The 72,089-nt window shown below is 42.6% G+C and overlaps 1 protein-coding gene across 1 annotated transcript; it reads left to right on the forward strand.

Moving 5' to 3' along the window:
- Positions 1 to 13,966: 13,966 nt before the first annotated feature.
- On the forward strand, positions 13,967 to 37,450 carry PXDC1 (PX domain containing 1). Its single transcript, XM_062499271.1, has 5 exons — positions 13,967 to 14,909; positions 27,820 to 27,911; positions 28,197 to 28,314; positions 31,107 to 31,218; positions 37,333 to 37,450. Exons 1-5 carry the CDS (start codon positions 14,654 to 14,656, stop codon positions 37,448 to 37,450), a joined length of 696 nt encoding a protein of 231 aa, XP_062355255.1. The 5' UTR covers positions 13,967 to 14,653.
- Positions 37,451 to 72,089: the final 34,639 nt, after the last annotated feature.

A 72,089-nucleotide genomic window follows, 5' to 3' on the forward strand; every position in this document is an offset into this window, starting at 1 on the left:
GTCAGATAATGATATCTGAAGTAAATTTTAGTCTAATTGCTCAATATTATGTGTTGTTGAGAAAGATGGAGGAGGCTGGTTTGTTGTTTTTTTTGTACATTGCATCTGGAAAATTCTGCTTCCTAAAACGTTTCTGCTCTTCTGTGGCAAGGGGTAAGTTTGTTTTGGTTTTTTTCTTTAATTATTTTGTCTACATACCTTGCAAATGTTATTGCTTATTAATTTGTTTCAAAGAGTATTTCAGTTACAATGGACCTCAGGAGGTCTGTAGTTCCACCTCCTGCCCCAAGCAGGATTAGCAATGAAATCAGACCATGCTGATCAGAGCTTTATGCAGCCGGGTCCTGAAATCCCCCAAGGACTGAGATTGAACAACCTTTTGGCAACTGAGCCACTGCCTGACTGTCCCAATGGGGGGTTTCCCCCTTCCATCCCTCTTTCAGTTTGTAGCTATTGTCTCTCTGCTATGTAACTCCCTTCTTATCTCTTCTCAAAAGTGCAGGATGACTACTCTCAGGTACCCAAACCAGCCCTTCTTGAGCCTGAACAAGACATGGCTCACCAGTGTCTTCTCACAGACCTGTGTTACAACTTCCAGCCCTCCTGGGCTTGTCCTGCCTGACTCTGTGTTCTCACCCTAGGGCCAGAACTGGATGCCATATTCTAGCTGCAGTCTCAAGAATGCAAAGTAAAAGGACATAATTGGTGATCTGTTGCCCATGAAGTTACTGGCTACCTTGGCTATCAAGCAGGCTGTGGCTGGTGCCCAGGTGTTCAGTTCAGCTGTTCACCAGCATCCTGAAGTTCTTCTCAGCAGCACTGCTCTCCAGCCAGCACTGAAATTGGGGATTTTAACTCAGACTATTCCTCCCTGGTGCAGAAGCAAACCCTTTAGCTTTCTGATGACCATCTCTTACTGGGTCAAAAGCTTAGGGACACTTTCTGAGCACAAGAAACCTGTGGCCTAATGACTGTGATGAATTCCTTCCAGTGGTCTTTCCTCTCCTTGGGAACAGAAAGTTGGTTATGATGCTTCTGTTAAACACACACACCCTGGTAATGATCTCTGTGTGAGGTGGACATGCACAGCAGGGTTTTCTATGCCACACTGTGTTTCTTGAATCCTATTAGGGAAAGCAAAGCATTGCTTCTATTTCTAAAATCATCATTAGTTGTTAAAGCCACTGTTCCTTTTTGGAAATACAATGGTGCTATTAATAAGGCAAAATGTACAGCAAAAAAATGCCCTTTAATTAGTTATTTGGAGATGAACTCTTAACCCTGTAACTGCTGTCTGTGCTTTTGAGGGAGTGGGAAGGCTGCCTGAAAAGGAATAAAGAAGAATGAAAGTCTGAATTCTGAGCTCAGTTATGCCAGCTAGTATGCAGGGCAGCTTGGATCCAAATCAGTTTTAGGAAGGACTTGAAGATTTAGCTTGTTAAATCTGTACAAAATGAATTACTGTAATAAAGGAAGAAAGCAAGCCTTGTTGTGGTAGGACAAAAAGGGTTTTCTTATTTCTTCACAGAATTTCCTTGGTGATCTTGATATTTTTAGGCTGTATGACTTGGTCAAGCTTAAGCGCCTCTGGGTGGGCACCAGGCATGAATATGCAGGTGTGCTTCCAGTAAGAAACCTGATTTTGAGAGAGTTTGATCATCAAACCTTCTAGTTTGATGTGCTCTGCTTGGCCTCCCAATTTTTCTGATATGCTGTGGTCTGACTGGATGTCCCCAAGTAAGCAGCTGATGCTTGCACAACCACATCTGTGCTTCGTGCTTTCTTGCAGGGAAGAAGGACTGATTAAATGCATGGCTCTGCCTTGAATCCAGGTGAGCAGAATTTGGGCCTCCAGTCCCGTTTGCTGTTTTCCAGTTCAATTTTTTCAGTTTCTGTATCAGTGGACGCAGCTGATATCTTGGGTTATCCAAGTCCTGAGTGGGAGACTCAACTGAGTGTCAGCAATCTGAGGAAAAGAAATAAAAGATGACACTTCATAGTCTCAAAGAGTTCAGCCTCAAATCTACTAATTTTTTTAATGTCCCTTGACATCTGAGGAAATTGAGCATGATTTGAAGAGGAAAATCTTTATAGGAAAGGTCTGATCACATGAAAATGAGCAATCTGGAAAGCATGATCTATTTTTAATAGTTTTATACTGATAATGGTGAGAAGTAAGCTGGGAGGCAATGGTAACTTTATATGGTTTATGTATTCTGATGTTTATTTCCCTCAGTCATGTGCTGGGGTCTCTTGCCTGGTAGTGGCAGCCATGTGCAGGGGTTGATGGCTGAAGAAGCAACCTAGAACAGAGGTTCTAGGTCCTAGACAGAGTTAAATAAATAAAGTAGGTATTTATTAAAAGATCTTCTAAGGATCTTAGGCAGTACAAGAGCCTGGACATATCTGCACTCAAGATGGACCCAAGATGGACAATATATGAACCCTGAGACACAAGTTTTCATACTTTGATAGGCTTTGGTCCATCTACACATTTGGGTTAATTGTCCAATTACAGCTTCAGGTTATGAAGTTCCATCCTCCCAGATTACTCTCCTCAATTGACATTTTTTTACTTTTCGGGCTGAAGCTGCAATGGTGTCCTTGGTTCTTGGGCTGGAAAAGGATTGTTTTGTCTAACTAAACTGTGACGAGAACTTACTAACACTTTATATGAAGTTCAGAGTCACACACCAATGCAGTACAGAATCTGAAAAATATAAAAGCTAAAGCTTAAGGCATCAGGGTAGCTACTCAGTGTCAATCTTTCATGCTGGACAACTTTGTCATTGCTCCAGTAGGCAAGAAAGAGGTTGCTTTCTCTGGGAAAATTAAGCCAACTCATTTGAGTACTGAATATGGCTTTGGAAAACTACTAAGGGATAGATAACTTTTGGGCTTGGAAGAAACTGCTTATTAATTTTGAAGGTTTTTTTCCTCTTGGGTGTTACGGCATCACCAACCCTTGGAACTAAAAGGAGGATGAAAAAATGCACTGTTAGAGGAAAATGAGCTATTCTGTTTTAAAACACTGCTCTTGAGTTGTACTGTGGTAAATTTCTTTGCAGACCTCCTATCCATCTCTGTTTTACTTTTTAAAGAAAGATAAATCCTGCTAGCAATTGTCAGAGAAGCTAACAGATAAATTAGTGTGTGATTTTCAGCACTTAGCATTACTAATACTTTTCTGCTGTAACTGTTATGTGTGGCTGTTAAATGCTGGCACTTCTCAGTAGAAGACAGCAGTGCAAATACGTATTTTAACAAGTCGCTGCTGCAATACCATTGATTGTAGCCAGCTATTGTTCTTCTGAGTCCTGCCTAGGACAGGCAGTGAGAAGCTTCCTGGGATTTTAGGACCAGACCTTTTTGACGGGAAGCTGGGGAACAATTAAAAGGCATTGAATCTCTTCCCTCCCACACATACACTTTTTAAAATTGAAAACTGTGGAGAAGAGGAAGTCAAAAGAGTTTCCCTTGTTTTACTCAGGTGCTATGCAAGGGGCTTGCTATACATAACATAGTTATGTTCTGAACTGTTTTGTAGACAGAGCTTTTTCTGGCATTGGTGGTATCAAGCCACTCTAAAGGGAGAAGTTGCTCAGCTTCTCACTCAAAAGAAGGTGACATTTGTGAGCTGCAGCAAGGCAGGAACAAAAGCTTGCTGCTGCCCCACCTGCCAGGACAGGCTTGTATCTGTCCATCACTTACTGGAAACCACAGGACTGGCAGCTCCCCACAAACTGATACTTATGCTGTTTCATCTTTGTGCTCTTTGCTTACATTCAGGATTGGAGGATACAAGGCCCTAGTACTGATTTTTCTATGCAGCTGAAAAGACATGAAAGCTGCTGTACATTTGAGGGCTTAGACTGCCAGTTTTCTTATTCCATGTAGGTCTTCTCAAGGTTTCTTATATCTTTTTCATCTTTGCAGATACCTGTGTCTTCACTAGATCCTTCCTGGTGACTCCTTTTAGGGAGGAATAGAAAGCTGAAATTCTGGTCCCATTGAAACATTTTGGTATAAAGCTCCAATTCTGTGTGGGCTTCATTGGCTTCTGTGTTTAGTTGTGCTGTTACATAGCTGTACATGGGAGTGATCAGAGTTCCCTGGTGATTTGCACCAATGAATCTGTGTTTGTGGAGCTACATGACTCCAAGATTTTCAGAAAAACTTTCAAATTCGTGGGGATTCTTCAGGGATGAGTGAGAAGGCATCCCCCATTGTCTTTAGTCCTCACAAGGACTGTTATCCCTCTATTCCCATCCAGCCCCCCAAGCTGAATTGTTAGAACTTTCTTGGAGCAACCAACAAATCTTGCTTCACATTTGGGACTCTGTCAACAGACAGTATTGTATAATATTAATAGTTCCTTTACTTACAGATCTTGTTGCTCATTACACGAGCAGCATTACGAGGTTTTAATCACGAACGTTAAGAGAAAGCAATTTAAAAGCAAAAAAAATCCCCAAAACAGATCCTCACAAAACTATTACCTGTTGTATTTTTTAATAAACTGAAGATGCACTGGCGATATACACTGGCAAATGAGTTTCCAAAAGCCAATACAAATCCAATAAAATTGCACATCTTAGTGGTATTTAGCTAAGTGTGCATACCTCTTGTTTAATCTGAACTTATTTTTAGTAACTCTAGCTGCAGTAGTTACCACAAGAGGACATAGGACTGGGATTTATGTGCAAATCTTTTTGACGGGAAGAATAGGATCCCCATAACATGGAAGTTCACCAAAGATTAGGGGTAAAAAATAGTACTAGTGTAGCAGCTACAAGTAACCACTCTAGGCAATTTTTGTCACCTCATCTTGAGTTAGCATAATAGGAAATAAGAAAACTGAGAAAGCTAAGTGTCAGGGGTGGAAAACCAACCCTTAATATTTGTCAGGCAACAACTGACAAGAAGCAGCTAGCCCACAGATGTGTATTTTACCATATGTTTAAGATAAGATTGTATTATCCTATCTCTTTGCCTTATATAATTGAATCAGTGGATGTTAGTGATGGCACTGTTATGTCTGGCATAAAATAAGAGTTTGGCACCAAGATGGTGTTCCCACCACAAAGAACCCCTTGTTCATGCAGAAGTTCTTATCTGTTTGTGAACATGTCTTTGATAATTAGACCCTGAACAGAAGTGAAGTAAGGTTTTGAACCCTCATTGGTAAATTCCCTACTAAACTTCTTCAGAAACCTTTTACTTTTAAATTTCAATTCTTAAGATTCCTTCTTTTGTTAATTTTTTATTCCAGTCAAACCATATGCATTTTCCATCAGAAGTCTGTATTTCATCATTTGTTGCTTTCTCATTGTATTGAATCTTTAATTTATTTAGGTGAAATTGTTTTAACTACTTCCATTAAAACCTAGTTCTGCTCCAAGAGAGGTCTTTGAACTCTCTTAATGTCTACTTGTTTCCTGAGATCACTGATTTTGTGTACAGCTGCCAACTTCTAATACAATTAATTTCTATTTGCAGAAGTTTCACTGAAGCAGCAGAAGAGATGGTCTTGGACTAAGGGGGCTGTGTTGGGATCATATAACAATGACAAGGGGTAAATCTTTGGTGGGAAGGCCTAAAGAAAACATGCATTGCATTTACACTAATCCTGTGTTAGGATATTACAGCAATTCCTGCTGCATAGCCTTCGCTTTCAGCAGAAATTGGGGATTTGTACTTTTGACATTGACAGTAAAGACCCTCCCTCTCTCACAAGATGAGTTAGGTTGATGCCCCACGTTGCATTGTTTGTTGGCTCTGACCCATGGGATATGACAGCATTATGTGCTGAAAACTGATGGCTTCTGTAGATTTTTTTTTAGCTGGTCTAATTTGGAGCTCACTGCACTTGAAAATTAAGTTGGTGTTCAGGGGGATTAGCACTGGAATACAATGAGCTTTTACCTGCATCATATGGAAACAAGAACAAGCACTGGCTTTGCATCCTATCTTCTCCCAAACAGAGCAAACAACATATCATTAATGCTGAACCTGATAGGCTTTTGTACTTGAAGCATCTATGCTGTCAAGTCCAGAGTCTTTTTAACGTGGGTAGAGGTTGTTTTTCCAGCAGTTTACATGACAACCACTGTATGTCTTCTGCTTCATTCTTCTGTTTATCTGAGGCTTCACAGTGGGTTGGGTTGAGAATCCTTAGTTGATGCTACAGAAAAACCACCACTGTCCTATGCAAGCACAAAATCTTTGTATGTTTTTTTTTATTAACCTCATTATGTTGAAAGTGGCAGGTGTTTGCCATCAGATCTTGTCTTTATAAGGACAAGGTGCTCTGCTGCCTTTCGTGGCCTTTTTCAGTATGTGTTGAGTGCACGTGAACCCAAACCACAGCAATGTTTAAGGTCTCTGGTCTCTATAAAGTGACAAATAATAATAAGGACTTTAGGGAAAATATTTCTCATATGTCTGCTTGGAAGGGAAAAAACCCTATAAGGATAACAGAGTAATTGTCTTAGAATGCTATAAAGGGAAATATATTTTCTCATAGAAATAAAAAACATCAATTCACACATGAGCTGAGCCAAGTAGAACTGATGAATATAGCACAATAGTCCTAACAGATTCACTACAAGCTGAATAACAAAAAAAAAAAAGGAAACAAAGAGGAAGGGGGCAGGGAAATGGTTACCTTCTTGCTCTTGGGAAGAGTTTAAAAAAATAGAGTGCTAAGCAATATAGGGGGAAAAAAGAAAAAATAGTCACATATTATTCATGCTTCACTTATGTTTGGTACATTCACACAGGCATATTAAGCATGAAAAGAACTCTGAAATGTAAATAGAGACATTCATTGTGTTGTTTTACTTTATTTTTAAGGAGGAAGGGAATAGAAAAAATGGACTCCCCACTCTGTTCTTTCTCAGGAGAAATCTCTTCTGAAGCCATTCTGATGAAAGCATAATTAACCTTGTTTTCATTAATGGGTCTTTCCTTTGTGGCTCAGATGACAAAAAATCGGAGAGAGCATGGGCCACCCTTGGTGATCAAGGAAACATCATAAAAATTGAGGATGAGGTTGTTGTGCACAAACTGAACTATCAAAGGTATGATGGGCTTGAATTCAATTCCCGTAATTATACTAATGATGCAGAACGTAGCCAGGCCAAAATAACTCAGGTAATTACTTAGCATATTGCTCTAGTTTCTGCAGTGGCAGTTATTGTTTACATCTCTAATTATGCTGTGTAGACACATCAAATCACTCACGCTTGTTTTGACTTGAAGTATTTGAAGCAGCAAACACTGATGAGCTGCATCTTACAGATGCTGCTGTGTGAATGAATGCAGTTCAGCAATACTTGTTCATCAGGCTCAGGGTCCAATCCTGCATGTCTGTCATTCTCAGAATTCCTGTTGCTGTGACTCCCTTATGTATTTCTTTCATTGAGAACTTCCCCTTGCCTTAAGCAGATGTTGAAGGGCTCCTTATTCACATAGCTGAGCAGTTTGTGTGCCCTTAATTTAAAGAGCATGAATAGCCTATTGCAGGCCAGCAGGACTGCTCAAATGTTTTACAGGAGAGTTACCACTGGTTAAGATACAGAGTTTTCATCTAAAACAAGGGCAATTTCTTCTTCTGGGATAGCAAGAGCAAAGGAAGAATTAATTTCAATTACTAACAGTAGCAGCAAAAAAACACCTCGTTTGAAATTGCTATCCACTGTCTACCATTTTTACACTGAGTGATTTTTCTTCACGGGGGGAAAAAACAGTTCGTCCTTAAAAAAAAAAAAAAAAAAAAAAGAAAAAGGATTTGTTATTGTGTGCAAATGGCTCTGTTGGACATTTACACCTCTAGCGGTCATATGCAATGTGATTGGTTTCTTTCCCCTGCAAAACAGTATGTTCTCTGAGGGTTGTATGCAAGTTCACATGCCAAATGCTACAAATACTTCAGACTTTAAGATGACTTCTTTCTGCAGTCCTAAGCAAGCTGCTTTCTCTGCTCTGTGTCTCAGTCTCCCCTTCTGCAGACACAGAATAATAATGCTCATCTATTTTAACATTTTAGGGTTTCCTATTTCAAAATGCAATGCAAACTCGTGGTGTTAGGCCATTTGAAGTATCACTACAAACCATACTGAAGCCAGCACTGTGGACATTTTTATTGCCCAAATGGCTGATTGCACTAGGCTAAGAGTCTGAAAACACAGATAAATTCTATCTTCTATATTTTTATGCCAATGGTTTTCTTAGCAACCTGCAGGTATATTTACTTTATTTTGCTCTTCTAGAAACATAGTGAACCTATAATTTCTATGTTGTCTCCAGGAAAAAGGCTCATAAAGGGTAAATTGTCCCACTAGAAATATTCTCCTATTAGATGAAGTTTGTTTACCCTTTGGCAGGAATATACCTAGCTTTCAACTGCAGTTACAGCTCCTTGAGCATTTATAATACACTTTTTAATGGAAGGAATTTTAGGCTCTTCTATTAAATCCAATTCAATGTCAACTCTGACGGAGGAGGGGTCTTTTCAGCATATTTTTTTTTTACCCAGAAAGCATGTTACAGATTCTAAAAATAGGCTGTGCGTACATTAATGTCTATATTATGAGGTAGCCAAAAACTGTATAGATGTTGAGGACTTTTTAAACCTCTGTTGGTTCCAGGAAGGCTCAGTACTTCACAGAATCTGCCTGAGGGAGAGGGAAGGAGAACAAAGTAAGAATACACAGTCCCAGCAGTGCTCTGGCTATGCATGCAAACCTTTTGCAGTCAAAACTCCCCACAGGAGCATGAAAGGATGTTTCAGACTGTAGCTCATTTAATCAAGGGCTCCCCCTCAACAGAGGTGTTCAGAAAGAATGGATCTTGTCATGTGAACTAGAGGCTAAAACAGGAGAGGCTGCTTTGACTTTGGCTTATGTATCAAAAAAAAACTTTTAAGCAGGTTTCTGTTCTCTGGGGGAGAACAGAAAAAAAAACCAAAAAGCAAACATGCCCACCCCATGTTGTTTGCAGCTATTACAGAGGAGAGGGCTGCTTTTTAAAGTTTATTATTTTCTTCCACTTCTCAAGTAAGTGTATAAAATTTCAACCCCTCTTGTTTTACAAATTATTTTGTTGAGTAATTGATGAAGGTTTTCATTACTGCAACACTGCACTGGCAACAGAGCCAAATGAGCTAACTGAGCTTCTTTGCAAAGACTCTGGTCTCCTGTGTTTCCAAATCTGATAGCTGAGGATGACTATGTTACCCTGCTCTTCACTGGAGTGTCTAGGCCATCCATGTTCTCATGACAGAAAGATTTTTAAAAAGTACCAGACAAGAGCTGATGGATGACTCCAGACCTGGCTGTTGTGGTGGCCTTTTCACTTAAGTGACTTCAGGTATTGAATAGTAAGGAGCAATTATTAATGGTGCCAGGCACCTTGGATACAATTTTTAGTTCCTTGTGCAAAGGAAGCCTCGCACAACCAGAGAGCCTCTTAGCCCATGACAGGCACTGTCACCCTCCTGCCTGTCCTGGACTCTTTCCAGGGTGATGCACCAAAGCGATATAGACTGGGGTTTTAGATCAGCTTTTTCCAAATGTTGAGTTTAGGTGGCAGTGTCAGCTAAGGGGTATATTCCCTTGTCTGACACTGTCTGGTTATTCCTGCTCTGTACCTCAGTAATGGGGTTTTAAGCCTGATCACCTGGCAGGGGTATTCACCGTGGTGCAGAAAACACAACTCTTAACAGTTCTGCCAAAGCCAGGCTGCCTGCAGTTCACAGCCTGCCTTCAGCCTTGAGTTCCATGAGAAGCTTCCCCTTTAGGTGTCCCTGTCCCAGAGACACTCACCTTGGTTTCAGGTAGAAATGCATGTTGGCTGTTAGTGGCTGCTACTGTTACAATAATCTGTTTCCTTTAAAGATGTTAATGATCTAAACTCAAGTAGTGAAATGTGCCGGTTTCACTGGTCAGGTCATGCTCACACATGATAAGGCTCGTTTATTCCTTATTTTCTTTATCCCCTGTTTGCATTGGTTGACACTCCTTATTACTTAATATAGAGCCTACTGCCAAAAATGAGGACTTATAATTATGAAAATAGTAAAAAAGCCTCTTCCTCCCCTGAGAAGTATATAGTTCTTGGATGTGGACAGAAGGAGGGTGAATCATCATGCCTCTGTTCTAAGGGTGTTAAAGCCACAATGGTAAAAACAGGAGTCCTAAAATGTCTTTGGAACAATGATGGGAAGAGATCTTCTTAGTTATTTAGATGAAATTCCTCCTGAATGTAGATGCAGTAACTGGGAGACAGTAGTTGTTGGGGACTATAACTGATGAGGGCAGAAGAAAGTGCTGCAGTGGACTGTAGACTGTAGGACATTCGAAGAAAAATGTAGATAGTATGGAAATAGCCTTTAGAAGTCTTCATAACCTACTTTTATATGACAGAAGGCAAGTATCCCTGTAATTTCCACTACACCAATGAAGAAATCTGAAAAAGCAGGGCTGACATGTCACAGCACAAGGTTAGAGCTATAAGCTCATTTGATTTCATTTGTGTTTCTAACCACAGTTCCTAACACAAATGTAAGAGCCAATACTTACCTGCCCTTGAGCTTCTTAAGCACTGTGATTTGGCCCTGGCCCCTGTTCAAATGCAGGCAATTTTGCTGCATCACTTCAATTGTGTTTGCATTGGTTTGGCAAGAGCAACCTTTACAGGGCCTGAGTCCTTTCAGCAAGGTTATTAACAGTATGTGGTAGATACCCTGCATGTATTTTAAATTAATGAAATCCATTAAAGTTTGTGAAAGTAAAATACAAGACCATAAAATTGATAGGATATGATCAGTCTAATAAAGGGCCAAGCAAATGCATGCATTCCCATAACATTTTATGACTCCAGTGAGACAGTAAGATCACAAAAATGCAAGTGGATAAAACATAGGATGTTGGCATCTTTATTCTCTAAAGTGCAACTGCCAGTAATGGCTTGTGTCTCAAAACTTAAATATGGCAAATAGTAAAACTGCATGTCACACAAGATTGAATAAAATGTGTTTTAATAAAGCACGTCTTTCTACTTTATATAAAGTCAAATACATTTTCCCATTTTCTGCTGAAGAACAACTGCGGTACGTGCTTCTGTCCATGCTGCATACATGTAAAAAACTTGTCCAATGTAAAGGCCCAACCTCTCAATAGTTTTAAAAGAACACAGGAGATACAAGTTTTACTGTGACAAAAAGAGCTAATACTAAAAGATACTTTCATGTGGAAGATGTCTGTGTCCTTTGGGACTATCCAGCCTTCCTGAATATCCGTTTTTACATTCCATGAGGCAGATAAGCTTGTGAATTGCACCATCCTCTTCAATACATCTCTAGTCTAAAGCAAATTTTTCTTTTCCATGTGTAAGCATTTTCCTGGAAAACTTTTCCGGAGCTACACAGTTACAGATGTTTATTGCTAACCCAACTTTCATGAATAGTCATTGTGCCCTTATTTAATGTCTGGTCAACATTACATTGCTATAATAGGTGCTCTCCTGGCCCAGGAGCAGAGAGGACATATATGTATATATATGTATATATATATGTATGTATGTATGTCCTGCTACATGAGCTGAGAATGAGATTAGATTGTGGTAGGCTACCAGGCAATGAGTGCTAGAAGTGCTCAGTGGCAGGATTAAAACCATGTACAGTTTTACTTTTCACTCCAAAAGGAGATGTTGTACTTCTAGACTTAATGGATTAAGGTTTTTCTGAAACAGGATCATACTCATGGAGGATAACAAACTGACCCCACGTGTTCAATATTAGGTATAGGAGTACTTCTACCTATCATACTTGGAAAATTCAGCAACATCTGGCATCAGGATGACAGTTTCAAGCCCTTTAGGTATAGAGTTTTCAGCCTAGGCTCATTTACCATGAGCATGCAGTGACAGGCACACAGGGATTTCTGTGATTTGAAGATTTTAAGTAAATTGGAAGCATGGCACCAGTCAGACTAAAAGAGAAAAATAGAACCAAATACTTAATGCTTAAATCTACAGGATGGCACATGCCAACTTTAGCCCAAATTGAGAACCCCCAGCCAAGACCTTAAGGAGTCCAGCTGAAGCCAAAGCTCCTACCCAGTGCTGAAAGCCTCAGAGGTTTATTGAGTGACATACAGGTGGTGGGAAGGCCAACAACAGCAAAAATCATTCTACTGTAAAGGCAGAAAATATCAGCCAGAATTAGCAGAAGTCAGGTGCTTTCATTGCTTAAATAGAAGCAGTGCAAGGCTGACATCTTTTTAAAAAAGGGGGGTTACTCTTGCGGTTCTCTTCCTAGAGGTTTCACTTCCTTAGGTTATTTCAGGTTAGCACAGCAAGTGCCAGAAGAGAAGGCATTTTATTTGCTTGTTTTTTTTTTTTTTTATATTGAAGAATGGTCAAGACCACCATGTAGTGGAACTAGAGGAGGGATTACAAAAGCCTACCCTGAACAAAAGTAGCTCTGTGGGTATCTTTCTGCAATACAAAGGTTCACCAGCAATTCCTTTCCTGTGAAGCCACACTGAACTCTGAACAGCTAATTTGTGGTACATGGGACATGTCTAACCTGACAGTGATGTGACAATTCTTTTTTTGGTGATCGAAGGTGATCCTCTGTCATGTGCTTTGCTCTGTGAAAGGCTGCACACCTGTTTATTGGAAGGAAGTGCCATCAGGTTGTTTGTTTTTTTGGGTTTTGTATCACAGCTCTGGGCCTGGCGCTGTTTTCTGTGAAGTCAATTTAGCAGGAATAGGATCTGTTCTGTCATCTTGAGTATCGCCCACCTGTTCTCAAAACCACAGACTTCTCTAAAGGAATGTCTGCAGGTGCTATAGAGCAAGCCTGCAGCAGTCACATGCCTTTCTGTTTGGAGAGATGAGGCTCAGTTGTTTGTTTGCATTCTTTATGTATGACTGTGCTTCAAGGAGAGCTAAATCCAGTTCTATTATGTAGAAGCAAAATAGAGAATATATACAATTGGGACATCATTGCAGTTGTTGGAGTCGCTTCAGTGTAGAGGCATTTGGAACCTGAATCATATAGGCAGCTACTTGCAATGTTATCTATTGAAAGGAGTATGGTTTAGTTATTTAGTTATGCACTTTACAAAAAACTATTTGTGCCACTCTTTATTGCTTATTTGTGCTTCTCCAAGCACTGTTTTTTGGCTGATCCTTGTAACAGTGGTCTTGCCTGGGGGCTCTGCTGGTTTTTCTGAGAGATTATGCAGCACCTGAATTTTTATCATGTGAATTCCTAGCCTCCTGAGCCACAGATGCCACTCTGGCAGAAACTGGCTTAAATTTTATTATACATAGTTTGAGTGTAACGACCTCTGACCTCTCCAAATTATACAAACAGGAAGGGTCTCTCCTGCCCCGGGCCATGGCATGACACAGGGAAGTCACACACTGCCTCCCTTGGTCCTGCCTCAAAAAGCCTGATGCCGGAGAACACTGCCTTCCAGCAGAATCCCTTTTTGGATAATGCATCCTACATCACTGCGCTGTCATTTGCTTCACCTTCAGTATCTATGTCTTAACCCCTCAGCTCTAAGGCATTTGCAGGCATCCAGGCATCTCTCACACACTTCCTTGCTCTACAGTGCAGCTCCGCGTTTGCCAGATGCCTGCTGATGTGACTGCTGCGGCCCCCGCCAGCTCTCCCCGTGCCCCGCTCTCTGGGCGTTCGGGCACTGCATGCCAGTGGAAGGAGGGAGGGTGGGAAGTCTGTGCTGCGCTGTATTTGCAGCACAGACCTCCCCATCTCGCTCCCGTAAGCGATGCTGCTGGAGGCTCCTTAAGGATGCCGTCCCGCCAGCCTATTATTAAAAGGCCGAAGGAGTCCCAGGCAGCAGCTGCGTGCTCCTTTCCTCCTGTTTTCCTCTGTGCTGCCCCCCCCCCCCCCCCCCCATTCCCACTGGAGGTGCAGGCTGGGTTGCCGGGGGTTCCATCGAGGTTTCTCAGGGCACAGTAGGAGCGCTGGTCCACCCTGCGCGCTGCGGGCGGCTGACAGCCTGGCAGTCTCCCTCTTCCTCCCTCAGCTGGCCGGGACGGAGGCTTAGAGAAAAAAAAAATAAATAAAAGCCGAAAAAAACCTTCTGGGGTCACTGGGCGGAGAAAAAAAATCCTCGTCCTGTCTGCGGAGTCTGCGAAAAGGGCCCGAGAAGGAAGAGGAGGATCCCGCCCCGCGGGGACCGCAGGGTTCAGCGGAGGGGTTGGGCGCTGGCTGCGGGGCCGGGGCCGGGGCGTCCCCCGCCTTTGGACGGGAGGGGCTCTGCCTTCCTGCGGAGCCGAGAAGAAGGGGCCGAGCCACCCTGCTCCCCGCCCCGGAGGGGGTGAGAGCCGTCCTGCTCGGCGCCGGGGGTTCGGCGGGGCAGGGTGCCCGGGCTGTCCCCTCGCTGCGGCCGCCGTCTATGAGGCACTAGCGAGCCTCTCTCCAGCGCCGGGAGTCGACACAGCCCGCGGGCAGGGCCAGGCCGGGGTGCCGTGCGGCGGGTGGCACCCCCTCCTTCTCTCTTCCTCCTCCTCTTCCTCCTCCTCCTCCTCTTAACTTAGCCACGGCGGCGCGGGGCGGTGCGCTTCGCCCTGCGCCGGCGGCGGGGGATGTGCGGGCGGCGGCGGCGGGATGGCTTCGGCCGTGTTTGAGGGCACCTCGCTGGTGAACATGTACGTGCGGGGCTGCTGGGTGAACGGCATCCGGCGGCTCATCATCAGCCGGCGGGGCGACGAGGAGGAGTTCTACGAGATCCGCACCGAGTGGTCGGACCGCAACATCCTCTACCTGCACCGCAGCTACTCCGACCTCGGCCGCCTCTTCAAGCGGCTCCTCGACTCCTTCCCCGAGGACCGGCCCGAGCTGTCCCGCTCTCCCTTGCTCCAAGGTTTGAGCAGCTTCCGCGGCCCTGGCGCTCCCTGCTCGGCGGGCGGGCTGGTTTCGGCCGCCGCTCCCTCGGGGGTGGCGGTGGCCGGAGAGGACGGGCGGGCGAGCGGTCCCTCTCGGCGGAGGGAAGTGAGGAGCTGGAGCCGCTGAGAACCGGACGGGGGGGCAGAAGAACTACGGGGGCGTTTTGCGGTCGGAAACTCCTCCCGGGTTGTTGATTTACACTTCTCTTTCCTTTTTTTTTTTTCTTTTTTTTTTTTTTTTGGACTGTACGTTTTGAGCCGAGAGCTCCCGCAGGAAGGAGACCCCAGTATCACTTCTGCTGTCTCCAACTGCGCGGCTCCAGGCTGGGCTGGGGGAACAGGGGTATCGCCGTTGGCGCTGCCCCTCTCCGGTGCCTTCGGCATCCTCGAGGAAGGGCTGGGGAGTGGTTTGCAGGAAGAAAGGGTGTAGTTGAAAAATCTCCGTGTGTTGGTATGTTGTTTGCCACAAGGAGAAGGCAAAAAAAAAAAAAAAAGTCTGCAGCGCTTGCCAGGGGACGGAGCAACTCTGGGAGCTGGCATAATTCCTCGCATAACTTGCGTGGAAACGGGAATTACAGCAGCGGTTAGTAGAGACGTCTGGTCTCTTCCAGTTTCTGAAGTGGATTAACTAAACTCTAGGGATGTTGTCCATGCTCAGGCCTTGCTGCGCAGAAGCAGGATGTACCCAAGCTGTCTTGCGGGTTGGGTTTAGTTTCTTTAATGTTTGGGATAGTTTTTAGATAGAGTTACGAGTTCTACGCTGACGTATTTCGAGTGCGTAGAATGGTGAGGAGCATCCAGTCATCTGAAAATAGGTGTATGCCTAGCATTTCCAGTCTCCCCACTGGAGTTACGATGTAAATTATTTGATTGAAAAGAAACGGGGAAAAGCCGATACTCTGTGCATTATTTTCTCTGTGAGAGAATGGGAAAGTTCTTCCCAGTTCTCACTTAGCCTCTCACCCTGCTAGTGGGACCCCCTTGCAGAGGGTCTGCGTTTTGCTGCTCTCAGAACTGGGTCTCCACCGTTCATACAGGTGTAAACCCACCGGACTTCATTCCTGGGCCGTCCCTGTGTGGCAGCGAGCTCTGTTCCCTGCCACTGGCGATATCTCCCGGGCTTATTCCCCAAGAATGTTTTCTGACAGGTGTTTATAGTGAGACAGGTCTTTTGCTCATGCTCCCGCTGGATCCCTGACCTCTGGTGGTGGGCTAGGTTTGGGTTTTTCATGTGCCTCGCATCAAAACTCTCGTACATTTCCCACTCCAAGCTTCCTTGCGTCGCGGGAGCCGCAGCCCTCTCCCCGGCCCGTGTGCCCTGGCGCTGGGCTTTCCCGTCCCCGCTGCCGGGAGGTGGCAGCTCGGCCCCGCCGGCCCCGGGAGCTCCGCCGCCACTCGCGGGCCCCGAGTGCCCTCTGCAGACGGCGGGGATGGGCGCAGGGATGAGCCGGGACAGCCCCTGCTTGCTCCGGGGTGCGAGCGGGAGATGTTCTCGGGGCTGGGTGCCGGAGGGGGGGCTGTCTCCTCCCGCTTGGGTGCAGGCTGGGAATAGAGCTGTTCCTGCGGATGCCAGAGCCCACCTCTCAGCCGGCACAAGCAGTGCCTCGTGTATTTCTCTTGCTGACCAGGGATTTAAAGTAATGCAAAAGCTTGTTACCCGCCGTGTGTGTCCTACCCAAAGAACTGCGGGTGTGATTTTTACTAGTGCTGAGTGACAGTAAATTCTTAGTAACATGGCCTTCGAGTGTATGTGGTGCCTGGGCCACGGCTTTTGAGGATGCAGGGTAGGTTTGGAGTGAGCCTGCTTGTGGCTTCCAGGGCACAGCGCGTGCCAGAGTCACCATGACTAAAAATTGACATCCCAGGGTGCCTGTAGTCCTTCATGTTGGCTTTATGGGGCTCTGAAGAGTAGCTTGGCAGCTGGACTTGGGTGTGTGCTGTGTCTGGCTACAAATGAACTCAATCCTTGGCCTCCTGTCCTTCCTAGTGCTCCTTCCCCACTGGTTATGCACAGAGGCTGCTGCTTATCCTAAAGCCCTTCTCATCCTCAGCACCTCTCACAAGTGAGCATGGTTCCTCTCCTGTCTCAAGGCCTGCCAAAGCTTTTGCAAAGTATTCGACTCTTTTCACTTCTCTCCGAAGCATTTTTAATGCGGTTTGAGCAAGATGGGTTTATAGTCCCTTGCCTTGGCTTTACTTGACAGTCCCAGGGAGATACACCATTCATGCATGAACAACTGGGAAAGATTAACCATACTCAGCCTGTGTTGCTCAATCTATGCTTAAAACCTAGAGCCAGAAACCTTGACTTACCTTTATTTCAGGAACAGGCACACTGACTACAGTAGAATGGGGAATGAGCAAAGCATCAATTCAGGATTTGAAATATCAAAACCTAATATAAGTAGATTATGATCTATTTAGCTTGTTGAGGGGGTGGGGGTTAACTTTGCAACAGAGATGGAATAAAAATTGGGAGTAGTTTCTAAGCAATTACAGTGTGCGTCACAATTTCAGCAATACTCTGTTTAAAATTATGCTGCTCCTGCTCTAAAGAAAATTACTTTGCAGAGTATGCTTCTCTGCCGAAAGAACACTTCATCATACCAACATTTTAAATTGGCTGACCACAGCCTCTGATAACTTGACAAAGTTGAAACATAAAAATCTCATTTAACTAAGTGACAGTGATGCAAAGGTTTGTATGGAAGAAGAGATTGCATGGGGCATGTCCAGTCTTTACATAATTCGTGGGGTAAGCACAGTTTCTTAATGCCCTGTTTAAAAGATGTCCTGCTGTCTACAGTGAACCTCAATGTACTTAACCCAACAAAAACACCTAACAAAAGCCCATTCTTCTGTTAACATTTAGTCATATACATTTGTGTGTATTTATATATATATATATATATACAAGTGTATTTGCATATGTATGTCAATTTGTGTGTGTGTGTTTATCTTGGGCTTCCTGAAAGAAGGTGAATGTCAGCTGTGTCTTTTATCTGGAGGAAGTGATAAAGTGTTGCAAACCAGATTTGCGTTGCACTGAAGGACTCCAAAGTCCCTACAGATTTGCCTAAGGAGCATTAGAAGGACTAGCATTATCCTACAGCTCAGTCAAGCTGCAGTGTGCTACATTTAAGGGATATGACTGAGAGTGGAAGCTTGAGCTATTTGATGTTATTAGCTTTTTAAATGAAGGTTGTGGAAACCTCAGCAATTTTAGAAAGAGTTGGTTGTTACCTTTATTGCTGGTTTCAGCAGACAGTTCATGCTGAGCAGGAGTGTGCTCCTTTTCTTGCTCAGCACGAGGAAACCATCCTCTTCATTCCTTTCTTGACCCCTTATCCTCCTGGACTGACTTCCACAATGCTTTTCCCTTCCTTATTTGTAGGAGCTGCTGAGTGCTTTGAGATTGCAGAGGAGAGGATGGGAGGTGTAGCTGTCTGCAGTGGCTGTTCATCTTACCCTTTCTTTGATAGGAGAGGAGGGGAGGTCCCAGAGGGAGTAGGGCATTCCCACAGTTTGTCTTTGGTAACTAATAAGAACATGTGGCAGAGTGCACTCTGCATCTGGAGTGTACAATGATGCTGAAGGCCAAGAACCTTCAGCAACACGAGGCATCTCACTAGGAAGCTGCTAAACAAGGTTAGGTATGTGCATACCTGCAGGGTGACTAAGTATGATTCACAATGATGTTTCCAGTGACTTGCTAGTATTTTATTTGTCTTTGAAATCTACCTGTCCCTTGCTCTAGGCAATTGTACAAAAGAGGATCACAGGAAAACACAGGTTCGTTCACTCCTGCAATGAACACAGCCTAATATTTCTAAACTGTCTGTTTCTTTATGCAAAGTCTATTTTGAATTTAATCAGTTTTCTTGAGAAAGTCAGAGCTATGGACTTAGAAGCTGACTTAAAATTGATGGAAGTATAAAAAAATGCAACAGACCAAATAAACACCAAAACTGAGGTATAAATCTGGAAAAGGACTCGTCTTTCCCCGCACCCATCCCCCCCCTGCCCCATCCCCCATTTTCTCTAAATACTACTTGTGAGGTCTCATGTAAGATTTACCCTAGAACTTGAGCCAGCTTCAATGCAGTCAGCAGTCACACACCGCCCTCACCTCTGACTTCAGTGCCGGCAGAATCAACCCCTTAAGGAACCCAAAGGAGCACATCAGCAGCCTTTCAAAAGTGGGATTTGTTTTGCCTTTGAAGTGCCAGGGTGTTTTCTGGCAGCCCTCCTCTGCACTTGTTGGTTGCCTTTGATATCAGAACAGAGGCTCAGGTACTCTTCCTATGTTAACTGTTCATATTGTACCTATCTGTAGTGCCTGGTCGTGCTCTGATACCCTGAGCTGCCAAATCAGAGACTCTGACAGATTTATCTTATTACAAGATGGACCTCTTCCCAAAGTTCTCATTTTCCTCCTTTCTGTGCCTCCTCTGACTCATTCTGCTTTGTCATGGTCTTTTTTTCCCTTTGCTCTTCTTTCTTCTATTTCCTCTTTGCTTCTCCAAGTTGCTTTCCCTGAGCTACTTTCTGTTCTTTTTCTTTGCCTCCAGGTTTCCCTCACTGATGTGCTACCATCCATGGTTATTTATGGCTCTGCAGAACTTCTCTGTTCCCTTCCACCTTGAAGATACTCGACCTCTCTCCATCCGTAGAAGTGTTCTAGTAGTGGTGGAGATTTTCTATCTTTAGATTTCTATCTTTAGATAGAAAATCTACTTTTATTTTGCCTCGTAGCTTAGCAGCAGTCACTTCACCTGCAGCAGACCTGAGCAGTCCCTCACACAGACTAGGCTGAGCTCTAACTCCAAGCCTTGTGTCAGCCTCTGGGGTGGCATCCTCCTGCAGGAAGCAGGTGATCAGCTGTTTTCCATGTCTGAGTGGTTGTGCAGTAGGAAGCTCTTCCAGGGCTGCTATTGGAAGGATGTGCACAGCACAGAAGGCAGTTCCTGAAGAGCCAGCCCAGGAGCATTGTTTGCTTGCAAATGCTGTGTTCAGAACTTAGTTTTCTATATGCTGCGTTATAGCGTTGCTGTTGTTGTTGTTGTTTACAAGACCATCTGGGAGTGTGATTTATGAGAGGAGGGAGCTTTACAGAAGCAGCATAGTGGTTTCCACAGACAGCAGCTGTTTCTCGGTGCTGTGGCAATACAGATAAATACACTGCATCTATTGTGCTCTTTTCATTGTTGACATTGTCAACAGTTCATTAGTGGAGCTTGCTCAGAGCTTCTGTCTGGCAGACAAAAGATGCTGCTCTTAGTTATCAGGCTCTAGCAGAACTATATAACCAAAATTAAGTTTTTGGCTTCTGGGTTTGTTTGGTTTTTTTTAATCAGCTGAATTTCATGGTTCATTTGTAATGATGGCAATTAATGAAGCTGTGTTGTTACAAAGCTAGACGCAAGTTGCCTTTTTGTGGTGAACCAAGGCAATGTGTCGGGGAAGTTTTGTGGTGGAAAGGAATGGAAATGAGATGTGTTTTTCATGACAGCTCTCACCTGATAAGAAATCAGCATTAAAAATGGTTGTAGGAGCTTGCATTTTTCATCAGGTTTTGACTGCTTTGTTCACTCCTATCTCATGCTTGTTTAACATCTTTTTCTTTCTTGTGGCTCATCAAGACAGGGAGCTCTGTGGAGCTCTGTGGAGAAAGCCTGTCTGCCATGTTCTGCCACCAAAACATGCCTTCTCCATTCCAGAGATCCTGGGAGATCCCTTAACTAACAACACAATGTGTGGAAAACCCATCATTTTGAGGATCTGGGTTTCTCAGCTTTTAACTTGCCTCCTTTCTTTGCATGGGTATTCAAGTGTGTCAGGGTAATCAACTCATGGTCACTTTTGCTCTGGGGAATGTCAGTCAGACTGTTGTTTGGACAGGACTTTTCCTCATCCTGCATCTGCTTCATATGAGCTGCAAAAGAAGAAAGGTGTGGGTAGAGTGTCAAAAGCTCTCTCTCTTTCTGTATTAAACTGATTTATCTCAATATCTTCAATATGTTTGCTACTACCCGCTGGAACTTCTGAAAATATGGAGTGACTCACATGCATTTTGTGTACTGATACCTCTTTAAAAAAAATTTGGTCCTCATAATCAAGTTTGAGAAGGGCAGCACAATGTGATAAATGTCAAAAGTCCTCCTCCCTATACCCACCCCTCTTTTCAGCTCTACTGTTGCTTCCTCAGTAATGCCAGCAAGAGGGATCCTGTCAGGGATATTGCATCAATAGCAAATCCTTTGTAAAGGCCGTAGTGACTCCTGTCACATGAGATGGATGAACTTCCCCACAAGGGGCAAATGTGTCTGCTCCAAGAGAGAGGGGTTGTAGAATTAGGCAAGAGGCATCAAAGAGGAGTTGTTAGAGCTGCCAGACTTAAGTCAGACCAGTGCTGTAGCTAGCTCTAGGATCCTGTCCCTGGTGATGAGAACCAGATGCTGCAGAAGACAGCATAAATAACAGGCAGAGAACAGAAAAGTGACAGTCCTGGTTTCTAGTAATTGAAGATCTGACATCCCTGATTGCCTGTAATTATCTGCCCTTCTCTGGATCTTATCAAATCTTTGGACTTAAGAGATCCCTATGGTGTTATTTCTGCAGTTATTGAGGAAAAGTTGTATGAAACAAGCTTTCCTGTCTGCTGCAGTTTTTTTTCATTCCCTGCCTTTACATACCCCTGAGTATTCCCTTGCCCTTCTAGCAATCTTTTATCCTCCTCTCCTTCATCAGAAAGGAGGCAGCTGTTAAGGGGAGCTGGTTAGGCCTTTTCAGAATCCAGTCTGAGGTGGCTAATGCCATAGTTCCCAGGTGGCAAGGTTGAGGGAACACACATTTGCAGTGAGGAGGGATCATACCTGGGCAGCTGCTTGGAGGAGTAAGGTATGCTGGCCACAAAGCAAGGGAAAATGCCAGCTGAAATGGTATTGAGAAGACCCAGTTCAGCAGAGGGAGTAAGTAGGAAGAAGTGCAAAGAAGTAAAATAGCAGAAAAAAATGGGGCTGAGTTGTCTGTCATCTTTCAGCCCTGATCCATGTGCCAGCTGAGTAGCTTCAGTTTCTGCATGTTTCTGTGGAATATCTGTCTGTGGATATGTTTAGAAGTTAACTAGATATGGTCCCTGATCTGACTTTGGACTTGGCCCATCTTTGGATGAATCAAACTAGACTCTTTTATTTAACATTATTCTCTAAAGACTAAGACCTTCCTTTTATTGCTCCATCTACATCTTGGACTGTGTGTGTGCACAAGGCACAGAACATATCTGAGGGACAGGAGGAATGAGGGAAAAGGATAAAAAAGTTTTAGCACTGCAGTGGTAATGAATACTGTAACTGGGGAAAAGGCGAACATCTCCCATTGAAGTCTGGTCAGGAGAGGTAGCAAAGTAGCAGTCTCCCATGCAAGGCAACTTGTATGTCTTCCTGAAGATTTGAAATCCCTAACTGCTGCTTGGGGTCTTGTGCAAAGAGAGAAGGATGGGCTCATGATTTAAATCTATAAGCCTCCAATCTTTCTTGCAGTGTAGATTAGCAGAATACAGTAGGATTTCTCTCTGGATTTATTTATTACTCCTTTTTTTCCTCTTTGATACCTACTCTACAGTCTTCCTATAGGGAATGGAGAGAGAATTAGAGTGGCTCAGTGTAACTTTAATCCTCATGTGCATACTGAAACACACAGCATTTAGGACTATTAGCATTCCATCTTGGAGGTATCTTCAGACAGTACACCTTGGCTTCTGCCCTTGCTCAGCTTCCTGTATATATAGAACTGATTTTGAGAAAATAGGGTATCTCTTGGACAGTCTTTGCTCCTGTCCTGACCACAAACACGGAGTGTAGTCCTTTAGATTGGAGAGACAGGGTTTGGTATCATGTGTACATAGTGACTTGTGCATAGCAACACATCCCCAGAAAAACAGACTTCCGTGTGTCATCCTTGATGTGACATTACAGATAGATGCTTGACTTGGACATGAACTTATTCTTCCTTGGAAGGCACTAGAGGATTTTTGAGACACTGCTCATTGTGCACGCTGACTGTCAGGACTGCTCTGTGATTTCATTATGACCCATGAAGCCCATGCTACAGTTCCTGTCCTGCTTCCTGTGGTAGAAACATGTGGTGCATTATCTGTGGTTTTCAGAATGTCATTAGTTCCAGATTTGGTGGCTCACATAGCAGTAATAGGACAGCCCTACCAAGGCTTGTGTGTTTACATCAGGAGTTGGCTCTCAGTTCATTCTCCTCTGCTGCTGAGCTCGTTTCCTGCCTGTGTGCAGCTCTGGGCCCCTCTCCCACGCTGTGAGCCAGTGTGCCAGGTACACAGCTGCTGGCCTGCTCTCCCAGCCTCCTGCAGCTGCCCTGGCACCAGGGACCCAGGGCAGGAAGAAAACTGCAGGCTTCTGGTGCTGCTTGTGCCGTACTTACTTTTGCAGACTCATGTGGCTCTGCACGGAGTTGCTACCTACGCTTGGTCTCAAACTGAAAGCAAATCCTTTCAGTCTTAAGGACTCTGCCTGGGGCTCTTGGTCTGGAAAGGGGCAGAAAAAATGTCGAGAGGATTGAATGAGGTCGCTGACTATGTTTTAAAAAATAAAACAATCTACCAGGCACAGGTGAGTGCCACGCTGGGTTAGGCAGTGTCTTTCCTCCGTTAACCCAGTCTGTTGGCTTCCCTGTGTGCAGGGTGAAGGAATCTTAGAAGTTTGTGGTATTTGGCAGCAGGGTTTGTGGCAAAAAAAAGAGCCAGCAGGACTCGAGTTTACCTCAAACCCTATAAACACAGGTGTTTATAGCATTTAAATCACTTGAAATAATAGCTAATTATTAGTGCAGTACAGGTAACAAGACAGAGAGCAAAGCTTTCCTAGGAGGATTTTGTGTATGTTTTCCATTAGCAGTCCAGACAAGGGCCAGAGCTGAGAAAAATGCATGAGAACAGCCTTTCACCATGACCTCACTAACACATTTCCCAGCTCTGAGTTCTGCTCTGTTGCATGACTGAACAAGTGAAGAAAGCACAACTGGTTCAGGATACTGATTGCTTTACTGGTATCTTATTTTTATTTTATAGCAAATGGAGTAAAGGTTCTTGGGTAGTAAAAGCCCCAGATGGAAATATAGGCTAGACATATATTTATGGGCCTTGGGCAGAGACAACAGCCTTGGGACATGTTGTAGCTGCTGCATAGATGCTTCATATGTGGCCAGGGTGTCCCACACACTCCAGATGCATCCAGATTTTGGTGCATTTATGTCAGGGTTAATGAATGGTGGGGGTGCTGGGCTCTGTCTGCAGTGTCAGCTGGCACGTCTGGGTGTCTGTTCAGGCGTTTCCAGCATCTGGAGATCCTGCATCAGCCTCTGGCTTTTTTTTCCCCTCCTTCTTTCTTCCTCGACAAACCTACCAAACAGGAGAAAGAAGACAGGCAAAGGAGAAACCCCCACAAAGTGAAGAATAGGACTGGAAACTTGGGTGCAGTTCTGTGACCCTTCTTTACACAAATTCTGATTCCTGCTCAAACTTACTACAGTGCCCGGGTGAGAAAGGAGCTTGGATGGGGAATCTTCTCCTGTAGTCTCTTGCTTCTTTTGTGTGGTCTGGGGTTTCCTGACGTGAAGCCTTTGACAAGAGTGGTTTGAGGTATTGCCTGCTGCTCACCTAATTGTGCTGGCAAAGCAGAAGCAGCTCTGTGTTGTGGTGTGGGAGAGGAAATGAGGTGCAGGGGAGGGTGGGAGTACCTTAAGCCACTGTTGGCACCAGAGACTTTACTGGACTTGCAAAAGCCCAGCGTGCACATAGGTGCTGTGGTTGATGACAGCAGCCAGTTAGAGAGTGCTGAAAGGGATGGAAAGAAAGGAGCAGGACCTCCACTCCTCCTGGCTGCTTGGGCCAGGAGGCAGTGCCTCACTCTGGTTAGCCTGGCTGTGGGGCTGGGAGCAGCCTCTCAGGTTGTGGGATCGTGGTCTGTGACTAACTGAAAACCACAAGAGTATCTGTTAACTTTTAGAAACAGAGACTTGTAGAATTAAGATAAATAAGGGCCTTACAAACTTCATGACAAATGCAGAAGAAATTACAGGTTTCGATATATGTATATAAGGCCAGTCAAGTGGTTTCTGTTTGTTCGGGTTGCAGATGTATGAAAAGAAAGGCTTTAGCCTGGCCAAATTGAACTCCCTGTAAGGGGAATTCATTTAAGGTCAGCAGCCTTACACCCCAAAGCTGCACATCTGCAATCATTAAGCACATATATAGGAAGCTGTCCAGGCAGATGTATCACCCTCCTTCCTACACTGTCTGCTTTTTGGTTTTGATATTACTGAAAGCTTCAGTAAGAAACAGTTTTTATGGTGCCAGATGTTACAGGTCTTCTGTGCCAGTTTCCAAGTTGGAGTGTGGGTTTGCATGGCTGGTGTCTTTCCAAGAGGTGGAAGGAGATAGTATACCAGGGCTGGAAATTGCTTGTGAATGCAAGAAGCTGTAAAACCTCCCACGGGGCAAGCTACAACAGTGCAACAGGCTGACAGCCTTGTCTGACTTCTTGGTGAAACATAAAAAGGCCGTGTGGAGCTGCAGATGCTTTCCCTGATTACTAATGAGAGAAATCCTGACCACTTGGCTGGTTTTCCTCATAGGATGAATGCTCAGGGTTGGTTTTTTTTCTTTTCCTTTTTCTTCCCCTCCCAGTCTGAATATCTTCATTTGTTTGAAAGTATCCCTCTTCCTGTTAAAATACTAGTTCCAACAGGGCATGCTTATCTGGGAAAGCGTCTGAGATCGAGGCCAGATTTGAGAGGGAGCAGAAGAATGCTGAATCCCTGGTGGATGGGCAATGAGGTGGGAGCCACAGCTGGACAGTCTCTGCTCTCTCTGACTGTATCAGTGTTTATGCAGAGTGGATCAAGACCAGCATGAGAAGTGGAGGCACCCCATGGCAGCTGGCACCAGGATGGCTGGCTCTGTTTTCTCTGATGTGGGCTGCAGCAGGGCCAGCAGCATGTTTCTAACATCATGGATGAGTGTCTGAGCTGTGGGGCCATTGGCAGCTTTTTCTTTCTTTTAGAGAAGATGAAACCCCTTTCACTGAAAAATCTGAACTTGATCCAGATGTGGGATGGCAACATATTTGTGGAGGGGCAAAGCAAATCCACCCAGGCCTGCACCCCATAGTTTGGATGATGAATGGTGCTGGTCTGCAATTCAGGTCTGTAATGCCAAGCACAGCCCAGCTAATATGTAGTCTGTGGCCCCATGCAGATGAGTTTATTCACATTTGCAGCCTTTCGGAGAGTTTCCAAGCCAAGCTACTTGATTGTAGTGTACACCAGCCAAAGCAAGACACAGACCACCTCCCTTATATGCCTGCTGCTATGCATTGCTCTGCTGTCAGGAGAGGGGGCGAGTTTTACTGGGGTGAGGCAATAGCCATGCTGAAAAAACAGGCAAAATTAATTACTGCTGAGCAAGAGAAAAGGCTTATACAAGCAGGGGACTTTTGTGGGACAGCTGTCAAGTAAACCCAGTTGCTTTGGAGACATCTCTGTTTTAATTGGAGCTGTAACTGGAGGAGAGTTGACAGCTTCCAAGTCACACTTTTGTCTGGAAAGTTTCTGTGGAATTGTACCTCGTTGGTAGCAAACAAGGACTGGTGCAGACTGAAACTGTTTGTGGATGCTGTTCCCACACTCTGCATGTTTGATGGCTCTGCACTGGTCTTTTGAATAGGAAGATGGAGATACCTTTACTTTAACACAATTGTAGTATATTGAAATGCTTTCTCACAGACTGCTTTCAAGATTTTTAATTTTGATGGTTTTGATTTATTGTGTCTTTTCCTGTTCCAGCCTTTTGTTTGGTTGTTTGTTTGTTTATTGTGGCTTGTTATATTTAACAATTTCTCTTAGGTATTTTCATTTTCGTGGGTGTATCCTGCTCCTCGGAAAAGATGCACAGATGTAGTTGTTAAATGAATATTTGATTAGAAAAAGTAGGTTGCAAATATCAGCAATAAAAGGCCCACTAGAGGGATGTGAGATTTTGGGGCTTACTTCTCCTCATATGCCCTTTACATGCATCTAACCTGTGCTGTATTTCCTTCAGTCTGCTAGAGGAGGGGAAAGTTACAGATGTCCTGCAGGTTATACATGCAAAATACTGTATCAAAATATGGTATTGACATTTGAGATCGCCATACTGAGCAGTTCAATATTGCATTGTAATGCATCATTCTGGATATCGGGAAGTAAAATTTCTGTCTTAATCCCTTCTGCAGCACTGTGATAATTCAGTGACAGAATAGATGAAAAAAATCCTAGCAGTTATCTTGCACTTGATACTGACAAATTTTCCTTGGACCACTCACTGGGGCTTACAGCCAGAGAAATACAAAACTGCTCTCAAAGCCTTTTGTTTAGCTTATGCTTTTTTTCCCCCCTCTTATCTGTAGGATGTGTCTTTTCGTTATCTTGGGCTCTCTTTTGCTTTTTGTTTACAGAAAAAAAGAATTTAAAAGGATGAATAATGGTTCTTGGAAGCAGAAAGTGGGCTATTTAACAATCACTGCTGGGAATGCTGTCTAGTGAAATTGTGGGTGAGGGAGTACATGATTCTACTTCTGCTTGTCTTGCAATTCCTACATATGGTTATAAACAGCTGAGTTTGTGTCAGGCTCGCCACTCTGCTTTGTAAACTACACCCACCGCAGTTTGGGGTGCACACTTTATCATCAGTTGGCTTAAAAGACATTTCTGGAAGGCATATTTGAAGTTGCTCCACATCTTCCTGAGGGGCTGCTTCTGGCTACTAAAGAGTGCATAAATGTGCTTTAGTTTATGCTTATGATCTGTTTACTTTGTTTCTAGGGCTCATCGCAATAAAAGAAGCCCATGATATAGAAGCCAGACTTAATGAAGTGGAAAAGCTTCTGAAGACTATTATAAACATGCCCTGGAAGGTGAGTAAGCCAAGTTCCAATTCAGCCCAGCTTGACTCCTCCTTCATGGTGACATGCATTCTCATGCAGATTAGAATGTGATGGGCTTTGCCAAACTCTGAGAGAAGCAGCGATTTATTGAGTAACTTGGAGAAATGCTGAGTGCCAGAACTGTGCAATGATGCCTCCAAGCTGTCACTTGTAATAAGTCTTTCTGTCATACCATAGAGGGGTGGAAATGGAGAAGAGGGACGAAGCAAACTGCTGGTTTAAATTTGATATCTGTTTTATTTCTCTCTTTTTAAGTATTCGAGGTCTGAAGTTGTCCTCACATTCTTTGAGAGATCTCCTTTGGACCAAGTTCTAAAAAATGACAATGTCCATAAAATTCAGCCAAGCTTTCAAAGTCCAGTTAAAATATCAGGTAAGAATTGTTAACTTCCTGTGGTTGACTCAAGAATTGAAGAATGAAAATTACTTCATTTGCTGTTGCTATTATTATTTATTTATCAATAATTCAAAATGTAGTTCTCATTAGTGTATTGTGACATAGAACATACAATTTTCCTTGATATACTGTGCAACATGCATTCTGCAATAAAGTGGCAGGTGAAATGGGAGGCTCACAAATGCAAAGCAGTGAATGTGAGGAAAATGCAGTCCTTACTACATATCATCACCTATAATAGTGCTGTTACCACTTAGAAAGGAGATTTTGAGGCTATTGATAGAGTTCTGTGAAAATGTATGCTTAGTTCCAAACAATGGGCAATATCAGCAGTGAGAATATTAGATATTATTAGGAAACAAAGAAGAGGAGCATCTTGAATACAATATGCACAATTTTGGTTTCTTCATCTCAGGATAGAAGAGAATTTAAAATTACACAAATAGAGTGAGGATTCGAGTTGTTCAACATCTTTTCCAAGAAAAGGTTTAATTAAATAACACTTCATCTGTGAGAAGAGATAGACTGGTATTATGGAAGTCGACGAAGCTGTGAATAGAAGGAGGTCAATTACCCTGTACTTCTTGTGAAACAAGATCTATTGGTTATCTTATATCACTGACAGACAACAGGCTTTAAACAAACAAAAGGAAGGTTATAATATTGTTTCGTTTCCATACAAAGCATGATTAAGGAATGGAGCTCACTGTCATAGGATATTTTGAAACTGAAAGCAGAAGTGACTTCAAAAGGGAATTAGACAAGGAAGTGGAGAAAAAGTACATTGAAACCTGTCACAGGTGGAGACACAGGAAGTTCCTAAACCACAGATTGCTAATGGATAAAGAGGAGAGCCTATCCTTGCCTATTCTTTTAGCTTTTCCCCTCTTCATCTGCTACTGACCCTTGTGAAAAGGTCTGTGAACTTCTGGTGTGACTGGTTTTGTATTTCTATACTGAAACACTTTGTTTGAACCCAAGGAACCAGGAAACTCCTGGTTTGTGTCACCAGAAGAGCTTATTTGCAGTTAATTGAAATGAAATACTACATAGTCCTCCAAGGTTTATAGTGTCTGGCAAGGAACTGGTATCAATTTTCTTCGGTACTGACAAAACTATCTCAACTGAATAATAGCATGTCTTAATTTCAAATTATTGTTGGTAGTGACGAGTCATATCTAATTAACTGGAGAAAGATTCTCCTACCTATGCAGCTATCCAAAAGGATCTTGTGGTAATTAATTTTATCATTCAAGTGATTGCTGCCATTAATGCTAAGAACATAGGTGGAAATTTGATGTTAATTGATATTTACCTCATCTGGAGGTTGTGAAATGGAAATGGGTCAGTGTCTGGCAGTACTGTCAGTAGATGGCAGTAAATGATAATGGGTAAAGCATTTCATGCAGTGAAATGCTGTAACTCTTAGGTCAAATCAAAGAGATTAGGAAAATACTGACATTCCTGTTAATCAGAGTGTACCTTTCTACCGGTCTCAGTCTTGGAAAAGCAGAAAAAAATGTTTTGTGTTCTCTGAAAAAAACGAACTGTCCCCTGCATGGTTCTGCTCAGAGTGGTAGGTGATGGGGAAGAGAGAAAGGGCCACCCTCGAGCATGAAATCTGAATTTGAATTTGTGGTGCAAATCTTATTTTACAATCATTCCATGCTCGCTCAAGATGAGTCCTGTGAAGTGTGATTCTGCTGGGGTTCAGTGTTTCCATAACCCCCATATGTACTCTGCTAAAGTGAGTTGCAGTAAAATGTGGAATGAAAGTCAAAGATGACTCTCAAGAAAAATATGGGAGTTTTGGCTTGACCTTAATGCAGAAGCATGTAATGTTAAAAAAAATTGCCTCCTCTCTCCTGTCTTATCTCCTGTTCATTGTTGAACTATATATATAGCTCAAACTTGTTGGTGTGTTTTCCGCCTACCATATTTTCTGCTACAGACTAATTTTTTTTGTTGCTTTGCTGATAATGCAAGACTATAACACAGGGTCATAATGTCTTGAGGCAGACCAAGAGTCATCCTAGTTAAGCCAGTGCTGTTTTTTTTTTTTAATAATTTTCAAAGTTATTTATTTTGAAAATATTTATTTATTTAAGGTGCATTTATTCTGTGCTGGTCCTAGCTTCATCTAAAATTTTGTGACCAAAAGAAATCTTTGTAACTTGCCTAGTTTGACTTTCCATAGAGCACAGATGTGAATTAACTTCTCGTTCACATCAAATACTGTTCTTTAGTTATCAATTCTCCCCATGGTAGTAAGTCAGTGGAATTAGGTATAAATTTTAGATATTCTGTATTGGAGGCTTCTAACAGAGTTAGAAACAAATAAGCCAGTTAGAAACAAATAAGCAGTATCAAGGGCAGTGTAAAACATGATGTTTCTTTACACAACTTAGAGTTGGTGGTTGAATTAACTTGTAAGGTCACTTTTAATTTTCCTTTTTATGTCTTTTTTATTTTTGCTTAAGCACTTTTTTAATTTTACTTAATACACAATTATGATTTGGTAGTGGTAGTTGCTTCAGATGCTCTGTGTCATGAATTGGTTAGGTGAATAAAATTGCTTGAACTCCGTCAGTTTGCAGATGTAAGAAGCTGTGAAACCAACTCTTTATTCCTGCTTTCCTGTGCAGGTTTTCAGTGTCATACACACATCTCAGTTCATAACCATGTCAGTTACACATGATACCCAGTTGCTTTCCAGTTTTTTTTTTTTGTTTTTTTTTTAAATCTTGTTTTCTTTCTTCTCCCAACAGAAATCATGCGATCAAATGGATTCTGTTTAGCCAACACTGAAACAATAGTCATTGACCACAGTATACCTAATGGAAAAGAGAAGCACCTGGATGTAGATTCAGCAGAACATTTGTAAGTGGAGTTCGAGGAAAAGCAATGCTGTCACCTTCTCTGTAGCTTTCCCACCACCCTAGCAAAATGTTATTGTCTGTCTAAGGGAAAGACTGGTACAGCTGTCATCCTGACTGGTTAAAGGTCACTGGGCCTGATTGCTAACACTTCACAGCAATTTCCCGTTAAAGTGGGTAAAATGGGAGAATGATTGACCCCAAAGTGATCAGTCTTCTGGTTATGAAAAAAGAACTGAGGTTGCTGTAGGGGTGCTGCAAAGGGAGAACAGAATTATTTCTTTTTCTCATGACTGAGATGAGAGCTGGTTTGAGCCCAAACTTGGAAACTCAAACAGCCTAACAAATGGCATATCCTGCTACAAAGGGTAGTAGAATGTTTGGGAAGCAAAACACTGTCCTCAGAGGTGACCACATCCCTGAAAGTAATTGAACAAAGGTCAACAGCTGCTCAGCTGGCACTTGGTGTAGCATGTGTCTATCCTTAGGGAAAAGGCAAGTTAGTCTGGTTTCATTGGAAAGTTCTGCTTCCTAATGCATGTACGTATTCTGGGGTCAGAAACCTGTAACCAGGAGGGCTTCTATGGCCATAAACTAAAGCACAAGGAGTTCCATCTCAACATGAGGAAGAACGTTATGCTGAGGGTAGCAGAGCACTAGAACAGGCTGCCCAGGGTGATCATGGAGTTTCCCTCTCTGGAGGCATTCCAAACCCACTAGACATGTTCCTGTGTCACCTGCTCTGGGTGACTCAGCCTTGTCAGAGGGTCAGAGTGAATCATCTCCAAAGGTCCATTTCAACCCCAACCATTCTGTGATTCCTTGATTCATGTAGGTCTTAAATCAGTGACTGTATTCACAGATGGGTATTGATGGAAATATGCTCCTACCTGGTATGATTTCTGTCATACCAGGTGATTGATATTTCAATGAGCTTCAGGTAGTGAACCATTTAAATATTTTTGATGAGAAATGTTGACCTACTTTTTCATTAGACCAGTTGAATGAAGAAGAGAATACTAAAACACTTATGGAGCTTTTATCTTTGAATGCAGTGATCTGTCTTGTCATATTTGAAATGCCAGTCTGTAACAAGGTTTAGAGCTTGGCAACATTTTATCAGAGCTGGAGAGTATGTCTGGCTCCAGTGTAATTTCTTGAAGTCTTTTTATTAACTTACCACTTAGTGGTTTGAACCTTGACCTTGCTAACTGCATTTAAGCTTATAAGCTTGTAATAATGAGACTAAAATGGCACACTAGAGGTAATTCTGTAAGGCCAATACCTGGAAATTAAAATTGTTATAGTTCACAGTGGATCACTCTTTGTGCTGAGAGTGACAAATTATAGGAGAAAATTACCAAAGAAAGCCTTCTCCTGCCTTACTTTGATTATTTTTTAAAAGAAATTATTAAAAATATATTTGTAGCTAATTTTGATTTTAAAAATGTGTTCCAGCCCAAGCAAAACTTAGCAGCCTGGAATCAGAAACTACAATCATCTAGCTGCCATCCCATGGAAGCCAGAGACTGTTAATGTCAGAATATACTAATGTGATAAGAACTGAATGGTAGGCATAATTTCCCATAAACTGTGGTGGAAGAAATGAATCTAGGGTAACAGCTTGACTTTGTGCAGCCTGACTTAGTTTAACTTTCCAAAGGATGTGAAGTCAGAAGTCAAGAAGTTAATTTTGAATGTGTGTTTTATATGGTGCCCTAAATTTTCCCATCCTGCAGATGTATTTTATAGCCAAGACATAATAGCCAGGAGATAATGGAACGAGTGTAGCACAGCTGTTTTGTAAAAAATGAACATTTTTTAAAAGCAGAGATTTTCTGTACTGTTGGTTTAAATGCATGCTATTAGCCCAGAAAGGAAACTTTAAAATCTTTCAAATCCAATACTGTTCCCTTTCAGTCTCAGTAAAATTTGATTTATGGTATGTTCTACCCTAAAATCAGCATTAATTCCTTGTGGACCTGATATCCTCAGATGGGAATTTTTTCCTTTCGGCTGCATTAAACTCTTTGGCTTCTGCATTTTGACTGCTGATGGACTTGAATGAGACATTTTGCAGAGCAAACCTGTATTTTTTGGGAAGAAGTACCTGAAGCTTTGGCTGGAAGTGCTCATTCCCTATACTGGTTAGCTGTGTAACCTGCAGTGCTACCTGCCCAGTGATCCATCAGCTGAAAAGTCTTGTACTTGTTGCAAAAGAAACCACAGAAGTTTTCCAAGTTGCTTACTCTGTTATTCTGAAGTAGGTCTTTGCTGCTTCCTTCATTTTCTCTCTGATTTTAGTTGGCAGTACCCCATACTGTTGCAAACTGTGGTGAAGCCAGTGTGCTCAGCATCCATGTGGCATAACAGGTCCTTTTGTGTGTGGTTCTTGGAGAGTAGTCTAAAGTATTTTTGAAAGAAAAAGGTGGTAAATAAATGCATTTGAAGTTATGCTTTGGTTTACAGAGGCACCTTTCTCTGCAAAGACTGCACTTCTGTTTTCTAGGCCAGCAGCAGAGTCTATGGCATTGGATAAGCTGCCTTTTTGGCATATTCACTCCAGTACCTGAAGGAGATGTAAAGGGAATTTTAATGGGAGCATGTGATAGGATAAGGGGGGTGGCCTTAAGCTGAAGGAGAGTAGGTTTAGATTAGCTATTAGGAAGAAAATCTTCAGATAAGGGTTGTGAGATACTGGACCAAGTTCCCCATGTTGTGGACTCCCCATCCCTGGAGACATTCAGAACCAGACTGGATGGGGCTCTGAGTAAACTGACCTAGTGGAAGGTGTCCCTGCCCATGGCAGGGGGATTGGAACTAGATGATCCAAGCAACCTATCCTATGATTCTATGATATGTACATCTTTCAAATACTTCCAGTGGTGGTGACTCAACCACTTTCCTGGGCAGCTTGTTTTGATGCTTGATAACCCTTTCAGTCAAGAAACTTTTCCCAGTATCTAATCTAAACTTTCCCCAGTAGAACTTGAGGCCCTTACTTCTTGCCCTGTCACTGGCTACCTGGGAAAAGAGACCAACCCCGACCTGGCTGCCCCCTCCTTTCAGGCAGTTCTAGAGTGATGAGTTCTTCCCCTGAGCCTCCTCTTCTCCAGGCTGAACGCTCCCAGCTCCCTCAGCTGCTCCTCATCAGATTTGTGCTCCAGACCCTTCACCAGCTCTGTTGCCCTTCTCTGCACAGGCTCCAGCACCTCAGTGTCCTTCTTGTAGTGAGGGGCCCAGAACTGGACACAGGACTCAAGGTGTGGCCTCACCAGTATCAAATACAGGGGAACAATCACCTTCCTGGTCCTGCTGGTGACTATTTCTGATATAGGCCAGGATGCCATGGGCCTTCTTGGTCACCTGGGCACACACTGGCTCCTGTTTAGGCACTGTTGACCAACATCCCAGGTCCTTTATTGCCAGGCAGTTTTACAGCCTCTCTGCCCCTAGCCTGTAGCTCTGCATGGGGTCACTTGTTGTGATGCTAGTTGTTGTGACGCAGGACCTGGCACTTGGTCTTGTTGAAGCTCATACAGTTGGCTTCAGCTGATCAATCCAGCCTGTCCAGATCCCTCTGGGAAAGCCTTCCTACCCTCCAGTACATTGGCACTCCCACTCAGCTTGGTGTCATCTGCAAACTGACAGAGGTTGATCCCCACATTCAGACCATCAATAAAGATATTCAACAGGACTGGCCCCAAAACTGAGCCCAGGAAAACACTACCTCTGAAAGGTTACCAAATAGATTTAGCTCCTTTCACCATCCCTCACTCTTTGACCCCAGCCACCAGTTTTTACGTAGCAGGCCTGTCCAAACTATAAGCTTCTATGTTGCTCCCTCTTCTTCCTGGTGAATCTGAGTAACAAATCTAATGCATTAACAGAGGTTAAAATGATAAAGAATTCTTTCTTACAACACAAGAAGTAGGCTCTTGCAAAAGACAGTGTGTCTGTCAGGGTGCATTGGGGAAAAGAAATTAAGGACAGCAGTTTGGGCATTTAGGAATCTGAAGGTCCACAGTAGAGTTGCAGGATTTCTTTTGAGAGAAAGACCTGTTGGTAAAAGCACAAAAGCATTTTTGACTGTTGTCAAAAACAGCTGGTTCTGGTGTCATACACAGCTGCTGACTGTGGTGAATAGTCCTGGTTTGCTGACTTCGGTTTTGTGTGAGCACTCTAGAGCAGTGCTTTGCAGACTGCTGTGCGCACACTTCCTTTTTGGTGGCAAGAAAAGCTTTCTGCTTAACCGCAGCATCTGACTTCCACTGCTTCGCACCTCATATTCTGCTTGCAGTAACCTATCAGTGAGGCTGGAGAACCACAAAATCTGTGGGACCTTTCAGATGTAATCCTGTAGCTTTATGTTGATAAGAGCAAGAGAGCAGAATCTGAATAGCCTCTTGACTCCTCTTCTGCTTTCTTCACTCTATCTGCCCCACTGGTATTTCATAATCTGTTGTTTCTGGATCACTTGCAGTCCATAAGACAGCACAACATGATCTGTGAAGTGTTTGCAAGATAGCAAATCAACTCCCTTGTGCACACATTCCCACACACAAGGCAAGTAAACAGCCTGGAGGGACTAGAGGAATGAGGGTAATAAACATTCAAAGTTCAGTCTCATTGCTGTTTCATTTAAAGCGAAGAGCAAAGCAACAGTGCCGTGGGAGAAAATCCATGAGTTTCTGCTCAAAATAAGTCCCCTCTTTTGGCTCTCATAGTTTTAAAAAAAGACATGAGAAGGACCAGAAAGGAGTGTGGAGAAGATAGAATTGGGGCCACACGTTGCAGGATGTATAGACCAGGCCATCCAATAATCCATGACACTTCTAAATCAAGTTTTGGGAAGAGATGGGAGTGGGAGACTTACCTGTTTGTTTCCCCTACCACCCTTCTTCATGTCCTCTGAAATACTTAACTCTTAGGTCACCCTCTAGGGTGAGGTTAGGGGGATGTCTGCACTTGTTTCACTTATCTAAGGAGTCTAACTAGACATGTGTAGATGAACTACAGTTTTAAATATTAATTATTTTGAAGTTCATCTGTTTACCTGCCATTCAGAGAGCTGCAGTAGGCCAGCTAGGCTGATAAAGATGTTAAAGACATGCTAAAAATGAGAGCTGGGTTAGAATGTCTTTTTCCATCTTGTGCAATTTTTCAGTTTCTGCTTCCCTTTATTTTTCACTTTTCATACTGAATGAAATTTCTTTCAAAATATTACAGAGAGAGTTTGAGAAAAAGAAATGTTATGGTTCTTCAAACCCCTTTTAGAACTGAGGTGAAATTTAGTCCTTGGCCTGCAGTGAATGCCTTTAACTGCTAGGCTATCTAGGAAGAAGATAATGTTTCTTACCACAGAAATTCAAGCCTTCTTGGAATGGGAATGTGTGTAGCTGAGAGAAGTGTAGGTTTTAACAGCTTGGTGCTTTCTGGTTGAGAGTAAGTATGAGACAGTAGGTAATTCTTGCAAAAGTTCAGGTTATGAAACAGTTGTTGGGAAGTGGGGAGGAAAATACCAAAACAAGTGAAACTAAATTTGACGGTCTTTTTAGATTGGAGATTCTGTGATTGCCAAAATCCAAATCTTGTACCATAGGAAGGACAGCTAGACTCTGGAGGAAGGATACCATAGTAATTTATTCCTTCCTATATTATGCTCCTTGGCCTCTTACAAAAGCCAAACCCTGAAAAAGTGCCTGTGAAAAAGGCTGAGAGTCCAAATTCAGATGGGAAACAAAGGCAGTTTCTTTTTCACTTTTATGTGAGAACTGAGGCATTTTGTGTTGCTCACACATGCTGTGGGAACAAAATAGAAGGATATGGACTTCAACTGCGTGATTCACTCTTCCAAGACTCATTGCTGCTTCCTTCCTTCCTTCCTTCCTTCCTTCCTAGTAGATTTGAAAGTCAGAGGGTGACAAGATCACTTGCTTAGGTGCACTGGTTTTCACTGCCCCATGGTTTAGCCATAAACATGAGTATAGGAGGAGAAGGAGGTATGGATGGAATCAGCTCCAAGTGCTTCTCCCACTCCCTTAGTACTTTTTTCCCAATTCCTTTGATTTTCTAAATGACTTAATGCCTTTTGGTGTTTTTTTTCATCTCTCCTTAGGTTCGAAAGTGTTAGTGACTTTACCTCAGAGCTGGAAGACAGTGATGATCCAACAGCTTATGTCACCAATTTGACATACTACCACCTGGTCCCATTTGAGACTGACATTCTGGACTGAGGCTGCTTAGGGGTGCAGGCAGCCAGCATCCAGCCAACTTCTTTGTCCATAGGTTCTGCTATCTCTGGCATTGCATCTCTGTGAATAAGGCTGTACAGACAAGACCAACAACAGGGAAGCTGCAGCAAGAGCGCCACAAAGCTGGTTTTATAAGTGTGATCCTCTGTTGTGTGTTACGGAGACATCTTGTAAGGAGATATCTGCTTTGCTGCTGACAACAAACTCACTTGCTGTGAAAGCAGGGCAGCAGAGCCTTCCTGGGAATCAGTGAAGTCTGTGCTATGTCTGTGGGAATTGCCACCCTGCTGCAGCTGTCAGAAACTTGTGCTGTAGCAGCCACAAGTCATCCGTGCCCCTTGTGGTGCAAGCTGAGTTCCCCTTTTAGGATACCAACAGAAACTTCCTCAGATGGCGTGACCACACTTTTTATGCTTTGTAAGCAAGAAGACAAGCAAACCAGCTGAACTTTGTCAGTTCCCTCTGCAGTTGCTTAATGGAGGTCTCGTGGGTCGCTTTTTGCTCAGCTACCAGATGATTGGTGCCTTACAGATGTCAGAAATACCACTGAGTGCCTCCAGGAAACAGAACACACGAGCTGACAGCTTTACTTCTTTTAATCATGGGCCTTCGCATAATCACTGGAAGGACGACTGCTCCTTCCTGGAACAGTAAAGCAGACAGCAACTGGCATCGCAGTAAACTGTGCATGATGTTTGGGTACCTGGATGATTTCAGAAGTCTGGAAAGCCAATGGAAAAGCTGAGCTGCTCCACTAAGAAGGGTCAAGGCTACAGCAGGCACTTTGATACTATCTTTTCTTTTCATGTGGACCAGCAGATGTAAATGGTGCTTATAGATGTTTACACCAGAGACATAATTCCCTATGCATATTTCTTTCCAGATGATGGGAAGGAAGACGCTGAGATTTATGTTGTGTTTGGACTGAAAAAGAATGATAAGCTGCAGTTTGCCTACAGTGGTAGGAAAAACAGTCTCTCCACTGCCACCCTGTCTCAAGGAGTTTGTCCAGCTTTCTGAGTTCTGCCTGGGGGGAGTAGGTGCAGGCCTCCTTGTTGTGTAATGCCATGGACTCCAGCAGAGATAGGACAGCGGGAGCAAGAGTGGGATTGGACCCTGCAGCCTTTTGACTATTGAGTAGTGCAATCTTAAAGTGTCCCCAGGGGTCTCTCCCTTGCAGAGCACTCTGAATTCCCAGCTCTCACTGTGAGTGCTCAGCACTCACCAACATGACCGTTCATTGAGCTTTTTGCCATCTGTTTGCAAATATTAATTTGAAGGGACTGAAATGGAAAGAAATGTGTTTTTGGACATATTTCTTGGAAAAGAGGCTTGCTTGGTCCTGAAGAAGCTGATACAGCCCCCTTCTGCAAACTTTTCATTTCTATCTATAGAATAACAGTCAAACAGAATTTGTTAATGTAAATAATAAATTATTGAGAATCATAATTCTTTTACACAGTATGTTTTTAAAATATATTTTAATGAAATAAAATATAACTCACCTTCAGTATAATTCTGCAGCTTCAAGTAGTGCCTCCTTTTTTTGTCTTATTTTGAGTACACTTTTCCAGACATGTCAAATTCTTTCTTTTCCCCATAGTTTTTGAAACGTGCTGAGTAATAGCAATTTCTGTGTTCCAAATGTTACTCGTACTGTACATGTGGTGTGTATCTACATGAAACCTCTGCCTAGCTGATGATCTTGGGTCTAGCTGTATGTTGTTTAATGCCACTCAGCTTAGTGGAGGATTTCTGTATTTTCATTTTCATCAGTGAAATCAAATTTGGCCATTATTGTTTTCGGAGATTAAGCAGATTCTTATAAATTCAATTTCTGTAGTAGAAAGGAATATGTTATCACTCACTCAAAGACTTTCTGAGCAGCCCCTTCAATTAGAATTGGGAAGATTTTTTTTTTATTTTTCTATTTGTTTTACTCTCATTAGTTTTAATTCTTCTGCTAGTGTTCTTAGTTAACCATGATGAAGTAGAAATAGCGTCTGGTAGACATGTGTGTTGGACTGGATAATGGAATATTTTATTTCAATTTCTGACCTTGCTGCCAGCCTACTATGTTCCTTTGGGTAATTCCACTTCATCTCCCTATCACTGAGTTTTCCTTGACTGATGTTTTGGAAAGCAGCATAATTGGTTTTTGATGCAATGTTGTCCCCTAATTAATTTGAATTTTCCTATTAATTATTGACCACATGGTAACATCTTCTAAAGAACTTAAAAATTGCATAAATTAAAAAATAAATATGTAAGTACTGCTAATTTTAAAAATGTACAGCCACATTCCTCAAATGAGAGCCAGCTAAGCTGTGTGCATTTCCAGTTTGTCAGGCTGAATGTCAGGACCTGTGAGGGTCAGTGGAGCAGGGGCTCCCATGGGGCTGTCAGGGCAGAGCTGGGCAGATGGGGCCTGTCCCATCTCCCTGCCAGGAGCAGGATCCCAGGCACCAGGGTGGCATCAGGCACCTCCCTGAGGATGAGGGTGGGCCAAGGGCAGGCCAGGATGTAGCTCTGCTCTGGGGAATGGGAGAGCAGCCCAGCTATGGTGTTGCTGGGACAGGGGCTGATGGGCTGGGGGGACTGACATGGGATCCTGGGCCATGAGTAAGTGGAAGAAAACCAAGGGTCAGTAGGGACAGCCAGAACTGTGGGTGCCTTTGGGGCCCAGATGCTGGAGGGTCAGGATTTTTGTTGTGCATGTTTTGGAAGCACATTTATTTTTGCCAGGTACCCGGGTATTCTGGGGATATGAAAAGGTGCAGATTTCAGTTCTTGCTCCATTATTGTGGTAAAAAAAAAAAAAAAAAACAAAAACCAAGAAAACCCACCAGTTTTTCATCATTTAAGGAAAATGTAGCTGAAATAAAAATCCATTGTTTAGATTTCATAACTGGACCTCTCCCCTGTGCACCCATTGTAGCTGGTAAAATCCCCCATGCCCAGGTCTGCAGAGCCCTGTGAGAAGTTTCTCAGGGGATGAAAAGTGCTGCCATCCAGAGGGGTGCTGTGTATGGTCTGCTAGAAATGTAAAACATTAGCACTGTTATTCATTTGTTAACCTATTGATGATTCTAAAGGGAGTGAGTGACACAAGAATTTTGTTCCCAGACCCCTCTCCATACAATGCCAAGATACTTCCTATGTAAGGCTTGTCCTTGAAAAGCTGGTCTGTGCTGTCTCTGCAACTTTCGCTTCTTCCCTTGGCACACATCATGGGGATCATGTGTACCAGTCTTTGCTATGAGCTGCCTGAGCAGAACAGAGCTGAAGTGAGCTGGTATCTAGGGAGGAAGCAGGAGGTACGTGTCTCTTGGCAGCAGCAGTGATGACAAAATAATTTGGATTTTATTTCTCAGGTCATGAAATATGCTGCCAAATCTTAGGAGAGTTAGGGAAGATAAAGCGTATCACACTATGCTATGTTTTGTCCACCAGTCTCTTTTTTTTTTTTTTTTTTTTTGGCTACATCAACTACTTTTTAAAAACTCAGTCTTGGATTCCAAGTCCGTTCTTCATTGCAGCAATAATCTGTAGCTCAGTATCAAACTCTAAAATAAAAAAGGGGGGAAAAAGAACTTTTTCTAATTTTTTTCTGTTTCCTGTAATATCCATTCCTGCTTCAGTCAGCTATCTCTGATAGACAAATTATTCAGGCTATTTTACTGATCAGCTTTCATCAATGTAATTGCTTTCTTGTGGAAATATTCATACCCTGAAGTGCAGTTCTCAAGTTTTACAGCGCACAGACCATTCCCATTTTCAGTGCTGTCAGATAATTCCTTGTTGCTCTAAACCCGTTCTCATTCTAATGAACTCTGTTAGAAATGCATACATTGGGGGATTTAGGTAAGGGCGAAATACCAAGGTAATAAACATAATACATCTGGATCAAAGAAATGGAGAATTCCTATTAACCTAAAAGCAGCAGTGAAGATTGGTGGGATGTGATTTACAATTGGACTGCATGGATTCAGACTTTCCTGGGCTTTCTCAAACCCTGTTATCATGCCTCTGTTTCTTACAATAAATGTATGTAACCCCACCGTGCTCTGTTGAGAGAAAGAACAGCTTGAACTTTGGTATCACAGAAGGGAAAATGGAACACCAAGAGTTGGCTGAGACAGAATTTTGCAGTTCTTAGTTTTTGTCCTAGCAGGACATCTAGCATGCAGATGTCTTGCACTGCAGGATAGGAGTTTCTGCAGAGGTTTGGGTTGTCATTCTTCACAGACTGCTATTAAGGGAACCTGCTCAGGTAAGGATTTAGGGAAAAGCTCCTTATTTTCTGAAGATGCCTTGTCTAACATTTCAGAGTAATAAAGTTGATTTTCTGTCCTGTGAGGCTACCTACATGACTGAACTGAGGAACCGGCTGGTAGGAAATAATTTCTCAGCTTCACAAGTGCCCACTTCTGCCAGAAAGTACTGGATTAGAGCCCAGCCCTGGCCTGGGCTGTGGAGATGCTTTTAACCATCCTTCTTTAGTCCCCAAATTCTGCTAAACAATTTTCAGAAACTTTTAGATAGAAATGACAGCTGATACACTGGTGAGAAGAAAACCCAAATGTGAACATGGAATCTTGATTAAAAGTATCCCAGCACCACTTCTGTATATGTATTTTCCAGTGAACTTCAAAAAATAGAAGATTCTTCACTAAAATGTTTCACAGCATCTGTTGGCACTCTGTGTAAGGCCTTGCATGTCCCTTTGGTACAGCTGTTTCTGACACAACCTGGCAAAAATTAATGCTTGGCCGCAGTTGCAGGATGTGTGTTTGTAAGGTCTGTGAGGTACTGAGCTTCCTTTGGATCTCCTGGCAACTTGCAGGAGGCTCTCAATTCCTTGGAGGCACTGGTCCTCTCTACAAATCTCTGTGCAGTCACATTAAAATTCCTCAAGCATTCTGGGGTTTCCAAGCAGCTTTGATAATTTCCATTAATAAGTTAGTTCCATTTAGCATTGCAGTTCAGTTTGGAAACCATCTGCAAGTAATCTTGTTTAGCTATATCACCTTGTACTGGGCAGGCTGGAAATAGAAATAATTACACGTACCAGAAGCCAACTTTGTTATGTAAAATGGAAAAAAAACCCCACCATCACCACCACCACCACCAGCAAAACAACCATTGCCCATTATTTTCCCTTGTAGCCATTAAAATTAAGTTGAACAGATTCCATGGCTTTTGGATGAACATGGGCTCATTTCAGAGGAGAAATGTCCCAAATTTGGCCAAGTTTTCCTTTGTCTTATGGGAGCTGGCTTCAGTGGTTGAGCACAGTGATAGCACATGGTACATCCAGCCATCTTGAAGTGACCTCCAGACAGGAAAACTAGCAGTGGGTGTATGTCAAAGGGAGGGCAGGAGGCAAAGGAATGGCTTGTAAGGAGAAGGAATGAGAAATAAACAAAGGATTATAATGCAAACAGAGGAGATCTCCAGGGATAGCTTCAGTCTTGAAGCTGAGATAATTCATCTTTGTCAGAGAGCTCTGCTCTGGCAGCATCCAGGTGCTGAATCATACTGTTCTTCACCTGGTATCCTGCAAGGAATGTTACCAGCCCTGGCTACTTTTGATGAAAGAAGGAGATATCTGTGTCTGATCAGGTGCCTTTGTATAAAGTGAATATGCTGAACTTTCTGGAAACACATATTTTGCAGCAACAAAATTGATTGTGGTTGCCACTTAAAAGCACCACACAGCTCATATAAACGATTTGGGAATTCAGCTTCTGTTTCAGTTATTCCCACATGGACCTTTCTCTGCATGCCTCATGCCTCATATGTGTAGGATTAAAAATGCAGATGGCTGCAGGTGACAGCCATGAGGGCCCTCACAGGTTTGGATTGTTCTGACCATTCACCTCACCTGGGACCTTAGCCACACCCTCCAACCAAGGGCTCTTCTTCAGCTCCATCCAGGACCTTTAGCATTTTAAGGTGGACTACAAGAGGGGCAGCCTCTAGCCCTGCTCTTTTGGGGGATTCCTTAGGCTGCCATCTGACATGAGCTGTGTCATGCCTGATGCTCACTTGGGTGACTGATGACCACCCTGCTTCATTCACAGTGAGTTCCCCTGTTTTTCTTATTATGATAAGCCTTGTCTTTACAAGCATTTCCTGATATTAGCATTTTTCCTGTTTTAGAGAAATACTTTCCAGAAATATCTACAGAGGCTATATGCTTGGGGATAGATTATTTGTATAACACATCAGTTAGACTACAGTTGGCTTGTTCTGGGTAGTATAGCTGCTTGATGACACAGCTGTTAGAAAACATTGATGTGACATTAGTATTTGTGATAAATTGATGTTGCCCTGGGTATTAAGATAGAATAGCAACATCTATTCATGTATAGCTTCCAAGAATAAGTTACAGGCTTTGAGGCTCAGGGATTTCTTTGTGCTTCTCCTCTGATTCCAACTATTTTTAGAAGTCAATGGGCAGTTCACTTGAAAGGATTTATTGGTACCCTCTCTCTGGAGAATTAGTGACTATCTAATCCAATAAACAAGCTGACATTGTAATAAGCATGGATTTGAACCTATATTGTTCATGTAACCTATGGTTCCAGGTGTTAAATATGATCATTGCAGAGGAAGAGTGAAGGTGTTCCCTGGCAGGAGACCCACAGAAGTCAGGGTTTGATAGGTGTGGCATCACCATGGAGCCTGCACAATCACTGGTGCTGAGCTCGCTGAACGTGCAAGCAGTAAGTTTCTCAGAAAGAATGATTTTTATCTCCTTTCTACTTAATATCATAATATCCTTCGGTTTAGCTGTGGACAGGTTTATAGGGCTGGCAGTGCCATTCCTCAATTTGTGGAGACGACAGGGACATTTATTCGATCTGCGCTGAAATGTGCGTAACTGCAGCTTCTGAGTTGTGAGAAGACTTGTAATTCAATTTGTCTTCTTCGTGCTTAACAACCTGAGAAATGATGAAGGTGGCAGGCCAGCTGTGGAGAATGGGTGATTAGATGCATGACTGAGGGGAGAAAAGGCTGGGTGCTAATGGATATAAGCAGATAGCAGCAGAACAGGAGCAAGAATACCAGTCAAGGGATACAGTAACAGGTACTGTAGCAATATATTGTGAAACTAAGGGCTTTTGGCTTTAGACATCTGAGGCATTTAAGTGGAAAACAGACATTATTTTCCATAGGGCTACAGTGCCATACAGGATTTTTATGAGGCATGCAACAGGGCAGAGAATTGTATATCTCAGTGAGTCAGAGGAGTGGTGCAGAGCAGTTACATGCATGTGATAAATAGCAAATATGGAATTACTACTTTAGGTGGCTCTGAGATTGCAGAGCAGTTACATGCATGTGATAAATAGCAAATATGGAATTACTACTTTAGGTGGCTCTGAGATTGCAGAGCAGTTACATGCATGTGATAAATAGCAAATATGGAATTACTACTTTAGGTGGCTCTGAGATTGCAGAGCAGTTACATGCATGTGATAAATAGCAAATATGGAATTACTACTTTAGGTGCCTCTGAGATTGCAGAGCAGTTACATGCATGTGATAAATAGCAAATATGGAATTACTACTTTAGGTGCCTCTGAGATTGCAGTTCCAGACTTAAAGTCTGATCAGGGAGTATCAGACACTGTAGTGCTTAGTAGAAAAATAGGGTATTTTTGCCAATAGAGTGGTTCAATGTGGTCCAAGTTAATGAAGGAAGCAGGCTGCTATTAGACCTTAATGTGCAAGTTTATTAGGCATCTAAATGGTGATTCATTAATAGCTGCAAAGGAAGATTAATAGCTTTCACTTTATATGCAGTTAGATGCTCTCACTTGGAAGCTTCCCCTAACATACTTAATTAGCCAGAAGAGGGAGATTATGCTCCCCATATACAGTCCTGTTATCATTCTGGTTGCTGAAGCAGCCTCCAACCTCACACACATCCTGTGGGACCGCTGTGCTAAAAATAGCTGCGGAGGGTATGGCTGCAGATTAGACATGGACACCTACAGCACTTGTGGAGGTTGGATTCTTGGTTAAAGCAGATGTGCACAGCACACATCTGAAGAAGTGTTACTCCAAGCAATTAAAGCCTGTAGTGAGCCTTCTAGAGCATAGGAGTGATTTCCCCAGATGGGAAAAGCAGCTTCCCACCTGGCTGTTGCTATACTTCAAGAAGGTGTGAAATTGGATTTCTGCTTAGATCAGGACTGGAGATGACTCTGCTCTGAACAGTCCTGCATGGTATTTATGTACCAAGCTATTCCCAAGAAGCTCACCTCTAAATTAGGGTCACAACAAGTCCTGTAGCAGGATCTGCTACTCACCCAATGTAAATCCATTACTTTTCATGCACCAACCTGCAGATTTAAGGTAAGGATTTTGTATTTCTCTCTTTAGATCCAGCACAACAATTTGAACCTTTTGAATGGCAAGGACCAGGGAGAAAGGATCTGACATGCAACGAAAAATATTGACACTTCCTTTGACTGTGGCCCATGTCCTATGTTTTTGTAGTCTGAGGCATTTACATGGAAAAAGCCCTTTCTGGGAACCTTTTAGACCAGGTTTCCAAGTCCTTATTCCATTTAATATTCAGATCTGAGGAGTGTCTTGTGATCCATTGTAATTATTATTATCAGTAACCTTTCCCATACTCTGGTTGGATGCTGTATAAAATTCCCTGTTCAGAAGCCAAGTCAGGACATTCAAATGCAGGATTAATGTTAAAAGCTGAAAGTGAGACGATTACCATGTTTGTTTTCATTTTACCCTGTTAATACCAGTGCTGCTTAATCTTGGAGATGGCACTGGAATCTGATTTAAGATAAATATTTTAGGCACCTGACCTAAACATTAGTAGACATGAATGTAGGCATGACAACTTTTTTTAAGAACTAAAAGTTGTAGAGAGTTAGATTATATTAATAGGAAATTACATGGATGGGAGGGAGAAAAGGTGAAACTTTCAGATATAGTCTTCCTTCATAAGATTTACTATGTTCCTAAAAATATTACCAACATAATTTTTTTAAAACAAAACAAGCCACAAATATTGTTTCAGCCTCCAGGCCTGGTTTTCCATATATTTCTATACATACCATTATGGCAAAGGCTTTTCTTAGGGCAATTTTTACCCTGAACAGTTTCATTATAAGAAGACATATTCTGGTTTTTCTTTTCTTCCCCCCTGATGTGTGTATCACTGTTTTCTTTTTTTTTCCCCTGCTCTTCTCTTGCCACTTTACCTCCAAGAAAGCTGGAAAAAAAGAAAGAGGAAGGAGAGAAGGGAGGAAAAGCATAACTTAAAATGCAGAGCACCATAAAACTGCATTAGTTTTTTAAAATAGAATCAAGAGAAATAATAAGATATTTGAATACCACAGGTGGTTTTTATCCCAATAAGATCTGATGTTTTGAAAACCTTTCTGGCATGCTCTTCCTGCTTCTTCTCCCCTTGCTGTTCACTAAGAGCTTGCTGAGACATGACTATGGAGCTTTGATTGACTTTTGTTTTTTACTTTTTTGTACCTTTGATAACTCTGTGTTCAAATATATACAATACTGCATTGGCATTCTTTTTGAAGGCTATTAAATAATTAGTATTGTAGAAGATAATTTTCCAAAGCACAGTCAGTAGAAAACTACACGTGATATCCTTTGTCGATTGTCATAGTAAAATTGTTGCCAAAAATACAGACTAAAAAAAGAGGATGTGCTAGCTGAGGCTGCAAGCTGGCTACAGTGACACAATATAATGTATTATATTCATGAATAATTTTTGGTGCTTCACATGAAAAGCAGTTTTCTTCAAGTTTCTGAGTGCATCTTGACAAGTCGTAGGGATATCTGATGCCTAACTAACTACATGCTAGTTTGATTATACGTGTTGAACACAGAGGAGCACCATTGTCTTTTCTGTAGTTTTTTCTACAGAAATGCTCATCTTGTCCCTGCTCTGTAACTGAAACCTATTTCTTAACTTGCTAAAGTTAATGGCAATCTTCCAACTTTTCCTAGCTCTAGTCAGGGCTACTGCTGTTGACATTTTTTACAAGGAGGAGGAAGGAGCATTCTTTTGTTCTCAAGAGAAAAGTTTAACCCCTCTTAAGAGCAAGAGGAGCTGCCAGGGAGCAGTTAACAACCAGATCAAGGTCATGCCCAGGGATTGTGTGTGGTGTATGAAGCAGCTGAGCCTCCTCTGCTAACACCAGGATAAACTGGAGATCCCTTTTTCCCTCTCCACATCTCTTTCCAAAGCCATTCCTCAGGTTTGGTGATCATGGGTTTGAAACTTATGATGATAATACAATACAAATATGAGAATCAGATAGGAAAAGGACTTAGTCATCCTTCCAGCCTGTCTTCCAAGCAGTAATGGGGCTGAGGCTCCTGCATGGGGAACAGGGAACCAGGAGGGAAGGTAAAACAAAGTAGGTGGGACAGTGCCCCCACGATGCGTCCCAGGCAGAGAGAGCAGAGTGGGCTGGATGGTGACCAGGGGCAGCCAGGAGTTCAGCTGGACACAGGAGTCTGCTGGGACAAGGAGGTGCAGGGTTGGGAAGTTTAAATTATTGGGTCAGATTTGGGTCTGTGACAGGCAAGGGTGGGCTCAGGACTGTCTACAGCATAGCTTGGGCAAGTGCCAAGAGCAGGGGCTTGAACTTAATACACTGGAAGGTGTAGAGAGCCCCAGCAAAGCTTCTCCCAGCTCTGCTCCTAGCACTCAGGTCACACAGTTGTACCATCTCAGAGCCAGCCTTGAGCAATGGCCCTTGGAGGGGGAGGAGAGGCTGCAGGGCTTAACACCAAGAACAAAACTTCCACCAGAAGGTTGGTAGGGCCATCTGTTAGCCATGTGGCTAAGATTGTTGCTGAGATGATAATTATTTGTGTCTGCTTACTGTAGAAGAAGCTGGGGAGATTCCCTATGCCATTCTTTTTAGCAGTGATTCAGCAAATGCTCAGCCTAAAATTTGAAGTAATTCTGGAACAGGTTGAGGTACAAATAAACAACATGAAAATTAGCAGGTTGCCAGGGCTTGTACTAATCACCCATGTGTTCTGGAGGATCTCAAGGGTAGACTGAGAAGTGACCTGAATTTCAGAGATGGATAGTAAAATAGGTGAAATTCAGGCCATGTAAATGTAACCCCTGGGTAAAGTTAATCCTAGCTTCACATATAGTATTCTGAGCTATTTGTTATTCTCATGTAAGAGTGAAACTGTGGGTTTGTAATAGTTCCATGAAACCATCAGCTAGTACTCGGTAGCAGTTGAATAAAAGATTAAATACTATTACTTTGTGGAAAGAGAACAGGGATAAAAATGTCTGACTCTAAGTGTTGCTTTCCCTCCCCCCCCGCCCCCCAGTTCTGGTTTTCTCATCTCAAATATATTACAGCAGGAGGAAGTCTGAAAAAAGGTAATTCATTTGAGCAAAGGTAGGAGATGATATCTTCCAAAGAATGGTTAACTGGGTTGAGATTTTCATTGTCCCTTTCCAGGGATGGATGGATGGTGTGATAGAGATCTATAAAATCATGAGTGACACAGAATAGAGATTGGCTTCTTATTATTTCTTTTTGCACAAGAGCCTGTCAAGTGACACGGGTAGGAGGCAGGCTCAATGCAAACAGGAGGTGGCTGTTCCTGTGGAGTGAATGAGACTTGTACTGCCTGCCAAAGGATGGTTTGGAAAGGAGCCTGGAAAAGTGTTTGGAATAGAGCTTCTTTGAATCTTGCTATCTAGATAAACCACAACAGGCTCAAGGAGTCCCTTAAGGCTGGGGAGAGTGTTAGTGGGAAAATACCTTCCAAGTAGAGCTTGTTTTAGACCCAGTTTACAGACACTGTTGGGGGCAGAAAACTGAACTAGGTGGACCAAAGTCTGCTCAGATATAACTCTACTTTTTCTGTGATTTTACTCACATCTTTATTTTTTTATTTTGGAGACAAAAGTCTAAGTTACTATTTTGAATTCAAAGTACATCTGTCCTAGGCATGATGCAAGGTTGTCATATACTGCCATGGAAATTCACTGTTGAGTTCTTTGTTCTGCCAGATCTTCAGAAAAGCTTTGACACTGTGCAAATCTTCCCAGAGTACAACAGCAATGTTAAAGATGAAACAGAGGACTTTGTCCAATGCCAGCTGTCCAGTGAGGAAGGTCACCAATCCAATGGCAAGCCCTCCAGAATGAGGACACTGTGGTTTTATACTGTCTTGCATCTATGAAGACAGGATGCTGTCTTCTTCTTTGTGTGCAACCTTCCGAAAATATTTGTTCCTTTCCATCCTTCTGCTTTTGCATTTTGAGGGAATTTGCCATGAGGGGTTTCCATGGTTACGAGGATACGGCTGCTCTTGGAGTGGGAAATCTGCAGAGAGCAAATAGAGAAACCACTGCTTCTGGGACAGGGTAAATGTGCTTTGTATCTGGTTTGATTTCTATCGGAATGGTCATTCCACCCCAGTTAGAAGCAGATGCGAAACTGGAAAAAGAGATGTTATTCTTAACCCCATTGTCTTACTGTGAAATGTAGCTCTGTCCTTCACCATTATGACTTCTCAGATCACTGAAAGCTTTCTGATTCCTGTGTTCCCTTGAGTATTAAAGGGCAGGAAACAGGTTATGCTGCAAAATACGCTACTAAACAAGTTGTGCAACGTTCTTGTGTGAGAAGGAAAATGGTTTTTTCTTCCTTAGAGTTGTACGCTTCCATTTTGTTCGTCCTCCGAATAAAATGGAGGAAAAGACAGGAGCAGTGGTTCTCTCCTTGTCTTTGCATTCTTTGGAAGCATTGTCAAATACTTATGCCTCTGACCAGTTCTGTAGAGCACTTGGTTGAACACTGGAATAATGCTGGGCACATCTACATGGGTGCAGGGCATGAACAAAAATCTCCTTATGAAGTAGTCACATTGAAACAAAGTTTGTTGCAAACCTGAAGCCAGCCTCCTCCCATGACTAGCACTGAAGAGCACACTGCCTCTGCTACAAAACCTGAGGAAGCCTTTACCACAAATGCAGAGGGTGAATTAGCATGTCTTTCTGAAAAGGTCAGTACAGAGCCTCTGCATACATTTGTAGCCTGGTGGGAAGAGCTAGGAGATAACCGAGCCACCCTTTACAAAAAGATTTTATTCTGGAGTTCTAATTGCTAATGAGGTAACTTTGGTTAAGGCTCTCCCGCAAGTCCTGACTGCAGAAGAGTGAAAAAGCATAAAGAAAACAAAATCCTACATTAAAAATTAAACTCAGTGGCTTCTCTTGCTCTCTTCCTCCATAGATTTGAACTGTAGTTCTTTGCCACTTTAATGCAGAATTGCTTATCTGAGCAAGCATCAGCACAATTTTCAAGGTGAGTGCAGCTGCATCTCATAGATGCTGATAGAAACACTCAGGGGTATAGCTGATGTTCCAGGCAAGACTATAAAGGATTTATTCTAATTTGTTTTATTTTCATTAATTGTTATAAATCCTTCTGTAAAGTACAGTAAAAAATGAGCCTTTTGGCTAAATAAACATGGAAATCCTCCCAATTTTTACATTTTTTTTTTATTAAGCCCAAGTTGCAGATGTCTTTTTGTCTGCAACTTCCTCAGTAGGTTTCTGCAGTACTTGAGGAAAAAGAAAATGAGTTTTACATAGAAGAAGCAGCTAACCATTTAGAGGAGCTTACAAAGCAGTAGAACATTGCAAATGGCAATAAATATTCAAATCCCAAAGCAAGATATTTTCAGGCTTCCATATTCCAATAAAATGATTAAAATGAATGCCTTGCTATTTATAGAGGGTGGCATCTTAACACCATAAGAGATTCATATTTAATAGCATGCTCTTGTACTGCTGCCAGTGCTGAAGAGTTGAGGGACTGCTTGCCATGATGGATGAGTTTCAGCCAGGCAGAGCCTGCTGCTGATGCTCAGCCACCACAACAGCCACCTGCCAGCCACAAGGTTCTTCTGACAGGGCACCAGCCTCTTGATGGGGAGAATTTGTGACTGATTTGTTGGTGCTCTACCTGACAGATATCCCTATGGTATCACTTTTTAATGCTGCTGGCAGTCACAGGGCACAACTGCAGCCACACTGAATTTGGAGAGGATTTTGAGATATGCAATAGTAACTGTGTGTGTGCCTCTGTCAACTAGCATTTACCTGGTTCTGTGGTGTTCTATCCCTTTTACTTCACAAAAATATCCTCTTGCAGCTCTGCCTTCTTTGATAGTCATGCAGTAGTCCTGGAAAAATATGGGACACTTCTAGTTCCGCAAAAATTAAGCTGGACCTTCAGGAACTGATGGCAGAAAGTACAAAAAACCCAAGCCAGAAACACTTCTTCAAAGCACAGTATATTGTAGCTTGTTCTTTTTCTTCATAGTACTCTGTGAGTAGTTCTGCCAGCTGTGTGTTAAATGAGATGAGTAACATCTGCCTCACGCTCATTAAACATCATGTACATGATACCCTCTGCCGTATCTAGTGCTAATTAGGATCTGTAATGAGAGTTATTCTCCTTTTAATTAATATGAGCAGGGTAGTTTTTCAGTAATATTTAGGTGAGTGAGGAGCTTACATCTGCTTTTCCAAAAGCAGCTTAGAGAAGCATTTCGCTGGACTGAAATGTCATGCAAAGAGCAGTAGCAGTGGCATTTTTTAACTGGGCCACAGGCCTGGCTGCACTGGAACTGTTGACTAGCTTAAGTCTGTTGATTCTGCTGTAGGGAGTTTGGTTATCAGTGGGGTGATTTGATGGAATTCCTTTCACTTTCCTTCCTTTCTTCTGGGTTGCTTTTTCCCCTGAAACAGAGGTGACTCTTCTGGAGAAGTGTTGCACTTGAAAACTGAGTCTTGGACAAAAGCCAAGGTCTTGATCCAGCTCTTAGTGCAGCAAGTGGAAAGATACCCATTTGTGTGAGAAAAGCTTCAGATGGACAATGACAAAAGATTTAATGGAGCCTTTTATAGTAGTTAGGTTTGCCCTGATTTCTTTGCCTGTGTAATAACTTTGTCTTCTAATGTGTGCAGTTCAGTCTGCCACCAATGCCCTTTTGCAGGGGACAGGAAAGAGATCTTTTTTAAAATAAATCCAAGTATGTGGAGATCAAGACATCTGTACAAGCCATAAAAACAGTCTTTGGGAGAAGTAGTAGAGACAGGTCTTCTAAAGGCAGGTCAAACATGGGCTCGAGGAGCAGGTAATAAATAATGAGAAAAAACTTCTCTGTTAGAGCCACTAAGGATCTGTACCATCCATGTGGCAACATATGGCCAAGGATGTAACTTAGCAGTGGGACATACGAAGGTCTGACTTTGCCAGACAGAAACTTGCCCCCACTCCCCAGGAAAAACACATCCCAGAGCTCCATTTCTAATGCACAGCCTCCCTGTCATGGGAGCTGGAAGCTGGGGGTCCCCACGAGGTGTGACTTAGACCACTTAACTGGGAGCCAGTGGAATGAAGACAAGCACTGCGACATAGCTGAGAGGTAAGACTGCATTTCTTGGGAGAAGTTGGCTTCAGCAGGAAGAAAGAACTCAACTCCTTCTGAACCCCTGCAAGAAGACATTCTGTTGCCTTACCCTGGAGCAAGCTTCTCCCAGGGTCCTGCTGTTGCTGTGGATCAGGCTGCCCCCTCTGCACATCACTGCTCCAGACAGCAGCACCTTGTGCCTGTGCAGGATGGTTGGAATCTGCTCCTGCAGGTCCCATCAGTGTTCAGCAGCTCTCCTGCAGTGAGGGGGGAGCACAGCACATGGTCCTCACCTCAAAGTGCTCTGCTGGGGCTGACTGATGGCAAGAACTCCTGGTCATCCCAGGATGCACACAGATGGATACACTTTGTGTAGGCTATGGGCAAGGAAGGTAAATAATCTTTTAGCAACAGGTTAAAAGGTTAAAGGACTTTGAGCTGAAGTCAGGTGCTGAAGCAGCACTGAGCATGTCTGGTGATGAGCTGATTGGAAAAATCAAAAAGGCATTTCTTCCCTCTGGCTTCAGTTTTATAATTTAAGTTACTACATTTGGTGAGGCTTCAGAAGCAGGAAGCAAATCCACAGAGGTAGATCAGATCTGCAGAGCTATTCCCATCTGATTTTTTTTTTAAGTGCTGTGGAACACGTTATTGTGTAAGCAATAGCAGTTGAATTACTAGTAGAGGTAGTCCAGCCTGTTTTGAGGACTATAATGAGCTTTTGATGTTGTAATAAGGATAACTAATTTTCAGTTTAAGGTAGGCTTAAACTAGCCTGGCTGAACAGATCTAGCATTTCCATTTAGAAATAAATGCCCAAAAAAGCCTTGATGTGTTATGTTTCAAATGAAAAAGATGCATCTCTGTTCAAAGGAATCATAGTTACAGTTTTGATTTGATCTACCAGCATTAGCTGGGTATATGTTCTCTAGAAAATAGGTCACAGCAAAAAAGGCAGCTAAAGAGAAGAAATATGAGTGGTAGTGACTAGGGAGGTTAAGGTGTTCAATAGAGGAATGGCACTAAGTGACAAACAGGCCTCTTTCAGTAAGGCATAAATATTAATGCCTTCCACATTCATGCTAGACAGAGCCTTTTATTAAAACCTACTAAATAAGAAAATTGTAATCTGCATTTCTTAGGTTGGAGGCTTTGAGCCTACTGTGGCTGCCTAGTAGGAAAAATGTAAAGCTGCTCCTGTAAATAGTCACTCTTTCATCACTTGTGAGAGTGGGGGATTCCAAATCTGATTTGACACATGGCTTTTCAGGACAGTAGCTTATTAAAGAAATATAAAATAAACACAAACATGACTTCCTTGCTGCAGGTATCCATTTGTTCAGTAGTTGTATTCCCCATTCTAGCTTGCCCTCCAGCTCTGTTTCTGTGCCCATGCTGTGAGAATAGTCAGGGCTCATGCTTGAATGTTCCCCTTTCCTAGCAAATGCATTATCTCAGCTGTTTAAGAAATACAGTTCTTAACATTTTAGGTGATATACTCAATATTGTGATTACACATTGTTCTTGTTTGCAATTATACCATCGTGATTACAATATGGCAGTCTGGAAAGAGTCCACTCTGTAATTCTTAGTGGTGTTTCATTTCCTGCTGTTACCAGGAAAAATTTGTTTAGGATTGTCCTTTTCTAGTGTGATTAAAGGAATTAAATGCTTCATGAAGTCAGATATAAACATTTAAGTACACATACATGTATATTTGTCTATATATATGTATATGTGAATATTCACCAACATTTCCATATGCAGATGAAGCTTTACACTTTAAATGAAGATTTTTCAAAATTTGGATACAATTTCTGGGCCAGGACTAAAATCAATTCATTTGATTAACTCTGTCGCTGTTTTTCTTGGCTGCTTCTCACTTTTCATTCTTCTCTGTGGAAGAGATCTTAAGATTAAACAATACACTTAAAACGTTTTTTTCAAACATGAGGTGTATCAAGGCATGGGCCTGATGCAATTTGTCAAACGTACTGCTTTTGCTGAGGTTGTTTATGCTCTTACATGAAGAAATAGCAGTGTGCATTAAAGCACTTCACACAGGAGCTAGTCTGGAATTTAACAGACACATATAGAGAAAAATTGTAACCTTTCATCAAGAATCAAACCTGTTTCTGTAGTTTGCTGATAGCTCTTTATTAGTTTAGACTGGTAATGTTATTATGAAAGAATTGGTCTTTGTGATAGCTTTAGGATGCTGTGAATGTAATGGGAGTTGTCGGAGGAAAAACAATCATCTCATTGATTGAAGTAATCAATGAAATCATCCTATTCATTCCAGCTGTTTCAGTGATAAATGTGACATGATTCTCTCCATGATCTACCAGAAACAGGCATTTTTTGTGAGCATTATTCAGTCAGAGGCTTTGCAGTAGGTCATGCTTCTGTGTTGATTACTGGTGCACTCCAAACTCTGGTGTGCCAATACAAGAGCTGGTTTGGGATGGAAGGTTATAGTCGTGAGGAAATGCTTGCAGAAAATGCCTGTCTACTCTGAGCAGGACTAGAATTTTGGTGTTTAAAGTAATTTGAATAACAACAAAGATCATTGTCAAACTGAGTGACAAAAAGGAGTTTACAACCTCCAGTAAGTAAGATGGCCTCAGGATGATGCAAAAGTGAGCAAAAAAGGAGACATGCCCAGGGAAGTCTGCTTCCAGCTCTCCAGGCAGAGAAGTCAGTGGCAATCTCTGTATACTAGAATCTGTGACCAACTGCTTGTCCTGAAGGCAGGGAAAATGGGCATAGGAATGGTGATCTTGTATTCTGGTTTGCATTCAGCAGACAAACACTTTGTCTGAGAATAGGGAAGGCATAGGTGTGCTACAAGAAAATGCCGTCTTCTTTCCCCTGAAATGCAAAGAAATCCTACTAGATTCTAGAGATAAGCCACCCTCCTACAGTTATTGGACCAAGACAGAACAGTTTTTTAGAGACAGTTTTCTCTCTTAATCTTGCCAGTAATTTTAATTCATGCAGGCGAAGTAGTTGGCATTTGTTACTCGTGTTGACAAGATATTTCTCATTTATTATACTGATTTTCAAAAGCAAAACCAAATAAGTCTCTTCCCCTGTGGCTTGGGATTTTTGTTGTTGTGGGGTTTATTTTGGTTTTCTTGGTAGCCTGTCTGTTCAATAATTTAATGACTCATTAAGCATCTTGGAGGCAGAAACCATATTGTACTAAAGCTAATACAAGTCAGTCCTTCCTCTTGGCCAGGACATCATAAAAACTGCAAAATACAGATGTATCATTTGGAATATGAGTTTCCAAAGAACAACTCTGACATTTCCTATGTCCTCAGAATGACTCTTTTGTGCTAAGAAAAATGTTACAAGTAAACACTGGAGCTGTAATTTCCTGATAACTACTTCTGAATATTCTAAATACTTTCTGAGCTATCCCTTCCACTTAGTTGTTCTTGTTTGCTGTTCCCTATTGAATGGCAGGTTAACAATAGAAGAAAGGATAGATAAATTGTCATAGGCTGTTGTCCAGAGAGTGTTTTTGAACAAAGCTCTGCTCAGAATTAAAATCCTCAAATATCATGTCCACAGCTACACAGACTGTGTCCTGGAGGGCTGCTGCTGTAGTCTCTGAGGCCACTTGGATCTTTTGGACATAGGTAAAGTCGAAAATCACCTTTCAATCAATAGATACCTTCTCTTATTAAGAGGAAGCTGGATTCTTGATGGATATGTTCAACTGCCAGCTTTGGGGGTCTTACAAGACAATGGAGAGGGCCAAAGTTAGCTATCACGAAACCCTACTGGTTTTGTAGTGGGGTCATCTTCATGGAGAAAGTTAAATCCCTCTAGTATCTTCTTATTTTTCAAAACAAAAATGTATTTACTCTGTGTTGGTTGTGTTTCACTGCTTTGTTGCCTTAAAAAAGATTTCATTGATGTATTTAACAGTTACTTATAGCTCTCATTCAAAGACCAGTGCATAGAGTTAGAGACAGAGCTGAGCCATATGCTAACTTACTGAGACAGTCTTGGGCCATTTCAAACATGTTTCTAGATTGAGGAAGAAAAATCTTGAGAATAGAAGATTCTAACTTCTTATGGCTGTAAACAAATGACCGTACACCTAGGGTCAGAGTATGATGAAAAGGTTACTAATGTTTTAGGGGGAAAAAATGGGTATTTGTGAAGAAAAAGCACCCAAAATGAGCTTGACCTTCTCCTGTAGTTTCATTATAGTGTGGTTGATGCAGAACAAAAATAAGGATGTAGTAGTGTTGTACAGGTGACAGAACTGGTAGACAGCAGTCTGAGGAGAATGGTAATTGCTTGAGACTTGAAGTAGCTTTATTTGAACTAATGTCTAGCTGTTATAGAAAATAAGTTTGGAAACCCCATTCTCCTTCTGATCATTAACCCTGTGATTTTTGGTTTAGAATTTGGAGTACCCTCAGCAAGCACCAGGGTAAGGAGCTCATCAGGATCCAGGTGAGAATGGGAAGATAGACTGAGGGGTGGGGAGGGTCCCTGAGACCCCTGTAACATGTTCTTCTTGCTGCATGGAGCAGATTGGACCTGAAGGGCCAAAAGGAAAGACCTCAAAGTGGGTTTTGCTAACAGAACCCTGTGCCCTGACCAGAGGATACAGAGGTAGTTATCTTGAGGAGTCCTGATCCCTCAGTACTGGTTTGGGAATAAACATTTTTAACAACAGTCATAGCAGCTGCTGCAGCAGCTCCTTCCAATACACCAAGCTGAACAGGAGGTAACCCCTCATACTGAAGGGGCTTGATATTGTGGATCAAATGAAACATATACATGCAGTCTGCTGTCTACACGTCCAACTGTCTAGTCAGAGCATGATGGTATCTTGCCTGTTTAGAGAGAGGACAAGCCCATCAGCCCAGCTGAGTGTCTTGTATAGTCCCAGATTGAAGACTGGTGGCAATTTAGCAGCTTGTGTGCCTGGACATGTTGTCCAGCATTACATGATTGGCTGGCAGAGTACATTCTCTGGATTTAAGTTACAGTGAAACTAGAGCAACAGATTAAATAACAAAGATAGTTGGGTAAATAAGGTTTCTATTTACACATATTTCCTCCCCCCCCCCCCCCACTGAACCTTGGCGCTTTCACGGAGTTTCTCTGCTTGGACTTGTCTGTACCCAGATTTGGCTACATGAAGCTGCCTGTGTTTCAGACCACAGCTCATTCCCTTCATCTTCCTCATCAGCATCACTTGGCCTCTGATTGGCAAAGTCAGTCAGCCACTGATTTGCACCAGTTGTTGTTTCGATGCAGTGGTGCATGAGGTTAAGTAGGTAATGCCAAGGGAGATTTGTTGCTGCTGCACATTCCATTTAGGGATTTACTTTTTTATAGAAACTGCTTTAAAATTCTCTCACACAGCACTAGAAAGTGTCTTTTCTTCCAGAGGTATGATGAAAAGTTAAGTAGGTCATTTTTTATCTTGGAGATATAAAGCTTGAAAATAAAATCTTCTAAAGTGGTATCCACTTGGTAAATCTAGCAAGGGGTATTTTTGTAATTGCTTGATGATGCCATCAAAGAGAGATAATGCTACTGCAATTTGGGATTACTCTGTGGCACTGGGTCACTGTTGGCTCTTGGTTTGAAGTAGGTTTTCAATGATGTGAGCTTTCAGTAGCAAAGTGAAAAGATTGTGAAAGTACAGTTGGTCTTCTGTGACTTTGGAGAACAGCTGAACATGTATGTTCACCTCCTGCTCCATGTTTGCTTTACCTTTCCTTGCAAAAGGAGTAAAGGCAGAGCAAACTGGAAAGTGGCTTGAAAAGTAAGCCTCTCATTTGACTAGGAATAGTCTGAGCTGCTCGCTGCTGGGCAGTTAACCCTGAATCCCTTAAATCCCAATGGTCACTTCTTTGTGTTATGTGCTACCTAGATCTGGATGCCTGGGAGATGTGCTTTTCAAATCCAGCTATTTAAGGAGCAAGATATAAGCTTATAGAAAAGTATGGGTTTTTTCTTACTTGTTGGAGTTAGCTCCAATAAAAGTTCAGATGGCCACAACTTAAGGCTGTGTGAGAATCCTTCAATAGGGGTGAGTAAAAAATCACCCCCAGAATCCTCCAGTTGCAGTATGTTGATCGTTGCCAGAAAGTTCTCTGCTTCCCTTGTTATCATTGGTTCCTTTTTGCTGCAATGATTTAAATATTCCTAATTGCCCTTCTTTATTGAACCCCCCTCCCTAAACTCCAGCCTAATTCCTCCCTTCCTCCAAGTTTATAAATACCCCGTGCCATGCCCTAATGCCTGCTGTTGTCCATTTGCCCTCATGCATGGATCAAGCCTCCCTGTACCATCTTCCCCAGTTTGTTCAGTACAAACTATTCTGCTTGCTGGTTTTAATTTTCTGGCATTAAAGTATTTTTTAGCTCCTGAACAATCAAGTCAGATTTCTTTCTGCATAAAATAGCCGAGTTCAGTGCAGCCACTGACCATGATATCTGGGCAGGGTTGGAGACTACACTTACTGATGATTATCTTCTGCTGAGTGCTCTTCAGGAGCATAGCAGAAGGCACAAAGTGTTCCTCTTCTGAAAAAACAGCTTATTTGTATGTTTATCCTGACATTGTAATTTAAGTCAGAGAAGGTTGGGTTTTGCTTGCTTTTTCAGAATCTGTCTCTTGTAAATGACATTGTTCGTAATCTTTCAAGCAACGCCACACACAAGTGTATGCATGCATACAGCTTGTCTTTAGAAATAAATACTTCCTCTCTCTGCCACTGTCTATTTCTAGGGGCCTTCCATACATCCCAGGCTACAGCATTTATCAGCTCTTGTCCCTGCTGTGACAGAGTTGCAGCTCAGAGCTGTGTGCCCTGCCCAGGATGGGCAAGAAACATTCCAGCTATTCCTAATTTTCTTTTACTGAAATAACTCATAGAGGCTTAAAGCTGATGTTAATTGTGGGTGGACAGAAGAGGGATTGTTAGATACCAGGGCTCCCATAAGACCTGGATAGGTATATTGTGTTCCCCTTGCATATAAGGTGGTCATAGCCTAATGCAAGGACAATTCCTGTCTGCATTTTTTTAGGGCTGTGCCTGCCTCTGTGTAGCACTTCCTCCTCATTCATAGTACCTCTGGCTTTCTGGCTGACCTTTTCTTTCCAGGAGCTGCACCTCCAGCTCTACAGACACATCTTTTTCACCTCTACGTCCTACCATATGCCGAGGTTTGTGTTGCAGTAAGCAGAGCATGCTCTCCTAGAGTGAAAGATAAAGATAACTCATGACAGCTTGCAAAATCCTTGCAGACATCTCTTAAACCAGACTGCTTGCTCATTTTGGTTTCAGCAAACACAGAAGACCACAAAGAGAAGGGAACTGGCTGTTCAAGTTAAAAGTGACAGGTTCAATCCCACCTCCAGCCCCCACTGTGTTTTTGTCTGTTCCCCCTGCTTAAGGCTTATCTTATTATTATTAACACCTGCTTAACATCAACTCATGAACCCCCAGGATCTTCTTTGGACCAGCAGCCAGTCATGTTTAGTACATCATTATGAAAGGCATGGTCTATTCCCTATCCTCTATCCTGGCCTGCCGTGTGACCAGGAAGATCTCTTGGCTCTTGTGCCTCAGTTTGTCTTGTGAGAAATGGAAATGCTGATATTTCTCTGAAGTGCTACATGAATCTATGGGCAGGAAACGCTAAAGACAAATCAAATCTTATTGTTGGTCACTAAAATCTTGTAGACAGGAGTGATGAGCTAGCAGTAGGAGCCACTGGTATAATGCAGAGATTTCTAATTCCACTGGGTGGCAGCTGAGACTGAGCTTATGTGAGGAGTAATGCTTTCTCCTTTGCGTTGAATGTAGTGACTTTTTACTAGAAGAAAATAGATCCAGAACCAAGCATACTGCAAGGTCCCAAGGCTGTAGCTATCTAATATGGCAATTTTCTTTTTGTTTACACCATTTGAGTCCCCTATTTAATACAGGCAATCAAACAAGATCTTTTGAACCTAAAACCCCATCAAACCTGCTGTGTTTGGATTGCCAGTCATTTACAATAAAGGCTTATAAACAAAAGTCATACCAGCTGAAGTCCACCCATTTTTCATTTTATATATTTCCTACTGCAACCTGTTTGAAAACCAGTTCCTGAGAAATCATGTCTCAAAACTGCATTTGTTGAGGAGGCAGATAACCAAACAAACACCTTCTGCTGTGTGGAGGGGATCATATTGCCTACAGCCACCTTCCCCTAGCTGTGTCAGGCCCTGGCAGAAACCAACCATGGTACAAAGAGCCACTGGGCCTGAAATGGCATTCTGGCCATCCTGTAGTGCTGCTAACAGGGTGCTGTGGTGGGCACTGGCCTGAAGGCACAATTCAAAGAGCTGTGCTGTAATGGAAGGCACTACATGTTGTCATGTGCCATCTGGCATTATCTACATCCTCCACCACTGCTGCCCCCAGTGTGAAATAATCTTTCAGTGGTATCTCCCACTGTCCATCTCTGTGCTGGTCCTCTAGGAAGTAGCTCTCTGGTGTCTGTTTATTTTTTGGTGCTTTGTGCTGTTTGGACCAAACAAATGGATAGCAAGCAATGCAGGATACTGAACCATTTAGTAGTTGGGTCTTGTTTTTCTGTTCAAGAGGTAAAGAAAAGCCTCCTGTGAATGATGGTAGTTTTGTGAATTAGGCTACAAAGCTGTGGTAAGAACTGTTCAGAGCTGGATAGGTGCTGTATTGGTGTTTTGGGAAGAGCTGTTGTCTATGTATCCAAAGGAAAATAAGTCATATTATCCTTATTTGGTGTTTTATCTCCTGTTTCTTGAGCACCTTGTCCTTTTAAGGAATTCTTCCACATGCCCAAGATTTCTTTATATTTGGGCCTTTGGAGGAAAAATAACCCTTTCTTCTCTCCCTCTTTGTGCTGCCTCAAAGTAGATCACACCATGACATAGAGCTTCTCATTTTTTACTGCACGTTCACCTGCAAGTGCCTCACTTAGATTTTTTTTTTTTTAATTATTATTAGTCTTTCTTCTATTCTTATGTCTCTGGTTTAATCAGGGAATGCTGTTCACATGGGTGCAGTGGGTAGGAAGGGGCTGCAGAAGTGCTCTAGGAAGAATCCCTGTTTCAGAGGAGCTAGCACAGCTGTGCAAGGCTGGCAGAGGCAGCTTTCATATGAATTGCACCTAGGACAGGCAGAGGGCATGACAGGAACAGCAAGGCTGTGTTTCACCTGCCCCTGGAGTATTACTTATTTTTTGTCCTGCCATAAAAGAGCCATTCTCAGCCTAGCCTTAAAATCAGAGAGTTCTGACACCCTGGTTCTTCTTTGCCCAGTGGATTAGGGCTGCAGAGAAAAAGCAGGCTGCCCTCAGCACAGCTGTAGGAAGTCTCTACAAAACTGTATAAAGCTGACCTGGGTGTCAGTGTATTTGCTTACCAACATGGGAGGGTTTGGACATGAGAGGGAATGCCATGTACAATTAGAGAGTGAGAGAGCATGGAGGCTCATTCTTGGGGATTGAGTGTTGTTAATAAGGTTTTCAAGAGTCACAGATGAAAGAAGTGGTTGCAAAGCTAAAACAAGGCAGGCTTCAACTGTGAGACACCTTGCATGTTCCTGCTGAAAGCATGCCAGCAAGCATGCAAAGTGAGGGACCTCCTTGTTTGTGTCTGAATTGGTTTTAGAAAAGCATTTGATGGCTGGTATGGATGAGCACGGAACCATCCATCAGGCCTTCAGCAGTACAGCTACAAGAGTGTGGAGATGTGAAGTGCAGTGCAGGAGCAGGTGCCCTGAGAAACGAGTGGGTTTAGCTTTAGCATCTCTTTCTTTACTGCTCTGTGATGCTGCCTCACATCAGGTGAGTAAGAAGTCAGGCAGGCTCCAGCAGGGCAGGCTGACATAGTGTGGGAGACAATGAGGATAGTTTTGCACTTAAACTTTATAGACCACTTAGTGCTTCTAAGTGGTGCACTAAAAGCTAAAGAACACCACAGCAAGGTTGTTGGATTTGCATCTGTTGTACTCATGAAATGCTGTGTCGAGCAGTACTGATGGACTGGAAAGCAAACAGTAGCAATGAAACTGAATTCTCTGCCTGGACAGCATGGACTGTCCAAAGGGAACCCCAGAAAAAAAAAATTAATCCAAGAAAAACTGAGGCTAACTTCAACTCTATAAAGGAACCGAGCTGAAACAAAAGAAAACTCAACATAGCTTGGAAAATATAGCTGTGACATCTGGCAGCCTCCCAGAATAGTAGAGGGCTTTAAAAAAATTTGTCCATCGAATGGAAAAAAAATCCTCCACTGGTGATGAAATTGAGAAAGAACGTACCACATTTTTACTGAGCTGAAATACAACAGAAATGCAGCATACAACCCCTTCCAGTAAGCTGTCAAACCCAGCCCAGTGCCCCATGAAGTATAGAAAAAGCCTAAAAACCTTTATAGGGTGAAGCAGAGCAGATTGCAGTGGACAAACAGGAGGAGACTTCAGCCTACCCAGAAGTGCTGGCCAGGGGCAGGCACAATTTAAGTGCGATAGAAAAAGTGTGAGCAGAGCTATTCACCTCTTGAGAAGCTATTCTGTTTTCTTGTGAACATCAACCCCTCCTGCAGACTGTCCCTTGCTTGGTGCAGCCCTCACTCAGCTACTTCAACCCCTTCCTCCTTGCTTTTTGCCTCTGCTAGCTAAGAACAGAACAGTAAAGCAAAGCAGCTCAAAAATCCCTTTGGCTCCCTGCCCCGACCCTGGCAAGCAGCTGTGCAGTGTCAGGAGCCTGAGGTGTGCCAGCAGCAAGCTCTGCTTTGCCACCCTGGCAGCACAAGCTTGCCTGTCCCAAGCACCCCAGCCCGACCTGAGGGCACTCTCCTCCCCAGACTGGTTTGCCTGTGAGTTCCAGGCTGCTTCCTGCTGAGTCTGCAGCAGGTGGTGGTCAGATAGATAGATGGATAAGTAAGCAAAAGGGTTTGATACCACTTGTTTTTGAAGGGGCAGAACCATCAGGTAAAAACACAGGGATGGTCTTCCCTGGTGTTCCTCTACCATCCTAGAAATCCTAGAGGAAATCTTTTTTTCTTTAATGTTATTTCATTTTATTAAAATTAATTCTATCAACTTAACTAGGTTTTATAACTAATTAATCTGAAGTTGGTGGTTAGAAGTAAAACTAGTTTTACTAGTGGGATGATCACCCTATCAGGAGTACTAGCATTTAGCTGGACTGCTTCTTTCGTTTCAACTTGTTTTCAGCAACGCCAGCTCCAAGCTTCTGGAAACATGAACCTGTTCCCATGTGTATCATAAGAGTAGCCACACCACACAGACAAGGCCATAATTAGTGTCTGGAACAATCACAGGAGAGAAATATGTAAATGAAACCAAACACTTGGTAAATGCTCTGGACTTTAAGCTGAGGGTCTTCAAGGAGTTGTGGGATGATGGACTGCAAGGCATATCTGTGTGTCAAATTCTTCACTGCTGTCATTTCACTCTAATTCCTTAACATATTTTCTGCATGTTGAGCTGTTTTAAAAACAAGGTCAAGTACTGCTGGCCTTACCCTTTTGTTTACCACAGGAGTAGATGGATCATTCACTTGTGCATTGCTCAGCATTTGAAACCAAAACCCCTGTAATTGGAGCAGGGGGTTTTGGGCTGATCTGTACAAATAGTTGAACTGACTTAGCTGTAATCAGTTATGGAAAACATCACTTGAAAATAGTGTTTTGGCTGATAGCAGTTATGTCTTACCTTGGTAGTTTGTGAACCTGAAGCAAAGTTTTAAATTGATATGGCATCTTAGCAACTGAAAGGTAAATTGCTCTGAGTCATAACTGATGTAAATTATTACAACTGTGTCCTCAAAGGAGTTCCTGAGGGATTAACTGAATCAGTTTAATAACTGTTTGTAGTTAAACTAGCAGGAACTATTTTGAATAAACCAGTCCTTGGGACTGGGAGGTTTCATGGTGAATCAGGTGAAGAGTTGCACAGCAGTACCTGAGGAGAAACATCAACAACTGTTTGGAGCTTCACACAGATCTGCTGTGCAAGGAGATCAGTGTGTGTCAGCAGAGCACCATTTATTTTGCTGTTGTTAGAAAGAGACAAACATCTTCCTAAAATCAGTTCAAGAATGCTTACAACCAAGTGACATAAAATGCTAGTACAGAATGGTTAAATTATGTTGCTTCCAGTTTCCCGAAAACATATCAATGTAGTACCTAATTTTCAGCAGGCTCTGGCAGAGCAATTATTGCTTATCTTTGCCATCTGGAAAGATGCTTCTGGATCTAGTTATCCTGTGAGGTGTATAAATTCTGCATTGTGTGCACCAGCTCCTTCTGACAGAAATGTGTTTCTGTGAGCTTGTCTAATCTCTATCAGACTTGCTCTGGGCATGAATCAGTATTAATGATTTTTAGATCCTAGCTTAAGAAATAGCAGCCAGAGTATGCATTATACTACTCCACTGTGCCCTGACCGAGGGTGTGTAGGTTGTGCCACACACATACTGTGGTGTGGTATAATTTCCTTAGAAAGATAACAGGATTTCAAAGAAAGCTTTGAGTCAGTCATGTGGAAGAGAAAAATGTCCTTGGTGCTCCTGGTGTGTATGGGCAGAAAAAGTCAGCAAATAATTTAAGGCAGTGGCAGTGAGAGCACAGATCACACAGTTTGTGGCATCTTTGGAGGGTATAGCTCAGATAGCATTCCCTTAGGCATCCATATGGATAGGGTTCAAAACTTCATCTTGATTATTGAAGGTAATGGGAACAGCTACCATGTTCAGGTGTAAACAAGGTGTGGTTTAATGGGCACAAAATCATGTTTGTGAAGAGCAACCCAACCTTCTCCACCAGATGCAAGCTCCTAGGGCAGGTTCCAGCTGAGCCTGGCGTGTGTACCAGACCCAGACTTGCACTGATGCTGCACCCAGCCCTGTGCTTGGGAGTACCCAAAATGTGGCTCCTTGGGACTGACTTCCACATCTCTGGCTTGGGTTCTACAGCACTGCCTGTGCACCTGAAGCTGAGTTTGACAGTGCTGGCTGAGCTAGCACAAAGTGCCCTAATCTCTCTTAGATCATGAAACACTGATCAGTGCTATCTGACACCTTTGACAGTCCTCTTGGCAGAGAGCTTTGTGATGGGTTCAGCATAAGGGTTAATTTCTGTTGAGTGAGGGAAGGACTAAGTGAGACTCTGAACAGCTCACACTCATTCTTTCTATGGTGCAGAGTTTTAGGGGCTTCTGGCCTTCTTTGGTTTCATTGTTCTGGTGGTTGGTTGGGGGTTTTTCCACAGTTAAACTATTTCAATGAGCAGGATTAACTTAAATACCGTAAGTAAAAGACACTGTGCCCTTATTAACAGTCTGTCAGCCTGGACCTTCTTCCTAAATTAATATATGGCAGGGTGGGTGTCCGTTTTTGAAGAGTCAGTAATAGAGGGTGGGAAGCAGTGTGATGTACTCCCAGTTCACTCTCAGTAAATTCACTGAGCTGGGTATGCCCTGCACAGACAGACACTGTTCAAAGAAGGAATTAGGCTCCACTCACTTTCACCACAGAACCAAGCTCATTGGGAGCTTGCAAACCTCAAATGGTAGTCTATCATCTTCTTACTTTAACTATGAAACACACAAGAAAGAAATAGACAACAATCCCTGGCTACAGAACTCTGTCAGCATCCGGTGTTTTTAGGGGAAATGTCCTGTGCTTTTCTCCTGTACCACTGGTGGTACTGCAGAGTTGATAATCTGAAGTAGTGTGCTCATCGTTGCACATAACAAAGAATTTTAATGACATCCTATTTATATCATAAACAGCTCTGTGCATGTGTCACCCTTGTGTTTTGATGTAGCTGTCTCTCAAATATCTTCTGATAGACATCTCTGCCAGTCATTCCGAGGCAGTGGGAGTAAAATATGCTAGGACATTTAACACAATACTGAATATTTTTATTTGACTTGTATTCCTGGCTGCGTAGTACTCCATACTACACTTTGCTAGTCAGGTTTGGAAGGGCTTTTCCTTGCCAAGAAAAGCTATGCTACTGTGAGATTCTTATAGTTATCTATTATCATATGATGTGCTACAGCCCAGAGACCCCCACCCACACACAGAAGCCCAGCATTCGTGGTCTGCCTGGACCAGACATGACGAAGAAATACTAAAAATATGAGGGAGAACTTGGGCAGAATGACAAGCGTAAGAACATTAAGGGAAAAGGGTGCGTGGCTCTGAACCCCTGCAAAGATTTATGCTGCATGAGTCATCCCATGCAGTCCTTTGGCTAATCTCAGTGCTCCCACCATGACTCAGGGTTTAAGAATGAGAATGAAAATACATGCAGCCAGTATAGGCCCCTTGGGGCTAGTGAGCAGTTGTGTTTTCAAATCATCAGAACTGAGAGGAAAGACCTAGCCCTGCCATTAGTCTTTTGTTCCAGCTTCTAACCCAAAGAACATAAATAAGGACAGGAGATTACTGTTCTCAGCAGATATTACCAAACTGGGAAAGCAGCAGGTGAAACAGCCGCATAGATATCCAGGATCCAAAAGATAGTTCCTATCCCAACAACTTTTAGGAAGGCTGCACTTTCTTCTTCCATATCTTAAGATTTCTTTCAGTGACCTCTCTCAGAGTATGAAATTACAATACAGACAATAGTTTAGCTTGCAGGTGCTTTAAATAATTTCATTTAAGAATAATGATATATTATGTTTATGCTGAAATTTCCAGGATGAAAGTGATCTCTCTGTGATATAGAGATTCTACTTACAATACCATCACACAGATGGGGAGATGACAGCTAACCCAATATCACACAAAATCTCTCCATCAAGCTGAGAATAAAATAGTAATCTGTTGGCCCTTGGTCCTCAAAATGAGATCCTCCTCAAAAATAAATATTTTCAGAACTATTGTATGGCTAACAATCTTTGTGCATTAGTAGCTGTCTTCCACACAATCTTTTTTTATAGATGAGTTTGCCTCAACTGAGAATTGGGTCTCTATATCAGATGCACTGTACTCTGACATAGTTTTCATTAGTTTCATTACTGCCTCATCCCAGCCTTCACTTTCATTGCACTTTGGGGGTTTGCTAGGTTTTATAAGAATAAATGTAATCTGCCCTGGGAAGAAAAGACGCAAATTAAACCAAATCTTCACTGTGCAAATAATCTGAAGGGTCCAAGAACAATGGTGACTTTAAAGAAAGGTATCAGTCTTTCCCCAACCTTCTTTTTTCGCATAGTTTTGAACTGCAGGTAAGGCTAACGCTCTTTATTTTACATCTCTGTGTAGACAGTTAAAGCTGTGCCAAGTGAGTATATTTTTTAAAAATCATCCTATTTCACCCTGACAAAAATGACTGTACACAGTGTGGAGTGATACAGAATTTTTTTCTCCAAGCTGACTGGCTCTATCAGTGTGGAAGATTGAACACGCTGGCATTCAGTTCTGTCAAAAGCAAAATTCCATAATGTGCTCTGTTTCAGCAAATACTGATCTCCTTTGTTGCAAGGCTTTCTGTATGCATCACTAGTCACTTGATGTTCTGTGTACCCTAGAAACCCAGAAACAGCAGCATCAATGCTTATTTGTTTATATATTTTAAGAAACTTCATTTATGGTTTGACTTCAGTCACATCACTTCAGAATCATCTTTCAAGAGCCTGTCTCATCAGAGAATAACTGGAGACTAGCCAATGTGCCCCTGGCCTTACCATTTTTATTCCTTGCTCCAGTGACTCAACTCATCCACACCACTAGGACCTCCATAGTACTCATGACCTCCCCAAGGGCTGCTAAAACTATTCATAGCTACAATTCACAGACTGACTGACACAGAAGACCACATTCATGAGACAAGGGTAGAGCTAAGCCACTTTAGCTGCAGGCTCAATCCAGCAGGTGGAATAGCTGCCTGACACTGTGGAAATAGCGTGTATCTTTGTCCAGGCAGTGTGATCTGGTGACCTGGTGCACCTGGTAATTAATAACTAATATGTGGTCATTATTATTTGCTAGCATCCACAGGCATGAGAGAGAGCTCTACCCCACTGGATATTTTGGAAAAAATTTCTAATTCCTGTGCTTGTGTGCTCCCATTAAAATAGTTTCCAACTTTGGAGTTTGTCATTAGGCTTCTAGAGCTGGCAATGCAAATGGTGATCTCTGCTGTAAATCTAGGATGTCATCTGACACTGACTGGCCTGGTGGCAACTGATTTTAGAGCCCACTATAGGGCTTAAGAAAAACCTGCTCATGCTCTATAATTATCAGTGACTGTAGGCAAAGGGAGCCTGATGTACTTTGTGGAGTTAAGGACCCCCAGGTAGTAGTAGCAAGACATGTGGGTGCTCTTTACCTTGCATATAAACTGTTCCACATCATCCCGTGGGAATGGGAACACAAGGTAAACCTATCATTCCCAAGATTTTATGTGCTGCTATTACATTTTCCCTACGCCATCCTGGAACACTTTTCAGCCTTACCTATTTTGGTGTCATGTTCTGTCAGCTGGGTAAAGTACTGATGCATTTATTTCAATCTTGACATTGTCACATATGCTTTAGAGATAATGACAATTTCAGACAAACCATGGCATGACAGGCCCTCATTCTCACGTTTAAATGTGTACTTCTGTAGGAAACAAAGGAGGAGTAGATAATGATGCCATCTGTACCCTAACTACAAATCTGGGTCTCTGAATGCACAAACTGTATCTGTCCTGAATGTGGGAACTAGTTTTTGTCATGTCAGAGCTCCAGGCAGGGGGACTGCCTCCTCCCAGAGAGCATAAGGGCCATGTCTTTGCATCCTCTCAAGCCCTGCTCGAGAAGCCCAAGCAGAGCCTGTGGGGCAGTTCAGGTGTTAGGAAGGAAATGTGCTGCCTTTCTTCACTTGGACCACCCACTCATGTCTTGCCCACTCGTGCTGTTTAAAGCTGTTCCATGGACATGGAGAGCTGTTGCCAGAGCAATAACACCTTGCAGAGAGGCAAAATTACTCCGTTTTTTCCTTTTTATGGCATTTTAAAATGGGCAGAAGTCCTTGGAGTTGTCTCGGTCAGTTTGGCATATTTCCCCAGCAGAACCAAGGGAAGTTCTACCAAGCAAATCATTCTGTTGTGACATCTTTTCTGCAAGCATTTGCTAACACATTTTTACCTTTATCAAACATAAAGGTCATGCAGACCATGGATTAGTTTTCAGTTACAAGTGACTGGCTGTAAATCTTTTTTTAACCTGGAAACTGTTTTTGGCAAAATCCTGGACCCATTTCCCACCAGTTTTCTTGCCATGAGTTAGTGAATGTTGTGGGCTTGGTCGATCCTTCACCCACAGTGTCCTTGCAGGAATTCAGGCTAGTGTCAGAAATGAGAGCACTTCCTGGGCTGCTTCTGCTCTTTCCAGGCTTGGACTTGAGATTTCCAATGTATCTGGAGGTGATGCCCATTTTCTCCCATACTGAGCAGAGCTCTGCTTCCAGAGGCAGTCTGGCCCTTTGTGATTAATTCTTTGGTTAAGGCCTAGGTGCCTTTGATTTAGTTGTCTTTTTTTGTTTGGCTTTTTTTTTTTTTTTTTTTGCTTCTGAGATGTCTTCTCATGTTACAATATTAAATATCTAAACCCCTCAGGGATTAATTAGCAGTAGGAGATACAGGATGTGGTCTGAAAGCTGGAAAAGAGATCTATATTGATAATATGCAGAGACCATGCTTGAGACAAAGGCCAGTGTTTGATGGAGCCCTGGCTCCTACTTGGCATTCCTGAACATCAGGATAAATTCTCCTTAAAATACATCCTTCTTTCTGATTTTCTGTAGTGTAGCTTTACTTTGTCTTGACTGATCATAATAGAGAGTCTGCTTTAAATCCTGATTTTCAGATCTCTTTAGTCTTCATACAGTAGTATCTTAGAAGAGCAAACTGAAGCCTGTATTCAAAACAAGTATTGTTCTTTGGCTGTGTAGCTTCTGTTGTTTTGGTAATCTCAAAAAATAAATTCATAGCAGATCTAATTTCTTGATTTTCTAATTAGCTACCTTCCTTACGCTTGGCAAAAGGGATATATCCCTTGTGGATGTATCAGTCATGTTTCTCTCTGACACCCTAAAAGCTAAACTTTGGTATGATCTCAGTACAAGTAATACAAAAATCCAGTGTCTGAATTTTTTGTCAGCTGTTGTTTAAGATGCAGAGTCAAGTTAAACACAGTGGATTGGATTTCTCAGTGGGAGCCTATCCTGCCTCTTCCTGTCTTTACTCACTTTTTTCTGACCACCCAAGGTGCCAGTTAGTGCCAGTTGCCTTTGATGTTGTGGAAACTTACCCAATCAGAACCAAATGGACCCTAGACTGCCATGAGGTGTCACTGATTGCTTTAGTGAGCCAAGCAACCCCTGGAAAGGTGGTGTCGACCAGGCATGCATGTGTCCCCCAGCCTTTCTGTTTGGGCTTCCTCTTAGCACAGCTTTTGTTTTTGACTTCTGTCAAGTAAAGAAACCTGACATTTTCACCACAGCCAAGCTGTAAAAGCATCAACTGTGAAGAAAACTCTTTGAGAGTTTTCTTAAGGAAGCAACAATGGCAAATGTCTTGTCTCCCCTTGTCCCAAGTGATGCTCACACTCTGTGAGGGTAAGCAGATACCCAGTGGATATTCCTGGGAAATGAACCTGTCAAGCTGCACAGGAGCTGTTTCAGAGAAGTTTGAGTGGGCAGAGCAGATTGATGCCATTTCCTACCCAGGTTGTGGCCTGGCAAGGTGAGCTGACTCATTGCAAGGGAAGGATGGCTAATTCTCTTGGAATGAGAAACAGGCATACAGATTTTCCCCCAGGGTGATTGAGAGCTCTGTGGTGTATATGCAGATGTTGAGGATGAGCTGATTTCCCACCTGGTTTTATAATCTCTTAGTAGACTTTGACACACATCTGCCTGTGTGGTGAATTGTTGTATTTCACTGGTGAGTAGGCATTTCTGAGACACTGATTCTTGCCAGCTGAGATGACTTTGCTTACCCTGACATATTCTTGTCCTTTCTCCTGGGGAATACATATTATTTTAATTCTGATTTGTTTCTTTTCAATTTAACATAAATAAGATGAAACACTTCAACTTAATAT

Source organism: Cinclus cinclus, chromosome 1 (genome assembly GCF_963662255.1).
Source record: "Cinclus cinclus chromosome 1, bCinCin1.1, whole genome shotgun sequence".
NCBI lineage: Eukaryota > Metazoa > Chordata > Aves > Passeriformes > Cinclidae > Cinclus > Cinclus cinclus.

Coding starts and splice junctions, on each gene's coding strand:
- PXDC1 (XM_062499271.1), top strand. CDS start 14,654: ATGGCTTCGGCCGTGTTTGAGGGCACCTCGCTGGTGAACATGTACGTG. Junction 27,912..28,196: donor TTATAAACATGCCCTGGAAG/GTGAGTAAGCCA, acceptor TCTCTTTTTAAG/TATTCGAGGTCTGAAGTTGT. Junction 31,219..37,332: donor GTAGATTCAGCAGAACATTT/GTAAGTGGAGTT, acceptor ATCTCTCCTTAG/GTTCGAAAGTGTTAGTGACT.